A 72,089-nucleotide genomic window follows, 5' to 3' on the forward strand; every position below is an offset into this window, starting at 1 on the left:
TTATCTGGGCTATATCATGCAATCAAAGTGAAACTTAAGCTCGCTCCATTGCAGGGATATTCCCGTGAGAGTTCGGAAAACTTAAATTTATTTATTTATTTCAAATGTGAAATTTTACCAATGTACTCACATACCACTAGGGGGCGCTCACGGGCCACCAGTAGTCCGCGGACCACACTTTGAGAAGCACTGCTTTAGAAATCCCTCATACCCCTCTATTCCAGCTGTTAGAGAAACGCTGATTCTGGATCCTTAGCTTGAACAACAAAAAAGAGAAGGGGGAGCTTGTGCCTGCTCAGAATTCTACCGAGATACTCAGCTAAATGCCGCCGGGTTAAACGCCATATCATGTCTATGAGTTTTCTACATAGAAGAAAACATGTTTTTAAACTACACAGACTTTAAAATCACACGTATTGAGAGAAAGTGATATTTAACACGTTTTTATCAATCATCAGATTTCACAGTTAAATCTGCCGGAGTTACAGCAGAAAATCAGTCTAAGAACTAAAATATGTTTTTATAAGGAGGCTCCAGGTATAACATTTTGGAGCTTTATTTCACTATGAAAAAACAACATCAAACAGTATGAAACAGCCCAGATAGAAAGATCCAAGGCAAAAAGGCGATGCTAGTCCGTCTCCTAATAGCAGTGATACGCTGTGTTACAGGAAGAGACTGAACAGACTGGTTAGAAGGCCAGCCCTGCCGCCATTTATACTACCAACTTTTACCTACTTTCACCTGGCTGCTATATCACTATACTGTTACTGGTAGGCCTACTGGATGTGTATTTTCTAAATTGTGAAATGTCAAATCTTTTATCTGTAATATTGTTTTTATGCATACTTCTTGAGTGATATATAAAGATATCAAGCTGTCTTTGGCGCTTTGCTGTAACAATTGTAAATATCCCCATTTTGATTCTGATGTACATAACGTATTGTATTTGATAGCTATATATCTCTATATATGCAGCCTTTTTTTCTTTCAGTCATAATTATGAGATAAAAGTGAAAAACTTTATTTTCAAAATGTTGGCTTGAATCTCAGAACTCCGACATAAATCCTGCTTCCTGCTCTAAAGTGTTCTTACCTTTGTCGTTGTTCTCTGAAGATGAGGAAGTAGAGAGCAGGGAGCGTTTAGAAATACCAGAGGGAGGGGCAGGATGCTCTTTGGTCACATGACTTCACAGAAACAGTCTCACAGACAGATGGCTGAGTCACTCCATAAACTGTTTGTCTTAAAACCTATTTGTTTAACCCCTTGTGTTGTGTTTGAAAGCTGTTACCGTTCATGGTGTTTGCGCGTACATTTTGACCCGTGATTTATTTCAGTCCAAAACACTCAAAAATAATGACTATCATCCAATATTGCTTTAACTAAATCATAACTAACTTATTATGCATTCATAACCGTACAATCCTGTTGTAATTTTATTTGATGGCCCCAAAACACATTACACCACATATTTAAGTAAAATATGTGATTAAATTCACTCATTATATTCCCTAGAGTGAAGACAGTGGATCATTATGTTATCTGACTATAGCAGACTCATATTTGAAAGAGTACACGGAAAAGAGACTGCAATGCTAATTTCGTTTTTGCTTCTGTAGGTTACTAAATGTTGAAATGATCGTTGTGGCAACTATATGAAGCAATTTTAAAATTAAACCCCCCGCTCGGACTTGGTCAAGTCAGGCTTTTATGTCCAACCAGAGCCCATATTTATATGACTGTTTTCGAAGGGGATGAAACAATGCAATGAGAGAGGGAACGAGGGGGAGTCCTTCCTTTCCTATGTAGCGTCACCTGAAGCAACGTGTGTTTCTGAACAGCTCTCAGGCTAACAGCTGACAGACTTTTGACGGAGTTTGAGTATGTTTACACGTCCACTATGCTAATAGTCATACTAAGAAACTCAGACAGTTATCACTGCTAGAGCAGCAGCTCAAGTAACACCCTGCATCCTGTCTTTATACTGTATCTCAGAGGTCCGGGAAACATTTACTGACAATGCGTTAACATAAGTCTATTTTTCTTTTTTATATATTCAATATCATACATGAACATCATACATTATACATACAACAAAGTCCAGGGGCAGACATACAAAGCAACAAGACATTATTAAGTCATTATTACTTATTATTCATTATTTGCCTCTGAATTTCCTGATATTTGTCAAACCCCCTGGTTTTCTCCTCCCTGAAGTGTGTGTGTACCTTAAATTATCCTCACTTTTTGGCCTAAAAGGTAGCATTGATTGTGATCACCTGGTCGCTGTGCACCTGGAGTGGAGTGCACCAGCTGGGCGTAAAAAAGTAGGTCTTAACTCTAACGTCGGGCTTAGCTACGTCCAACTTAGTGATTCGAATTTAGACCGAGTGCACCAAGCCTGACTAGTGACGGTCGTAGCTGCGCCTCGTTAATACACGCAAAACAGTAATTGTTGCCAAGCAACACACGTCTACATAACTTAACACTCAAACTTCTCCATTCAAAGCAAGCTATACACTTTTAAGACTTGGAAAAATCTGAGCGCAATCAGCTCCTGCAAGGTTGGGGAGAGCGCAGCGTTTCGGTCTGATCCGTGCTGGAGTTGAGGGGAGATCTCCCGATGATTTCTGAAAGGGCTTGTCTGCTGGAACGAAACCTCTCTATCAGCTCACTGTCCGAAGAGATGTCCAGTGGTTTTGTTCGATCACGGAATCTTTCTCTTCTTAATGCCCTTTCGTTGTTAAACATGTAAATAAGACGCACTGCCATCGCTATTTTCCTTTCTGCCTGTTTTACGTTACTAAGGATACTATTCTGTCTTTCGGATTTACGCCTGCTCCATACTAGGCGTAAAAGTTACACCCAGGCGCGACGCATACAGGGCTTAAGTCTAAGTGGTGCACTAGTCATAACTTTAGTTTGGTCTTAACCTTCGGTTTTACGTTGGACGTAGAGTTAGGCCCAGTCTTACGCCCAGCTGGTGCACTCCACTCCTGGGGGATAAAGGTCAGATCCAGTGTCTCGCCCGGTCTCTCTTTGCTGGCCTCAACCTTCCTGAGAGCAGCTCCCTGTTTTCCCATTTGTTTGGCTCGTCTTTGGTTTTGGCATACAACACTTTGCGCTACATCACGCCCCCTACACAACACGCCCCCTACACGACACTACGGTGGCTGAGAGACGTTGATACATGGCAGATTAAAAACGAATTGCAAATGTTATTGTAGCATTTTAAGCAACTATTAGGCAAATTCATTAACCTAGTCTATTCGTTTGAGACACAACAGTATATGACTTTCAGCACAAATCATTTGATCTAATTAATACATTAAAACAAAAAGGGGGCTTAGTAAACTTATTTATTTTTTAGTACATATAAAATAGGTATTAATGAGATAATGTATTAATTATGTTTGTCTAACTGCTACACATGTATTTATACATAAATGTAAATATTTATGAACATCTAATTATAGTTGTTAAAGGTTTTAAGATATAAATAATCACATCATGGGGTCATTAAGGTTTCAAACAGGTTCATGTAAGGTAGGCCTACTATAACATTAAAACATGATTTTTAAAACTAATTTTTTATTTTTGTAATTTGGTATATTATTGATATGGGTTGGACACTCCTTCACAATGATCATCATTGACTTTTTAAACCAGTCAGGCCACTAATGAGCTCAATCATTCACATGTATTATTATTACTTTATAAGTTAAGAGTACTAGGGGTCTATTACAAAACCTTTGAAGGACTCGTCATGCATTCTGAATGTTTCTGTACTTTAAAAACAGGCATCATGGCTCAAGATCCTGTTCTTGCTTAAGATTATTCATACTAATTTGTGAATTTCACATCCATATTCACTCTTCAAACCTGAAACAATAAAAACATTTTTTTTTTCACAAATATTTTAATTTCTTCCATCAAACAAAAAATGTATAAATATATATATATATATACATACACATACCCATATACAAGCACATCAACATACTTTACATACATAAACAATACACAAATATATATATGTATATAATATATATATATATATATATATACACATACACAAACATGTACGTACACAGACATTCACACATATACACTTACCCCTATATATGCATACATATCAACACACATACTGTATATACATATATACATATATACATATATATATATATATATACATACACATATCCATATACAAGCACATCGACATACATACATACACAATACACAAATATATATATATACACATACACAAACATGTACGTACACAGACATTCACACATATACACTTACACCTATATATGCATACATATCAACACACATTCTGTATATATATATATATATATATATATATATATATATATATATACACATGTGCACATAAATACACACCTATACATATACATTCAATCGGTGTATAGAGAGTAAAACAAGAGATGGTCGTCTTTGGGATATGTAAATCCTCCACTTTTTCCATATTTCCTCAAATGTGTTTTCCTGAAGCCTCAAAGTGATTCTTTCCATAACATATATTTCATGGATTTTGTCGTACCATTTGTCAAGGGAAGGGATATCCGCTTTGAGCCATTTTCTAGTTATTGCTTTTTTTGCTGCAACAGTAAGAATTCCAAATAATTGTTTTGTTTTGAGGTTTGTGAGAATTGCATGTACGAGCCCAAATAGAAATTCGTCCCAGTTTAATGGGATTTTTTCCTTTAGTACTATTTCGATTTCTAAATGGATCTTTTGTCAAAAAGTTACTATTAAAGGGCAAGCCCAAAACAAATGGTAGTGATGTGTTAGCTGAGAACCACATTTCCTCCAGCAGCTGGGGGTTCTCAAATGGGGGTACGCGGAGCCCTAGGGGTACGTTGGAGTACTGCAGGGGGTACGTGAGATTTATTTTATGATAATGAAAAAAAATAAAAATAGATAAATATACCAATTTTTGGAAAAGTAACAAAGTTTGAGCAGGTTTTATATTAATAGACTAGAGTTACACATATTTCAAAACACGAAGTGTAGTAACGGCAGTAGCCTCCCTGTCAGAATGACAAAGGTCCTCAGTGAAGCTCAAGCCCGTGTTTCTCACTACATTTTAAGAACAACTTCTTAAAAAGATCAGTTCAATGCAACTAATGTCCTCTTAGTGTTATTGCATGATATTCAAATGGGTTGGCAATGAAATGTAGCATTTCAGTGTTTCTCAGTTACAATGCTGTTGTTTTAATAAATCAGACACTGATGGTGCAAGGCTGCTGTACCTCTTTATATAGGCTTTTTCCACTAACAAATCGTTTTTGCGCTGATCAGGGGGTACTTGGCTGAATTTTTTTTCAAAGGGGGAACATTATTGATAAAAGTTTGAGAATCACTGCCCTAGATGATGTGGTGACTGAGCACGGCTGAAAAGGTACCTGCTAAGCATCTTCCAACTAAACATTCTGTAGGTGCCTGAGCTAGAGATTCTTCAACCAGGGGAGCGATACTCGACCTCCCTTGTTTTTTGCTAGTTGAAGAGTACAGAATCTAATCCTTGGTTTCTTCCCTTGCCAAATGAACCTTGATAGGATTTTATCCCATTCATTAAAATCCTTGTCTATGATTTCAATTGCTAAATTCTGGAAAAGGTATAGGAGCATACACTGAAAAAAAGAACACATTGGATTTACTCAATTCAATTGTGGACATTTGTTGCACACAAATAATTTGCTTTGGCAGCAACCTATAGAATTGTTTTAAATCAACACAAACGATTTATGTCCAATCAACGCAATTACTTTGTGTTGATTCAAAGTTATTGAAATGTGTTTCAATAAAGTAAATTAAACACTTTCATCATTTTACTCCAACCCATTTTGATCACTTTATTCAAACAAAATTCAATCCCTTTTATTCCAACACTATTTGATCACATAACTCTAGCAATATTTGTTATTTTAATATTCCCATGTCTATTACATGTTTTCAGAATTGTAATCTTTTTTGTTATACATTATATTTATAAATATAATTTAATGTAAATATGAAACAGATTTTAAAAGTAAACATAACCCACTTTTTTTGCATTGAAAACGATTAGAAAGTTTTGTTTCAAGACCTTTATTCAAGAACCTGGAGATTAAATAATCACTCAAGTCTTTCCAAAACTAATCTCCAATTTGAGAAGTACAAATATTAAAAAGGACCTTACATATCGTTAAGCAATTTCATTACAACAACAACAACGTAAACAAAAAAACAATATATATATATATATAAATAAAGCATCCCCTGCTTTTTATAAGGCATCAATAACTGCGATGGTGGGAGAACCAGCCACACCACTCAGTCCAGGAATGTATACTCTGCATCTCAACTACAAGAACAGTGTAGGAACAGCGAGCCGTGAACATGGACAGTGAACATGGACAGTGAGCTCTCTTCACTCGTGCATTTTCCTCTTCAAGTTTTGGGCCTTTCTTGAAAGGTCAGATGCATCCACCTCCATTATAAGCTTCTGAATAACTTCTAAGGTGTTGCGGAGCTTCAACGGGTAATTCATGTTTAGGGCATAGATGAGTCCAAACAACATTACAGCTGCAAGAGCCACATTCTCCAGATCCTGAAGCACCACCACACCCTCGAGGATAACTCCGACATCAGAGTAGTCACTGCTGGGAGTCTCTCTGGCAACATAGATCCCCACTGTTGTTTTTTCTACCTCACGTAGTGTGTTGGCCTCAGTCATGTCCTGGTGGAAGACAAATGATTTCTTTAAGGATAAGATTTTTTTTACTCGGACCTCATTAAGACACAATTTGCTTATTTGACTCTACTGTGGCACTACACTAATTAGCACAATGCTTGCGAAGAAGAATACCTGGTTTGTTTTCACCTGTGGGTTTCACCAGCCTGGCTAACAGATTGTAGGTTGTACATTAAATTGAGTGAATGATAATTATTATTGGTAATATATATATCAGCGACTTTAAAAAGAGGAGAAGGTTGGAGAGAATAAACAGGTGAAATGAAATGACACCAAATTGCTGGAGACTAATGAGCAAAGCATTAGGTACTACTCCTGATTCATAATTCACCCTATGTAATGTAATATAAGCCCCACAGGTGGAAGATACTGCAGCCTGAGGAGGATAGAGCTGTCCTTAAGACTATTGCATTAATATTTGAATGTGTCTCTGGAATCAGAAGAACACAAATCATGATAGAGCATGTTAATTCTAACAAAACCTATTATAATATCAATTTCAGGAAGACAGCTAAGTAACATGTCTGGTAATATGGTCTGGTATATCTGGTCAAATGAGGTTCTTTTAACTGAGGCTATTTTTCTTCTTAAAAACATGTTCAAACTAACTTCTTTTTTGTATGTGGCCTACTACTTTAGCACACACTCACCATGTACTCCTTCACCAGATCCTCAGGATCCTCATTGAGGTAGATGCAGAGTCCTTTAATGAGGCACTCCCTGTCAACATCGATGTCTTCCTTAAGGATTAAAACAAAGAATATAGGGACATTTTAATCAAATTGAACCTATGGAGTGGTCACATTTTGGGATAATTTACCATTGTAATTGATTTTAGACTGACCTAATGCCAAAAAGGAAATATTATATATATACACACACACACACACACACACACACACACATATCTACACATATACACACAGTTAAAAAGTTCTTACCGTCATCATGGCAGCCATGTCTTTTAACTTCTTGCCCTGCTGCCCCGATTTTTTCGAGAACACCCTCAGCAGACTTGCGGATTGTAGGTCAAGCTGTGACAGGAACCTTGACTGTAGAGCCATAGTTGCAATCCGCTTGAACTCTGCGTTAACCTGAAAAAAAAATGAAACCATTTTTTAACAACACGGCCCACTCACATACACACATTTGTTTCATTAAACTTACAGCTGCCAATCACATAACTGTATGCACTATGCATGTTTGCTCAGCATTTGATTTCGGCTATGGAATATTGGGTGTGAATGCTGAAAGCATTTTGCTCTACCGAGATGTAATCCAGCTCGACGCGATCTGATATATTTTAGACAAACTTATTTTTTTAGGCGGCTTTGATGTAGTGCTAACTTATACAATCATATTCGCCACAGTAGATACGAGATTTGGACCTGAAAATCACCAATAATATGTTTGTGAATGTGTGACGAATCTGATGACAGAGGCAGACCACAACTGTTGTGTTCGGTAAACACAACATGTGGAAACCAGTTAGTCTGAAAACCAGTAGGGACATGACACCAGCAGTATGTGCTGTGTGTTTCTGTTCTCAAGGAGGTTTAATAAGAACTTGTGCTAAACAAAACTTGCAGTCATTTTAATTTATGACGTTATCACGGTATTTTTCCTTTTAACTCTAGGCCCAAATTCCTCGCTAAATAAATGTTCCTCCTCCTCAATCCTATTTTTTTCGGCCCTAGGGATGACGGACATCCTTAAACTCAAGCCCTACTCATCTGCTTCAATCATGTTCCCACTTTTTCAAATATTCCTACTACTTCACCTTCTTCTTACACATTTAAGCCAGCAATGCAGTGAAGCATCAGCTTTTCAACATCCAGCATTCATTTGCACCTACTTCTGAACAACATCGTAATGGGGCCAAGCTTTACTCTAACAGTTGCATATACCATCTACAGCACAAAAAGTTACACCATTATCTGTGTACTCACCTCCATTACACCAAAGAGAGCTGGCCATCTCTCTTGTACATCACTGGTCATGGGAACATCACTAATGACTTCTTGTCTTCTCAATGCAAATGTTTTCTCCATTTTAGCCTTAACTGTCTCTCTGTTATTACGCTTCTTGTAATCTGAAAGGAGTTCAACCCTCATCTTCTCTAAGGACTGGGCGCATTCTCCAAGTGGAAAGTCAGGGCAGTAGGCCACTTCACCCCTCTTTGGTTTCTTAACTTTAAAAGCAGGAGAACGTTTCCCTTCTGGTTTATGTTTCAAAGTATTTACACATACTTCAGGACATCCCACTTTCCGGAGATGTGTGCGGTAGTTGGACAACTTGTATTTGAGACTAGTCTTCCATCCCCCATAGCCAGAGGCTGAGCCTTTTTCTTGTAAACATGGATGCTTCATGACGAGCGCCTCTGCAACTTGGTCAAACTCCCTGTCCGTGGCGTAGACTTTGTGCTTAACTACCTCCTGAATCAACCCCTCTAGTATATCAGACTTGAGCTTTGAATCAGGGATAAACAGTGTCCCTTCTTCTCTGAGAACTCTGTGGGCCTTTTCAAGCTTAATCTCTGCATCATACGAAAAACGGGGAACATGGAACACACCTGGCCATGAAGACCGTGAAGAAGTGGACTCTGGAGATGTGAGAATCCCGGTGCTGTCGCCTAGAGAAGATGTGGTGTCATCAGGATGACTGGTTGGTGGAAAGGAGCAACTGTCCACACATTGATCTGCATCAGCATTGAGAGGTCTGCATGATGTGTATATGACCTTGACTGTAGCTTTGTCTTGTATTTCTCCCATGGAAGTTAAGTTCATAAATTCATCGCCAAAAAGCGTGTCCATGAACTGCAGCCGAAAGGGTTCCTTTACATTACACTGAGTCTTTATCTCATTCTCCAGTTCATTCACAGTTGAAGGCAGGCCAGCAGAAATCACCACCCTCTGACAGCTGTCAGCCCCTAGGATTACTCTGAGAACAGCTGATGTCATCATGGTCTTTCTTCACCGTCTGTTAGGAAAGAGAGTATATAAACAATAAAAGGTTTAGAATTAGTTTTATTTCAAGTACATGGGCCTTGGTAGAAGAGTGAATGCTTGTCATTTTTTAAAAGGGTTCATTGTGAAGAACAATAACAATGTTATTGGACCAATGTATAGGGTTGGGTACTGTTCACATTTGAACCCATAGATATAAACAATAGATGGCTCACCCATGCTGCTGGCCAATGGAGACCGACGTTGCAACATGGCCGCCATCTTGCTGCAGTCAGCTCGCTCATTCATAACATTATGGTTTACTATTTAAATAACCATAGTTTGCTCAATTTTCAAACGGGTTGGTTTGTTATAAACATCAAAGATGTAGTTATGATACTGCATACTTATAATTATGAATTTTTTTTCAACATGTCTTGTTGTCTCCTGTATCATAGCCATGCTAATAACGTTTATAATAAACCAAACCGTTTGTAAATCAGTCAAGATTTCAGCGAGTTAAGAGTATTTTTGTGCAGATCACTCACCTTACAACAGTAGCTGGTGACTGCAGCAAGATGGCGGCCGGTGAGCTACGCTGGAAAATCTCCCATGAGCCATCTAATGTTTATATATATATGTGTTTGAACCGATACCAGTACCCAACGGTACCTATTCTCTGTACTTTAGTCTGTACCTGCCCAAGCAGTGTTTAATTTGTTGCTTTACCTCAGACACAGATTGATCTCTTCAAGGTCACCATCCGCACACATCCAACCAGATAGGCGGCCAAGGGATACTCATCGACCAGTTCACAGACTTCCACAAGAGCAAGTTCTCGTGACGGAGATGGAGTCACCTCAAAGGCGCTGTAGTGCTCACTATAGCATCCACACAGCAGTTTCAAGACAAAAAACACTCTCTGATGCAAAATGCATATTTGATGGATTTCCCCAAATTCGGGCAAGCCAACTCCAGACCCATGGACAACTACCATACCTGTCCTGTAGTTTATTCCCTTGCTCCAAGCATTTTTTGCAAGGTGTATTTCAGATATGTCAGGATCTTTCTGTTTAAAAGCTTGAACTAGCTCCTCCTTCAAAACATCTAAGGGGACAGAAGATACATCTGAGACATCCAGCATTTGTTTATCAATACTTGGAGACGACAAGTGGTAGCCAATCATAAACTGATGTTTCACAGCCAGAGATAGGGGCACGTTTTTAAAGCAACTGGTGTGTTTGATTATGTTTTTAAAGAAACTGTGCTTTGCCTCAAACCTCATAGTCCAAAGTCCCACAAGAGGCCCAAAAAACCTTATTAGTTGTGGGTAATGTTCTATGTAGTGGTGTTTGGGACGCAGTCTATTGTTAGGAAAAACCTCTTGATACCTTTGTCTATGGTCTGAAATTTTGCTCTCAAGGTATGCAATAGACTCGTCGTTGTGAACTGGGGCAACCACAAGCTCAACAATCTGTTTTAGGTCCAACAAGACCTGCCATGCTGGATCATGCTCAGGAATCTTAGGCCCAATTATAAATGGGAGCAATCTTAACAAGCACCAGTTTTCATGGGCATTACCACCTATGGTTTTCCTGTGTGAGAGATTTTGTGGCAAAATATGAGGCTTATTTGTTTTGTCTGTCCACTTGTATGGGAAATGTAGAATGGAATTGTTAATATCTTCCAAGGTTATGTACTTCTTTGAGATTAGAAATGTTAGACAATGTGCTATTTCAACAGGCACAATGCCTTCAAAGAGATCGTGGGCAATGTCAGGAGGGTAGCCACTGATGACATTAAAATGAGAAAGCGCTTTAGTCAAAGGACAAGCTCTTTTAACTCCAAAACAGCTGCTGCCACTATCTAGGGCTGTTCTGACATGAGTGTCATGTATTTCTTTTGTTCTGAGGCTGAAAGTTCCTGCTCTAACCTCATTTGATGCAATGTCTGAAGCTGTTGCAGTACAAAAACGACAAAAATAGGTGCCTGAAAAATTCTCAACAAAACCCGCTAATCCATGAGCTCCTAAATTGTCTGCAGCAATAGTTTGAACTGTACCTTTGAGCGATGTTCCCAGTTGTGGGACAAAAATTCCATCAACTTCCAAAGACCTGAGATCACGTAGAAGTGGCTCTAAAACCTTGTCATAGCCATAGGTCTTAACATTGTCTGTTTTGCACAAAATAGCTAAGTAAATGGAGGACAAAGAGGAATGAGACCCTGGGGGTAGGTTACTCAGCACCCAGTACACAGCACAAAGTTTGTGGGTTTTACGGGAGGTGCCAAGAGGGTTACAGATCTCGAAGTCATCAACATACAAACCAATAGATACCCTTAACTCTTGACCTGACAATAAACTGTTTTGCTTACAATGCAGACCATCCCTGAAACACTTGAACACAATTTCTTTTGCTGTCTCTGTTTCCCTTTGCGTTTCGTGACTACAAACTAACTTGTCCACAATATCTTTCCTATTCAACAGCACCTGTAGAGATTCAAGAATGGGGACATACTGGAAGGTTTTCTTCTCTTTAGCATCCAAGATACATTCAACTGGTTCAACAATATTAAAGTTTGCCTTGTAATACTGCTTACGTTGATATGTAGAACTCAAAGGACCACCCTTCTCTATGGCTTTATTTATAGGATTCCCAGTGCACAGAGAAGTGGTTATTTCCTCTATGATAGCTCTGTCAACCTGGAGTTTGTGCTTCTGAAAAATATCAACTAGAACGCCATCAGTGTGGGAACTCGAGAGAGAGCTAGTTAAGTTGTGAAGCTCTAGCAAAAAATCATTGATTGCTGTGCTTGGTACATGCGTTAAATGTTCCAACTTTAACAAAGCTGCTGCAAAAGTTTGTTCAATTACATTTGGAAGGTCATTCGGGGCATAAACACTGCAATCTGGTTGTGCATCAGAGTATGCCTCACCTATTTCATCATCTGAAGTATTTTGCGCAGATTCCAGAGAAAAAAAGGTGGTTGATGTCACAATTTCTGGTTTAAAATCTGTAATTGAATAATAAGTATGTTTTCTGCTCCAGTGGGATTTAAATGTTCCGTAGATATTTGTTTGAAAGTTGCAATCTAAAAACATGCAAGTTACAACCTCATTTTTGTTAAGGTGTGCATTAATGTGAGCCCAGTAATACCTTTCCGAGACAAGATCCTTACAAGGACATAACTGGCACCTAAATATACAGCTCTTGGATTGATGACTGGTTTTAGTCACATGAAATCTATTCAAATGAATTAAAACAGCATTCCACGTTTTAAAAGTGCAGGGGCAGCTTACATATACACAAGGAAAACGATTATTATTCCCATAATATCTATGTTTCACTCGATAATGTTTTAATATTTGGGACCTACTTGGTAAAACTGAGGGGCAGGCCTTACAACGCCACATTCACAGCAACATTCTGGCAAACTTGCAGCACCATTCACTGCAAAAGACAAATGGAAACAAAGAAGGATTAATGTCGAATGAGAAAATTCTGACAAAAATGTAAGACAAGCTTTCAAAATGAAATAAAAAACATCAATCAATAATAAAATGGGGAAGGTCTAAGTAACAGTAGTGACACAACTGTTTATAAAAAGCATTTCAAAAAGTGTGACACATCACACAATGGCCAATCACACCGAGTGGGACAGGGTTAAACCAAAATACAATTGTATTCTCACCATATCAATTTGAGCCCACAGTAAAAGCGCCGACTCCAGACACGCACAGAGTTCGCGTTTCAATCTGCTGCAACAAAGAGCAACACAAAAAACACTTATACAATGCAAAACAGTATTTCTATAGACAAAAATTGTAAATACTCTACACATACGGGAAGTAGGGGTTCTGGAGGTGCTGCAGCACCCCCTGTTGGTGAATGGTGTACATTTTTTGCTGGTTACTATTATGTTCATGTTACTGTTGAAATCTCTCCCCACTTTTGGCCTCACCCCCTAAGTAAAATGACTTCCCGCGGCTATGACTCTACAGGTCAACAGATTATGTTATTTTGAGGGATGATGCCAATCTTTTTTAAAGCAGATCAACAAATAGCCAATATACATGTCTGCATCTGAAAATGTAAATGACACCATTGCTCCCTTCAATGTACATGTATATATACGGCTGGGTACCTACCGAAATAATCTGGTACCAAGTAGTATCGACTTCTCAAGTCAAAGGATACCTATCCTTATCATAATAATCACTGCTACATGGGGCACTGGGAAAGTCAGATGATGTCAGTCTGCATAATAATTAACCATGTGCTGCATAATAATTAGCCATGTGCTTCTGGTAACTAGAGCATATAGCCTGTCTGTATCCCCTAGAATGACGCACAAACATATATGCCCTAAAGCTGATGCACCGGACTGCTAACCATGCTAAGCCGTTAGCCCCTAAGTAGCCGTTAGCCCCGTTAGTACCTGTTAACTGTGTTCGTTATTCTCCCGACCAGGAGAGAAGCTTTAAAATAGGAGACTAAATGGAGTCTCTGTGAAAGTTCAATTGGGTACTTTAATTTAAAAAGGCGCGGGTTGGTCACAAGCATGATATTGTTCAGTCAGACAAACAGCTGTGATCTGGCTCTCCTCGATAGGGAAGAGAAGAGAATGGATCTCTCCTCCGGTGCTGTTATATATCCTCTGCTGGCTCCTCCCCGCCAGCCGGCTCACCTCGTCTCCAATGTCCGTTATTGCATTTAAACAGAGGATAGGTTCTTTTCACATTCAATATATGCTTAACACGCCGTTTCTCCTCATATTCTCTTTCATCACTTTTCATTTAACACATTCTAAACGCTGTAATCAATACTCTAAACAATACTTCTCGGCTCGTTTGGTTTCCGGATGTTGTCACATGCTACTCTCGTCTGTAAACAATAATGTATTCAAATAGTACCTTCATTTAATATTCAGCATGGTAGTATCTCGACATCTATAGTTGTAGTGTTAAATCAGTAGGCTTCGGTTTTCACCACTCCATATCATTTCGCTACTAAATTCACCTCTTTAGGAAATCGTATATTAGCCACATGCTAAATGCTAACCGGAGATGAAGGATTTTCAGAATAAAAGCTTAACTGCTTGTGCACAAGAATTTCTGGTTTTTCAGTATAAAAGAGCATTAAAACTGACGGCATGTTTAAACTACATTTCCCCATTAAAACATTGATTTTAATTTCTAACATACCCCAATCAGGTTTTAAGGGTAGCCTACTGGTATCATAATTCTGATAAACGATACCCACACTTCTAATCCTGTTATTTACAGATAAAATACATACTCACCACAGAACTTGAGCCACAGCAGAGGCACTACGGTCGTCTGACGGCAATCTACAGCAGCAATCTGCAGCAGCAACAACAGCATTGACATTAAAAAAGTATTGCCGTTTTTCCCTTGCTAAAATTTAGCATAACTTTGGAGCGTGGCTTGGTTAAAAAGTGAGCGCCCCAGCCTCTTAATTAAAAGACAGTAATGTAAACTCATACTGCTCGTTGACCAAAGCTTTCGTTTGAAAGCTAACGTTAATCCTAATGCGACGTTAGCTAACAATGGCTAAATTAACAGATAGCATTAAGTAACTACGAACCAACACCTTGCGGCGGGCCCCACCCGCCATTTTCACAGAGGAAACGTAGCACATGGTAATTCAACAGCACGAGAGCAAATAACTTCATGACAGTTCATTAACTTATGTTGGTGACTTTCAATGCATTATATTACATATAGTTACGCATTAACTAATATTCCAATGTATTCCAACCATCCATACTTACCGATCCAAGCTGGGTAATGGCGGGACAGAGCTGCCTTCCTTGCTGCTGTCTTCTTCCACAAAGAAATGCATTGCGCGATTTCGCGGGGTATATTGCGGTGGAATTGATACATTTATTTGATTGACTCATTTTATCCCAACATGACCTAAACAAGTTCATGTACTCTCTCCACATAAAATGTAGATTCTACTCAATACTATTACATTTTGCTTTGGAACATGAGGCAATTGTATAACATTCACACAATAGGCTTGGATAAATCCAACAGATGGCCAGTCCCCCTTTTTTCAGTGTAGGTAGGATGCTCATTTTCACTGATTATATTAGAGATTCAAAGCTCAGCACTGGGATTAAGTTCCATCTATTTATATCTTCTTTTATTTTCTGATTTAGAGGGTTGAAATGTAGTGTATAACATTCCTTTGAATCTTTAGAGATGCTTACTCCCAGATATTTCAAGTGGTTCGGATCCCAATTAAGTTCATTGGTTGAGTTTATATGTTGGCTTGGCTTGTAATTAAAGCTCAGTGTGCTGTAAACTCATGGTTTGTGCTGGGTGTATGAGGGTTGAATTAATGGGGTTCAGTTTATGTGAGTGTGACTTTAAATCTGGGTGGAGATTCGCAGGGTTTATTGATATGTTATAAAAAGAGGGGATAAATAAATGAACGTCATTGAGATTGAGGAATCAGGAGTGGCCACTAGTAAGTGTGATTATTATATTGAATGTGATTTAAGTTGTATGGGATATGCGTGATCCTAATTGTTGTTGTCCTTTTTCTTCTAAGGTTAACAACCTATTTGGATTTGATTAAATCATCAAAACTAAGAGTTGTTTCCGTCCATCTTGATTTCACCCATACTGTCGGGGGACAGACAACTAACTACCGCATCGGGAGGGATAAAGGTTTCAACCGATGGAAGGTAGACTACAGTGACGACCAGACGAGCAGGATAGCCCGCGGTCGAAACGATCGGCAGGAAGTGAAGGCCCGAGGCTAGCAAAGCTAGCAAGGACCGAGGAACGCCGGTCCGCGAGTCGAAGCTAGCGGAGCTCTCGAAGCACCGAGAAACACCGGTCCGCGAGTCGAGCTGACGACCGGACAAGGAAACCCTGGTCGCAACGGTCGGCGGAAAGTGAAGGCCCTGAGACTAGCTAACGTGGTCGGATCACGTGAGTAACAAGGCAATATTTCGGCGCTATCTAGCCAAATAAGCTAGCGTTAGCATAGCAAAGACGAAGCAGTAGCTAGCCAGCATTAGCCTCACATCAACAGGTGTAGACAGAACATCCAATTTTCCTGAGCTAATTTACTGAATAAACCAACTCACATCTCCTGTCTTTGTTTCACCCAACTCATTAGACTATTCTTCTGCTGGCATTTCATTGTTGTTTTCTGTCAAATTCAATACTGTAGTTCAAAACCGCGGGACCTGCTCACCATCTGTGAGCTATTTTTAGAATGCGCACGCTACGTTCGTTGTCGCGTTCGCGCGCGTCCACCTGGGCAGGCTGTGACGATAACGGCTTGAGGTTAAAAAATAATAATAAACTAATTTGAAACTGGGGGGGGGACACAAACAGGCAGACTGTAGAGCTGTTGTTCTCCTCCTTTCCTCCGCTTTTGTCTCTGATTGTGAGTGTGTATTCGCGTGTGTGTGTGGGGGGTGGGGGGGGGGGGGGAGCGGAGCGGAGCCCCACCCTTCAGAAACAGAGCGGAGGGAGAATGTGAATACGCAAGGCAGTGGACACTGAAACATGCACATACATTGGATAAATAACATGGGCGTTTGGTTTATTTAATAAAAGAGCACATGTTCAATGTGAAAAGTGACCGTAGATAGATTACTTCAGTTGCAATTTGGTGCTATATAAATATAGTTGTTTTTTTAAATAATAATTTAAAAAGAAAATAAAAAAAAACCACCTTGAATTTCAGGCAGGGCGCGGGGCTCCGTTGGCAGGGCGCAGCGCCCCGCCAAGACAATGGTAGGGGAAACACTGGGTTAATTAGTGTGGGTATTTAGGCTTTTTGTTTTGGTAGTGTGTGTGAGATCCTGGTGACTGTGCTCACGTGAACAGCGAGGTTGAGGCTGTGTCATGTGCCCGTGAGTAATAAATGCCCACACTGGGTTGTATTTTGGACGTTCTGCCTCTGCCTCCTTGCTTGGTTGGGCCGCTCAACGGTCAGCTTCACAGGCAGTATGAGGGAGTTTCACCGCTGGAAAAAGGACTGGGAGTCAACCATTTCAATGCACTTCTGAAGTTCCTGAAGGAGCAAGAAGAAATTCTAGAGAGCTTGGAACAACTGAAAATAACAGCGAAATCTGAGAAAATGGAAAAGCCGCCAAAAAGGTTTGAGAGAAAGTATGCCTACACAAAAGTCACCAGAAGGGACACTCCAGAAGGTGAGTGCATCGTGTGTGGAGAGGAGAAACACAATAACAAGTTATTCTTCTGCAAGAAGTTCAAGGGGTTTGGCTTGGCTGAGAGAAAGACTGCTGTGAAGAAGGTAGGAGCATGCCGCGTTTGTCTTGGATGTCACAACGTGGTAGAAGACAGGTTCCTCTGCAACAGGGAAGACTGTCAAGAGGGGACCTCCTCTGACCACCACTACCTCCTCTGTCCAAAATGGGAACAGCTGCCAAAGGGGAAACTTTGAAAAGGCAGCGAGAGGGTAAGGGAGCTAACAGAAGAACAAAAGCTAGCCTTGTCCAAATGTTCCCCAGAGGCGGCGGCGGAGATCAAGAAAGCTTTCAGTAACAGCAACAAGACTTCAGTGACAAGGAGCGCTAGGAAGGATGAAGGTGGACTTCTGGAGAAGAATAGACCGACCGAGCACCCTGTCATCATGATGCTGTTGGAGGTCACTGCCAACGCGGGGCAGGAGATCGGAGCTCTGATTGACCTCACATCAGACACCAACTACATCACTCATGTAGCGGCTGACAGTCTCGGTCTGAGCAGAGAAGAAGTCACTCTGGTCGTGCATGGAGTTGGAGGAATGACCGCGACAGTCAAGACGAAGAGGTACCTCCTGCGAGTAAGACTCAAGACCCCCAAAGGTATACTGTGAGGGCTCACAAGCTGGTTTGTTATGGCCTAGAGGAGATCGCTAAAGTGCATCGGAGCGTCAGACCTGAACAGCTAAAGAGGTTCTTTCCAGAGGTTGCAACGGACGAACTGAAGAGACCAGACCATGTTGAACTTCTCATCAGTCACAGAGACTGAGGATAGTTGGAGACCTCGTCTTCTGGGAGGGCCCACTGGGTAAAACTGTGGGCGGAGCACATCCCAGTCTGTTCGAGAATGTAAAAGTGACTATGCACCATTCCGAGAAGCACTTCGCTCGCTCGATGAGGACAGCTGCTGTGGAGTACAGAGAAGTAGTCGAGAGTGCTGAGATCCTGAGGGAAGAAGAGACCAATAGTCTGACTCAGGAAGTAAAAGCGGGGACCAGGGACACAACTGCAACAAGGAGAGAAGTTCTCGAGTGGTGGAAGTGGGACAGCATCGGTGCAGCCTGTGAACCCAGGTGTGGTGGGTGTCGCTGCGGGACATGCCAGCCAGGAGGAAAGGAAATGACCCTGGCAGAAGAAAGGGAGCTGGAAGTGATTAAAGAGGGGCTGTCCTACATGGCCAAAGATGAACACTGCCTGACTCCGCACTGGGACGCATCTTACCCATGGACCGAGGACCCAGCCTCACTTCCAAACAACAGAAGAGGAGTGGAGGCCACCTTCCTGAAAACAGAGAAGCAGCTCAGGAAGGAAACTGAGTGGCAGTCTGCCGACAAAGTCAGATTCACGAGATGGTGGAAAGAGGCGCGGCAGTAAAACTCACCATGGAGATGATAGGCGGCTGGAGAGGACCAGTGTGGTACGTGAGCCACATGGTCACGCCGAAGACCCACTCAGTGACGACACCAGTGAGACTGGTCTGGAACAGCAGTCAACAGTTCAGGAGGGTCAGCATGAACGACCTTCTGCTTAAGGGGACAGATGTGCTGAACCCTATCAGATCGGTCATACTCCGATTCAGGGCCGGAGAGCATGCAGTCCTAGGAGACATCCGAAAGATGTACAACTCAGTCTGGATAAAAGAGCGCAAAGTCCACCTGCACAGGTTCCTCTGGAGAGACACCCCAGAAGAAGACATCGGTGAGTCCTTTGTGAGCCAAAGTCACTCCTCACAATATCAGCGAAGTTCCGCGATGACTGTTTGCCTTGCTAACGTGCATGCTCCTCCAGCTGGTTACCAAAGAGATGAAGAAGAAGAAGAAGAAAAACAAAGTGAAGGATTGTTAGGAAGAGATGTTGGATGAGGAGACTCGTCGTTACCAGCAGGAATATCATTGAGAGAGTTTGTGGAGCTCCAGACGAACACAGACCCTCAATTGTTGCTCTGGTTTCAAATGGAGGAAAGAGCCCCCCCTGCTGTTCAATGTTAGCTACAGCAGCTCTCTCTCTCCTCTGTATACAAAGCATGGCAAATAAAGCAATGCATGATTTGATGACTTGTTCTTTTCATGTAAAGTCAATTGACTGATATACTTTTGGAATAAGAAAATGATGCCTTTGAATCTTGAGTTGACAGTTCTGCAGAAAGACTTTGCAGCTCTTGAGGCTTTTGACTGGTTTTTAAACTATGTTTGGTGTAAAAGACGATGTGTCATCATTTGTTCTGATGTTATTGTGTATTCTCCACATATGAGGATGTTCAACCTGCAGCTCAGTTTCTTCAAATCACACTCATCACATGTCCTGCATATAAAAGAGACGCAGCTTTCTGCTGGAAAGTAGAACAAAGAAAAAACTCCATTTCTAGTTTTTTATGAGTTGCATTTATAACTTTTTAGATGTTCATCTTTAGTTGCTTTATTTTGAGACTTGATTGTTGTCGGTTGAGTTCATCTTTTTTCTTCATCATTTGATCATTTGTGCATAAAAAGCTGATGTTTGTGGTGTTTCTTGAACCATGTATGATGATGCCAATGTGCCTGCTATGTATTATTATTTATTTCCTATTTATTGAGAATCTCTATGAATTATAGTCAAATGTATACCAGTCTGTGTTCTGTTGCCGCACCGGATCTCCGCCAAATCCAGGATCATCGTCCCCATTTTCGCTCCCGTCTGTATCTCTACCGCTACTTGAATACCGTGGCTCAAACTGGTATGGTTCCACCACGTTAGACTCACCCGCATGATTTGATTCCACCACACTGGCATCCTCTTCAATAAAATCCTCCTCTTCTTGAAAGTGCACCGAGTCTATTGACGACTCACTGTCACTCGATGCTGTCTCCAGAGTCCGACATCAGCCATATAGGTAGTGTATTATTCAAAAAGTGTTCTACTCGTGACGTGCGTGACGTCACTAACCGTCGAAAGCTGTTTGGTCCGGAGCGGTCGTGTAACATCGGAAGCGAGCATGGAAAGTTTTAATAATTCACGATTTATAAATACAGCGAGCATATTGTCATTAATGACAAATGATTTCCCATTAATAATAGTATATATTATCCTAATAAGAACAGTGTTGTCCTTCATTTCGTAAGCTCTTTAAGCAATAGCTCACGACAGGCCGTGGTATATGCTCATCATGTCACAGCTAAGGGGCGTGGTTCAGCCCGACGCGAAGCGGAAAAAGGAGGCTTTCTGCCCGTTACTTCTCCGCTGCTTTCTTGTTCCAGTTTGAACTGTATACTGTGTTTCTCATGCGCGGAGGGATACTGACTTGTTGTGAAAAGTAACTTACAATTCTACCCTTGGTATACGCTCAGTATATCACGGCTAAGAACCAATCAGATTGCTTGATTTGACTTGTCCGTTTTATAAATATATATATATAGTAGTAAGAATGATATCATCTACAGTATTTATAATTGTAAATGTATATTGTATGTAGACATACAAAATGTTAATTTAGTTTTTTGGAGAAGGGGTGGTAAACTTTTTCCCACGCCTTGGATGTGTAATTGGGTAGATCATGTGTTTATATATCATTTGTAAGTCAATAATATTTAGTTCATCAATTTGATACTGCTTATGTTTCTACAGTATCATAATTATCTTGTCGAATTTCATTTAAATGTATTCTTTTTTTCTTTTTTATTGTATTACAGGTTTGAAATAAATCAAATGAAATGTGTCTCTGAAGAGCTGCTTGATTACTCAAAAACAAGTGTGAGTGTGTTCATGCACCTGGCTGCCAAAGATAAACATGCAGTTTGACCAAGAGGCATTTCAGTGCAGAATCACATTTTATTCATTGGGCACAATGAGGATTCTTCACTGGGGTGAGGGTCTGCTGCTCCCTCAGCCACCAGACAACAGCTCCAGCTGCAGTACCCCGGGAACCCTCTTCGGAGTAAAAACCCTGCTAGATTCCTCTCCGTCCACTTCCCCGGTAGCCTGTGCCGACGGCCTTATAATGGTCGTCACAGTGAAAGCACCTGGACATCTGGTAGGCCTTCCTGAATTCCCTTTTGTGTCCCTCTGTTAAGAGATTCCAGTTGACGACACCTGAAGTAAAATGTCATAAGACAACTAGAGAATGCAATTCCTGAAGAAATTGCTAGTGGGAATGCTTTATGCTGAAATATAATGTGTAAGAAGAAAGTGAATAATCAGGACTATTTGGATGACTGAATGGTTTCCATATGAATGAATATTAAGTTAAAAAGTAGCATGAAACTCCAAATGTATAAATAATGTTAAAGATGTAAGGCTTTGAATGCAGAATGTTATTCGTAGGAAAAGTTGAAAATGCAAAAAGAACTGGTGAAATAGAAACATTTGGCAAATTTTATTTTCAAAGACAAGAACATGGGGGAAAAAAACTATAAAACGTTTCAAATCAATTCCTAACAAATTATATTCAGTAAAAACACAAAGTGAAAAGGTGAACAAAAATAAAGTAATTTGTGTGAAAGAACAAGTATGTATATTAAAATGCAATGTAAAAGTAAACAGAAACTATTGATACAAATGTTGTAATAAATATTAAAAACATTACTCAAGTGAATAATTTAAAAACAAACAACATATAGAAACATTTCACATCAATTACTAAAGAAAATAACAATCTGAAGAACAAAAAATCTAAAATACAGAAACTACTCATCTCTTTGTCTCCACTTCCAGAGATAGAATTACTAACAAAGCACTTATATACTAATAAAGGGCTGGCTTATCTAAAGCCTGTTGAGTAGCACTTGAAATGTTTGGCTCTATGAAACCTGATGTACTTATATGATTCTGTTTTCTTCAAGGTTGTATTTTGTTGGTCGAATGCACTTATTGTAAGTCTCTCTGGATAAAAGCCTCAGCTAAATGAAATGTAATCAATTAAATAAATCAAACAACACGTGAAGAGAAAAAAAACAGCAACTTTTCATCTTAATTAAATAATAGCAGTCAAACCAGAACAAGACAAAAGCAAACATAAAACAAACAGTTTTACTCTGCATTTCATGCACGGCACATATGTATATTTTAAATGAACAATTAAAATCTCACCCTAAATGTCATGAACCAATAGTATGCTGTCTCTGGTTTTTTATGAAATCATTAATACCTTGGTTTTTATGTTGTAGTGTTTTTTTCTGAATGTCTGTCACAAACTTTTGGAACGGCCACTAAACCTTAGAAAGGCTCCACCAATCAAGGTGAAGGTTCTGAAAGTGTGCCAGGCCATTTAGAGGATGAGGGCCTTGCCTTCCTGACACCTCCCTCCACCCTGGTGCCAATTCTTGATCCGACCACAGTAGAGATGAAGTCTTCTGGGGGCTGAGGACTCTCTCCAATCAGAAGTTGCTGTAAACAAGATGATACATATCATAATAGAGCAACAAAATGTTAAAAAACAATATTGATATGTTTGCCTTAACACACACAGACATGAGCTTATGAGAGAAGTGGAAACTATGCTACAAGGTATAACAAACCATGAACGCAGTTTCCAGGTTATAAAACAACATTAAATCTACTCATAGTGTCACGGTGTCTGATGCAAATTGGTTGCTTACATTTAATTAGATGAAGCATTGAAGGCTCCTTAAAGAATCCTGAGCTGCACTGCCTCTGATGACTCTGGTCTTGGGTCCATGTGGTTCTGGTTCTGTGGTGCATGGAGAGAACACTGTAACACCAATGGGCAATACATACAATCCACAATGGCTTGTTGTCTGAAAATGCTGTAGCACTAAAGTGGAATGATCTTATAATGTGGGATAAAAAGGCTTTGTTTAATTGGGTATTTAGGCAAAATCAGTCACTTGTTGATAGGAATATTTATTATTATTATTATTTATTATGATGGCTTTAAATGTGAATAGATCATATTTGAAATATTTAGAAAAACACAAGGATAAAATGAAATGCTGAATTGTGAAGTTCAACAGCAGCCATGATGTATAAAGTATGTAAGAAAAATCCTAATTGCACATTCTGAAATAGGAACCAGTATGAGTATGAACCAGTGGAACAAAGTTTCAAATGAAAGAAGAAGCAGCATATTGTAGCTGTATCCATATGAACTAATAACACATCATACCATCAATGGATGAAACATGTGGAAGAAAGTCTGAATTACATTTTACACGTGTGTTTTTGTCCAAGTGTGTTTGAAGCAAAGCTAATTCTGATATACTTCTTTAGGTCAGATGTTTATAGTGATTTGTTTTAATACAATGAATATTTGTTTTATATTCTAAACTGCTGAAGGTGTTCCCAAATCCAAAAGAAGGTGTAGAATAACATGTATTTTGATATGAAAACTTGTCGAAGGCCAAAACATTTGCTGTGGTTTCAGACCTTGAATAAAGAAATGAAGAACATGAGCTAATGATAATGTTTTAACCCCGATTGTAAACCCAACGAGAACTGAGTGAAATGAGTCTGGAAACTGAGCAGCACATTTTCTTCATCTTTTAAAACAGTTAACCACAGTCTAGTGATGTGCTCTTGTATATTTTCAGATTGTCTTTACTCACCCATCAAGCGCAGAGTCTTTGTGTTCTTCTTGTCTATAAGAGGAAGCAAGATGTTAGTCTTCCATCTTTTTATTTCTGTAAGATGTGTTGAACAGCAGATACAACTCCCTGTATTTAGCCTTAACTGTCAATAATGTGCACAAGCTATTTCATATGTAATACTGCACACTTGAGCCAAATGTGTTAATCAATAATGCAACTATTAATCAGGTTTAAGTAACAGTTTTACATTAAGCTTTTATCCGTCAAGAAAACCTAAATTAATTGCAAATCAAATCTAGTTTATTGCTGGCTAGCAGCTGCAACAGTACTTGTGCAGTACAATGAACCTGCAGAGACTGTAAGAGTTAAATAGGTGATGCAAGTTCACTATTAACCTTTGAATTGTAGTGGGGTAGAAAAACAAAGTAGCAAATTATTTAAATAGTTAAGTAAGGTAAAAGTCACTCAATGTTGTACTTAAGTACAGTGCATGATTACATATAGTGAATTACTTAACGTTACGTTACAAAATAGCCTACTACACAAACAGCGCTAGCTGGGAGATCGATCACTTTTATTTGCTAAACTATGCGGTACTATTAAATCCACGTAGATTACTCTCAGACATCACAGCAATGAGGCTGATAAATGAAACCATGTGGATCAAATACTGCATACTGTATAATGTATACAGAGGCAGGCAGATAACACATTTTGTTTTTGTTTTTAGGTCCAGGTTCATGTTGTTGGTAATTGTTGTCACGTCAGCAGCTGTTTTTACCGTTACGCTTCATTTGGTTGGAATGCAGAAACTGCGGGTAAACGCCTCTGACACGCAGACCAAACAAGTTCCTGTAAGGGTGTGGAACATCTCATCAAAGAAACATGTCGCTCATCCTGTAAAGCACAGATTAAATGTAATATCTTTATCTAGCTGTTTTTCTTTACCACGTCATACTTTTTGCATAAAATGCGGATGCTTGTGTTTTTTTTTTAACCATGTATGATGATAAGCGCCTGAAGCTTAGCTCTTTTTAGAGTCACTGTACACATTGTAGATAAGAAAGGTGTCAGTCATAGATTTAAAAGACAAACCTGCTGTTTTTATTCATTATTATTGGATTTGAACGACAAATAGTCGATGTTTTACAGCTATAAAAGTACTAATACCTCACTGGGAAAAGACAACATGCAGGTACAAGTCCTGCATTTAAAACTTTCATGCAAAAGTATTAATTGAGCAGTAAATAGTTGAAGTAAAAGTTACCAACACATCTGGAAATACATGGTTTGAACTGGACAGAAAATATAAATATTACTGGAACTAAATATAAAGTATCAGAAAACATAAATACTGAAGTAAATCACTAATACCTTGAATGTGTAGTTCAGTATTTGAGTGAAAGGTAACAACAGAGGAGGGAAAAGTCCTGCATTGAAACCTTAAAGTATCAGAAACATATAGTTAAAGTAAAAGTATTGATTATGCAGTAAAATCTAGTTAGAGTAATCCACACATCTGGAGAAACATGGCTGCTCCATTTGAAGTCTCCTCCAAACGCGTTCAACCAAAGCGACCTTCATCTCCCGGAGTCAGACGACACAGCTGATGGATCCTTCAGCGTATCCCAGAATTCATTGCGCCGGTGTCCAGTGAGTTTTCACTGATACACTTTACTAAAGCAAGGTTTTGATTGCAGGACTTTTACCTGTAGTATGTTCATAGTAAAGTTTTAGTAATTGTACATGTGTTTATAGTTATTTGAAATCAAAATAATATATAGTTTATAACGGGTGACATCCTGTTTAAATCCAGGAGAGGGCAGTAGTGCTGCATTGAGGATGTAACCTGCAGTATCAACCCTCATTAGAAAAAGAGTCAAATATAAAACTTGTGTTTAATCTCCAGGAACCGATCAGCTGGAGGAAATACTTTAAATGTAAGTATTCTTTTTAATTTACTCAAATATTTTACAACACCTATGCCAAACTCAAGAGGCCTTAAAGCGTACATCTTCAATACATATAACAAATTTAATAAATAAATAAACGTTTTAATATAAATTCTTTACATTTACATAACTATCTTTTTTATCAACAGATCATCATCGCCTCCATCATGTTTACCTTTACAATAAAAGTGTGAGATACATACACCTGTTCACCGCTTCTCTCTCAGAGCAACTCCAAAAAACAGTAGTATAGTTTATGGATTATCAGAACATTTCAAAGGGGACACAGACACATTGGATTAACTACAGCATCATTGTTATCGTTTTAATGCCATTGAAGACCAGTTTAGACCAGACAAAGACGAAGGTAAGCCATGTTAGCGTTGTGGGCTACCTAGCGCCACTTGTTTTGATAATGTCGCAAGTTTGTATCTTTCAGTGTTGAGGTGGGCACCGTTAGATTCTGTGTCTCCTTGCGATCATAAACGATGTGCAGCTAGGATAAGTAATAAGGGAGCTAGGAGTGATTATCGGTGCAGTAATAGGTTAGCATTTTTCGCTCAGGGGTCATTTAGATGTTTCTTATGAGACTTGTGTTTTGTTTTGGTAAAAATGGTTTGTATCGTCAGTTAGCTGAGATTATTCCCGTTAATCTGGTATAACACATTAATGGGTTCTTAAATATTAAGATCCCCTGAGACACAGTGTCAAAAAAAGTACCCGCCGGGGGGGGACCTTGGGGTTTTACAGGTTAAGGGGATTATTTGAATTCACTAATGTTAGGGTGCGCACAACCAAGCAGGGTTTAGTATTTCTGTTTGTGGGGTGAAGTTCTGGAACAGTTTGAATGAGGAGCTCAGGGGATGTCCTAACGTACGACTGGTTAAAAAAAGGAAGGACATGATTTTTGGAGGATACAGGGATGAAATTGTTTAATCATTAACTGGGTGTTTACGTTTTATTGATTTATTTGGTTTGTTATTTTATCTTTTCTTGATTACCATTTACCTCTTGTATGTATTTGTTTATTTAGTTATTTGTCGTTATTATGTATTTGTTTTTTTAATAACAAATGTATTTTGGATGTTAGCAAAAGAACTTCACATTACTCACACTCTGATTGTCAAGGGGTAAACAGTATTTCTGGGCCGGGTGACGTCACGGACTGATATGGAAATTGTAGTACCGCCTTTTGGCCACTAGGAATATTTTCCTCAGAGTCCGGAGCACAACCTGGGGTCTTGGTTTGGACACACGGGGGATGTTTACTTCGATTTGCAACTTTGTCATGTACTTTTTTTTTTTTTTTGGTGGTGGTTTCCATGTGTTTTTCTGATTTAACAACCGTTTTTAGACATTTTAAAACCGTGATGTTACATCTCATAGCTATAAAGCACATGTAATGTGAGCATTGAGAGGCTGCAGCAATGGGTTTGGACACATGGGGGCAGTGCAGCTGCAGAAAACAGACAGACAGACAGACAGACAGACAGACAGACAGACACACACACACACACAGATTGGAACCAAGCAATAGCATTAATTGTATGTTCTACAAATACAATTTTTACAACAAATAATGTATTCTGATGTAACCCTTTTGTACCTGTCTATAACAGATGTACACACACACACACACACACACACACACACACTGGGAACCAAGCAATAGCATTATTCGTATGTTCTACGAATACAAGTTTTGCACTAAAAATACTATATTCTGATGTAACCCTTTTGTACCCCTCTATAACAGATTTAATAACTTTTATTTAGTTATTTAATTACAGCACTACATGGAGCTAGTTACTCTACATGTTTCATATTGATTCAAATAAAGAACCAAACTTGTGCTCTTATATTAAATATTCATAAACATGTCTAATCTAATCTAGAATGAAACTTCAGGAGACGTAATGAAATGTCTACTTTAGCAGATTTTAAAAACACTTATTTACATGTTTTTGAAACATATCTTCAGGAGAAACAAAATCACCTGCTTTGCATATTTATTACTTTTGACCAAAAACTTCCCCATAATCAGAGAACCATGACTGTTTGTGTTTTTAAGAAAACTAAATATCTGTGGAGAGGATTTGTAATTAGGGTCAACTCCTGATTTCCATCTTTCTGATAACTTTGAAAGATTTGAGTGATTCAACATCAAATGTATTTCTAATGTAATTATACATTCATCAAAACCCCAAGAGGCCGCATCGAGCTTTGCTCAGAAGTCACACGATCACAGAAGAAGCTGCTGTCTTTCAGTAGACCACAACAGTCTACTTGTTTTTATTGATTCACTTGATATATGCTTACAAATGATTACACATGATAACAATGATGACATGATGAAGAAAAATAATCTGAACTAAACTGCTGAAACTCAAGTCTCAAAATAAAACCATAAATGCTTCATATCTAAAAAGGTCAAATGCAAAGTAACTGAATGCAAATCTTAAAAACAGGAGACGTTTCTTTCAGCTCTGTCGTCACTGACACCTGTTTCCTAAACAACACATTCAAGGTGATCATCATCATACATGGTTCAAGAAACACCACAAACATCAGCTTTTTATGCACAAATGATCAAATGATGAAGAAAAAAGATGAACTCAACCGACAATAATCAAGTCTCCAAATAAAGCAACTAAAGATGAACATCTAAAAAGTTATAAATGCAACTCATAAAAAACTAGAAATGGAGTTTTTTCTTTGTTCTACTTTCCAGCAGAAAGCTGCGTCTCTTTTATATGCAGGACATGTGATGAGTGTGATTTGAAGAAACTGAGCTGCAGGTTGAACATCCTCATATGTGGAGAATACACAATAACATCAGAACAAATGATGACACATCGTCTTTTACACCAAACATAGTTTAAAAACCAGTCAAAAGCCTCAAGAGCTGCAAAGTCTTTCTGCAGAACTGTCAACTAAAGATTCAAAGGCATCATTTTCTTATTCCAAAAGTATATCAGTCAATTGACTTTACATGAAAAGAACAAGTCATCAAATCATGCATTGCTTTATTTGCCATGCTTTGTATACAGAGGAGAGAGAGAGCTGCTGTAGCTAACATTGAACAGCAGGGGGGGCTCTTTCCTCCATTTGAAACCAGAGCAACAATTGAGGGTCTGTGTTCGTCTGGAGCTCCACAAACTCTCTCAATGATATTCATGCTGGTAACGACGAGTCTCCTCATCCAACATCTCTTCCTAACAATCCTTCACTTTGTGTTCTTCTTCTTCTGCTCGGTAACCAGCTGGAGGAGCATGCACAGTTAGCTACATGTTGGGCTGCATGCGGAACTTCACGGACATTGTGAGGAGGGACTTTGGGTCACAAAGGACAAAGTGAACCAGAGATGTGGAAAATATGAATTAACGTGTTCAGTGAAGCAAGGATTGGTTATTGAACGGTAAACCACAAACGGCTGTTTCCAGGAATTACAAAGATAAAAAGGTCAATCACATTATCAACATCACACTTTAATGAAATACCTTTCATCAAAGTGTAGCTTGTTTTCTACTCAGCTGTGTTTCCTCTGAGGAGATTCATAGCTGCTTTACCGATAGCAAAAGCTGCTGTTTCACCAATCACTGTAGACATGTATCTCAGAGCTGATTTGAATCTTGGATTTTCCTCCATTTTACTTTTCATCTCCTCCAGTTTCTTGACCTTCTCTGTGTCTCCCTTCTCCTTCATCTTCTCGATCAGGAAGTCCAGCTGGACATGAGTGGAGAGGGAAACAACCTTCATGGCGATCTCCTCCAGTTTGACAACATGTTGGAAAGACTCTTCCAGAATCTGATCTTTGTCTTTCTGGAGCTCTTTCATTTTCTTCTGGAGAGTTTCCAAGAGACTTCCTGACTTCTCACTGCCTTCTCTACCCTTCTCATACATCTCTTTCATCTGCTGTATGGTCCTAGTAACTTTCCTGGTCTTGCTCACATATTTCCAGGGTGTTTTCACATGTTTGGATACAGGACACTGACCAGTACATGCTGTGCAGTGGAGCTCATTCTTATGGCCTGATATTTCACACTTTGTCTTGCATATTGTGCATTTGTTTTGCATGACCTCACACTGAAGTGGACTCGGGGCCACTTCGCATTGTTCGTGACAAGTCTCCTTACAGACTTCACAGCAGGTAGCTCCTGCATTGTTTAACCCAAACAAGTACCATATCTTCCTACCTTCTACAGGTACTTTATATTTATAGACTTCATCAACTTCTACTGTGAAGTCCTCGTTATTCTTCATGTCTTGTTCGTGTTTCTTCAGACCTTCCTGAGTCTGTTTGATCTCTCTCTGTTTCAGTTCAATGAACTGAACTCTCTCCTGCAGGTTTTCGATGCAGGCTTTCACTCTGATGCGTCTGTTCAACACTTCAACAGTTCCTGTCAGGTTCTGTGGTTTGGTATTTTTCAGGAAATCTGCGAATCGACCAATTTCTTCGTCTGTTGATTCCCATGCATACTTTAGAGTACGCTCATTTTTCTTATTTCTCTCTGTTTTCTGGATGTTACTAAACATGAAATGAACAGGCTGACCCTCCTCGTCTTTTGCAAGGCAAATGCTCTCATCTTTCAGAGCTTGTAGAACATTTTTAGGCGTCACAAAATCTGAATATGTGATGAGGGCAACGATGTTCTCCTCTACGTCTTTTCCAAACAGAGACACCACTGAATCAAAGACGTAAGTCAGTCGGTCACTCAGTCGATTGTCACTCGCTTTCAGCACCAGACACACTGCATCGATCTCATGAACTCCTTCTGTTGAGCGGAACAAGTCCAACAATCTTTCACTGACGAGGACATCTCTCTCAATCCCTCTGGTGTCTCCATACCCAGGAGTATCGATGATGGTCAGAGAGAAGGGCAGAGTTCTGTCTTCAAGACCAAAGACCTCGTACACGATCACGTCTGACGTCTGACTTTCTGTTTGTCTTCTCTTCTCTTCCTCTGCCATCTGATACCAGTCATTGTCCTCATACTTCGCCCCCATGGCGTAGTTAACCAGAGCGTTGATCAGAGTGGATTTTCCTGCGCCTGTTTCACCAACAAGCAAGATGGTTTTGTTTTTCTTTGTTGGATCTTTTTCACCGAGAGTCAGTCTTCTTATAGATCCTATGTTCTCTTGTTTTGGTTTCAGCCGGTAGACAGAGGGAGATCCTGGAATGATCTTAACTCTGTAGTTGGTGTTATCATGTTTGTGTGAGATGTTCCTGTAGAAAAAAAAAAATTATCTCCAAACTACTGAACATAGAAATACAAAAATACCACCTCACAAAAAGCGGTTACGTGTCTGTATACCTTAATCCTCCAAGAACTCTCAAATATGATTATTATATATGTTTATATATGAATTATATATTTGAATATTAATTACTCAAAGGCCACAAACTAGTTTACCTGGAACATGTATTAATGTAATAATGTTGTGATGTTATAGGTTAAAGTATTTATGTCATAATGTATTAATGTAATGATGTGAAAAAGTAGTTAGGGTAATAATGTGATTATGTAGTAATGTTATACAATGTAGAGATTTGCATTTCAGAGTGAAATCTGCAGTAAATATAATCAAATATAGTATTTTAGAGTCCACAATGTAAAATGCATTGTATTTCACATAGCTCTATACTTTGCAAATGCAAACGGTCTGATCGGCTGGAATTGAAAAGGTTAAGGGTTGTTATGTCTTATCACTATTTGAGTCACTATTTAGCAAGAAAGACAGTTTCACTCTCACAGCAGGCTGAAAGCAGGAGGCCTCTACGTTCATGGACAATTACTGTATGCGTTCACTTTCATAAAAGTGTACTTGTACAGCGTGAGGCTAGTCCAGACATGTCCACTCTTTGACTCCCGATTATGTTCACCTGGTGCCCTGTGTTGTCTCCTCCCCCCCCCCCCCCCCTCACACCTGTGTCTAATTGCTCCCCCCTCACCTGTGTCATGTTGTGCTGATTAGTGTAGGTATTTAGGCTCTGTTTCCCTATGTGTGGTGAGGCTGGTAGTGTGGTGCAACATAAAAAAATGAAAATGGTGGCGGTGTGCACATGTTCAGCAGGATTGAGGCTGTGTGTCATGTGTTCATGATGTAATAAATGCCCACACCGGGTTGTATTTTGGACGTTCTGCCTCTGCCTCCTTGCTTGGTCGGGCCACTCAATTGTCAGCGTCACAATGGTGTCAGAAGTGGGATTCGACCAAGTGAGGAGGTGACGACGACGAGAGGAAAGAAGAGGGACCAGAGAGAGGAACCGCGGCTGGGGGTGGCTAGGCCTGGAACTGACCAGGGGGCCACGGCTGCTGAGGCAGCAGGAGACGTGAGACAAAGAGGACTAGCTAACGGACGAGCTAACGGACGGGATAACGGACAAGCTAACGGACGAGCTAACATACTAGCTAACGGACCCACGAGGAGGCGACGGAGCCTGGGTTGGAGTAGGGGCCGACCAACGCCTTACAACAGGACAAAAAGGCTTCACTGGCTTCAGCGGCCCCGCTGGAGGTGGCGGAGGAGGCGGCGTTGAAACCGGGTGGCTGACTGGTTGTCCCGTAACTGAGACTGTAAAGACACTGTGTTTCCTGGGGAGAGGGGGAAGGAAATGTGACGAAGGTCACTTCGCCACTATGGACTGACGGCTTTGGCCGGGTAATATGGCACTTTATTAGCGTGAAAAATCTAAAATAAGATGAGCAATGAGAAAACAAAAACATGGCCGAACTTCATTTTATTCTCGGTGGAAAATGCCTATCGATATTATTTCTGTTATGTTGTGTAACTGTTTAATGGTGTTATCTTTATTGCTACCCCGTCAATGTATAGTTTTGGTCAGCGCAAAACCTTAAAATAGGCAATTTCCACCGAGAATAAAACGAAGTTTGGCCATGTTTTTATTTTCTGCAGGGAGAAATGTGAAGATCACGTGACATAGAGGCCAGTTATTGGAATGAATGGTGAAAAAAAACGTAGGGATCTTACAACTTCAGATGCGTTTTTGTAGAAATACTACGTCCTACGTTTTGGACCAACGTAGTTATTACACGTTTTTTTATGAGACTGAGTTGGTCTCTCTGTGTGCTGGGGGCGGGGCCTAATAGACATGCTGCAGCGGACACAGAGATCTGCCGGGGACGGAGCGTTCAAAGAGTATAGAGACACAAGTTGACTAAAATGTAATTTTTCGTTGACTAAAACTAGACTAACACGTTTTGAGTTTTTGTCAAAAATAATGTGAAAAAGTAGTTAGGGTAATAATGTGATTATGTAGTAATGTTATACAATGTAGAGATTTGCATTTCAGAGTGAAATCTGCAGTAAATATAATCAAATATAGTATTTTAGAGTCCACAATGTAAAATGCATTGTATTTCACATAGCTCTATACTTTGCAAATGCAAACGGTCTGATCGGCTGGAATTGAAAAGGTTAAGGGTTGTTATGTCTTATCACTATCTGAGTCACTATTTAGCAAGAAAGACAGCTTCACTCTCACAGCAGGCTGAAAGCAGGAGGCCTCTACATTCATGGGAAATTACTGTCTGCGTTCACTTTCACTTTCATTTCATCTTTATTTCGAACAGATTTAAAAAAACAAATACAAAATAATAAATGCGAAAAACAGAATACCGTATTTACAACAGTATTTATCAATATTCATAATAATATTTATATATTCAACAAAAAATATTCATAATAATAATATTAATAATAATAAGTGTCCGAAAGGGAGCAGGAGGAAGCAAATGCTTATTAATTCCCACCCCTTACTTACTGCTAATCAATGATTATCCTTTAAATCATTTCTGTAAGTTATTCCTACTCACATCTTTACATTTATACAATTACAATAATTTCTTATCTTCAATCGCCTCTCTTCATTCTCATAGTTTTTCAAAAAAGTGTTTCTGTCCATCCTTTAAACTGAATGATGCTTGTGCTTTGTTTGAACTCCTGCTCCAAACCATTCCATAAAATCACCCCGCAGATTGTTCTACTCATACTTCTCAGAGTTGTTCTGACCTTGAGTTGTTTATTATGTAGATTTCCTCTCAAATGATACACACACACCCCCCCCCCCCCCCCCCCTCTCTGTCTACGAACAATGTTTTTAATTTCCTAGGAAGTAGATTATGTCTTGCTCTGTACATGATTTGTGCCGTTTTAAATTTAACCAGATCAGTGAACTTCAATATGTGTGACTTCAAAAATAATACATTAGTGTGTTCAAGATATCCAACATTACTGATAACTCTTATAGCCCTTTTTTGTAATGTGCGTAACGGCTGTAGGTTGGTTTTATACGTGTTTCCCCAAATCTCCACACAGTAGATCAGATATATATCAGTGTGTTATAAAGAGTATTCAATGAGTTATAGTCCAGAATGCATCTGGCTTTTCCCAATATTGCGATAGTTTTAGCCAGTTTTGCTTTTACATGAGTGATATGAGGTTTCCAGCTGATTTTGTGTTCTCAAACCAAGGAACTTAATTTCATATACTCTTTCTATGTTTATGTTATCTAGTATTAATTGCACCTGTGGATTTGTTTTATGATTTCCAAATAACATAATCTTTGTTTTGCTTTTATTTAATGATAATTGGTTTGTGTCAAACCAATGTTTTACTTTAATCATTTCTGCTGTTATCACTTCCATTAACTCTTTCAAATTGTCACCGGAACAAAAAATATTAGTGTCATCTGCAAATAAAATAAATTTCAAGATATTTGATACTCTGCAAATGTCGTTGATGTATATTATGAACAGCTTTGGACCCAACACGGACCCCTGAGGTACTCCACAAGTTATGTTCATGTATTCTGATTTATGTTCACCAATTTCAACAAGTTGTTGTCTGTTGCTTAAATAATCTCTCACCCAGTTTAATCCCACCCTCTGATGCCATACCATTCCAGTTTTATCAGTAAAATATTGTGATCTATGTGTCAAATGCTTTTTGTGAGTCTATAAATATTCCCACTGCTTGTTTTTTATTGTCCATGCAGTTTGCTATTTCCTCACTTAATTCCATTAGTGCCATAGATGTTGATCTCTCTTTCCTGAATCCATATTGACAGTCGTCCAAAAGCTGATGTGTTTCCATGAACCTGTCAAGTGTTTTTGTAAAAAGCTTTTCAAGGATCTTGGAAAACTGAGAGAGCAATGAAACAGGCCTGTCATTTGTGTAATGGTGTTTATCCCCAGTTTGATATAATGGTATAACTTTTGCTATTTTCATTTTATTTGGGAATTTACCAGATTGAAAAGACAAGTTAAAGAGATGAGTCAATGGTTCTGCAATTTCTTCAATAATGTTTTTTACTATAATCATATCAATATTATTCCAATCGGTCAAAGATTTGCTTTTACATTTTCGCACAGTATCTATAATTTCTTTTTCTTCGACTGGTGTGAGGAAGAAAGAGGTATTGTTTTCATTCCAGAGGTTCGTATCTTCCCCTTTAGTTGTTTCTATGGTTTTAATTTTGTCTGCCTGATCTGGCCCCGCATTTACAAAGAATTCATTAAAACCATTAACCACATCTTCTGTATTATTAATAACATTATTTTTGTCCACAAAAAACTAACCAGAGCTTTTTGCTCCGTTTCTAATGACACTATTTAATACTTTTCATAAAAGTGTACTTGTACAACGTGAGGCTACTCCAGACATGTCCAGTCTTTGACTACAAAGGAATACAATGACTTATACACATATATGGGTATGGACATGTATTTGCTTCTAATGGAAAATATAAAGTCAGCCTTTAGTGAGACACAGGAGTAGAAATGTACCGGTGGCCTGAGGAATTTACCTCAAAAGAATGATCGGAGGGAAAATGTAATTAACAGCTGGAACTCATTTTAAACTGGTGAATTAATAATATACTTTAAAGTTCATACCAGAGAGCATTTTTTAACCTGTGACGTAATGACTATACCTTTACAGTTTAACTGGTGGGTCAAAATTAAATAACATGTTAAAGCTTTTTACTTTTTAACCAGTGAATTAACGGTGGGTTAGGTACATTTTAGAAACCTGCTCGAGATACACTTTGTGTCTCTTAACATCTCGATAGCAATGAATATCTTAAGAGCTTTGACAACAAATCCATAAAAAAATGTCGTCTGTGGAAGCCGTAGTACTGTAAGAAGCACGACCAATCATCTGAGCCGGCCCGGCTAAAATAACTGGATGGCCTACCTGCCTGTCAAACAAATGTCAAACATGAAATCATTCTTGTGTGGACCAAAATATGATATTATACGAGTAACTATTCTTCACCAAAGTGACACAAATGGCATAAAAACATGTGCTTCTTATATGGGTTATTTTTGACCCACCTATGTGAGAGTGTAGAGTCCAATCACTCGTGCATCTAAGGATTAAACTGATTCATTATGTTGTCTGCTTTAAAACAGCAGTTCATTGAACCTGGTTCTCCAGAAGTTAGTCGAGGTAAGACCTTTCAGAGGTGGATCTGAGCCTGGTGGTAAACTGGCAGAGACTCAATAGCTTCTGATAGGTCAATCAGTAGGTCTGATTAATAGTCAGAGATTAATACCGGTCCCCGACGCAACAACAGGCTGTGTATTACAGGTCTCATGCTATTTTTAGGCATATATTATGGGTCTCAGATATATACAAATATATAAAAAGTGTTTTGCTCAAAATACCAAACAGACCATGCATTTTAGAAATCCCTCATACCCCTCTATTCCAGCTGTTAGAGAAACGCTGATTCTGGATCCTTAGCTTGAACTGAAAAAAAGAGGAGGGGGAGCTTGTGCCTGCTCAGAATTCTACCGAGATACTCAGCTAAATGCTGCCGGGTTAAACGCCATATCATGTTCCAAACCACATTGTGACGGAGCGGATCACAGAGTGACTGACTCACACACCAAAACATTTCCTGCTCTCTTCCGTTCGTCAATAAATAAATTATCACTAAAACGTCCCTTTTCCCCCTCCCTTTCTGTAGCGCGACCAGGGATTTGCACAGACATTTGGAGGGGCTATTGCTCTAAACTAGAAAAATCTGGATCAGCTCCGTTGTTCCCCCGTTTTTAGAGATGTGGGTACGGAGGAAGAGAGAGAGGGTTTTGTTTTCTGACACTTAGTGAGTCTCCTGACGCACCGGGGACACACCGGGGACACACCGGGGACACACCGGGGACACATCTTTATGTATAAAAGACATCTAAAAGTGCATTTTGCATGATAGGTCCCTTTAAGGCATTTCTTTTAAGGCAAGTTGTCAATTGAATCAACATGTCAAAGAACATTTTATAAAGGAGCATTTTATAGTTTCTTCAGAATACAATTTTAAACATTTTAGTATTACTCACGTTGCCATGGTGACTGGTTACAGGAGCATGAGGATGGATCACCTGATGAGTTTTCTGCATAGAAGAAAACATGTTTTTAAATTACACAGACTTTAAAATCACACGTATTGAGAGAAAGTGATATTTAAAACGTTTTTATCAAAAACCATCAGATTTCACAGTTAAATCTGCCGGAGTTACAGCAGAAAATCAGTCTAAGAACTAAAAGATGTCTTATTAAAAATGATAAACTAAAACACACATATATAGTCATTTAAAGAAAGCAACATCAAACAGTATGAAACAGCCCAAATAGAAAGACCCAAGGCAAAAAGGTGATTCCGTCTCCTAATAGCAGTGATACGTTGTGTTACAGGAAGAGACTGAACAGACTGGTTAGAAGGCCAGCTCTGTCCTGGAGAGTCATCTGGACTAGAGGTGCAACAACTAATCGACTTGATCGATTCAAATCGATGACCAAATTAGTTGCCAACTAATTCAGTCGTCGATTCGTTGTTGACGTCATCACGTGTGTTTTACGCGCCGTTAAGCTCCAACGTTATCGGTCTTTTTATCGGTAGGCTACTGGAGACATTTAAAACATATATGTCATATGTATTATTGCTACATAAACATTATATCGCAGTTTTAGTGCCAACTCGTTTATAATATGCAAAAAGACAAAAAAGATCATCTATGATGTATTTTCGATCTTTCCAATCCAGACAAGAGATCTCTGTGTGCGATCTGTCTGTGTGCGAGGGGGCGGGGCAGTTTACACACACACACCCACACCCACACACACACACCCACACACACACACACGCACACACACACACGCCGTAAGGTTAGGACGATTCTAAGGGCCCGTGACTGACAGTTTTAGAACATTAAGAACAAAAATGTTAAATAACCAATGTGATATATTTTCATGGGGCCCAAAATCGCTGGCGGCCACACACACACATGCGCGCGGCTGCTACATGAATGCGACAAACACATGGTGGAGATGGCGAAGAGAACTAAGCCTCTGAGGTGTGGTTAAATGTCTCAATGCTCGTTACCAAAAGTGCAATAAGAGTTTATCATGTGAGGGCGGTAACACGAGCAATTTGTCTAAACATTTAGAAAAAGTGCTCCACATCCAGACGGAGGAATGCACCGGGTTCGACTGTCTTTCTAGTAGCTCTGTAGCCCCATCCACGAGTAACGTTTCCACGTCAGGTGTTATGTATGCTAGCAGCAACACACGGAGTTAACTACATTATACAAACATGGGTTAATGATTAGAGGAAACTGAGTTATTTAGTTTGTTAAAGTTTCAGCTATTCTGTTTACAGTTCTGTCATCAGATTATTTAATACCATTTGATAAAACATTGTTGTTTCTTCTGATGTGAAATATTATTTATTTAATTTAAGTAAAAAGCAATGTTAGTTTTGTTCAAAATGTGTTCAGTTAATTTAATAAAATATGTATTTTTGAATCAAGTATTCATCTTTATTGTCTTCATTGTTAGTTTCCACATGCCTAAAACAACCTCAAGCTAAATCTAAAAGTTGATGGCTAAATCAGAGCGTTTGAGAAATTGTGCAAGGCATAATAGTCCGAATAGTCGATTCATCGTTTCATTAATTGATAGATTCATCGATTATCAAATTAGTCGTTTGTTGCAGCCTTAATCTGGACACTGGTTAGGTGTTGGGAAAGTGCTGCACCCTCAGTGTCTCACGGAGAGATACTGCAGGTCCTTCTGTCCTGCAGCGGGCAGACTTTACAACCACCACGGCCCCTGGTAGACCCCCCCCCCCACACACACACACACATATAACAACAAAGACTATATCATTCCTGTTGTGCAATAATACTTTTGTACATATTTACCGTAAATAGCTGTGCAATTTATACTACCAACTTGTTTTACTTTCACCTGGCTGCTACATACTGGTACTGGATGTGTATTTTGTAAATTGTGAAATGTCTAGTTTTTTATCTGTAATATAGTTTTGATGCATACTTCTTGAGTGATATATAAAGACATTAAGCTGTCTTTGGCTCTTTGCTGTAACAATGGTAAATATCCCCTCTGTGGGACAAATAAAGGGATTTAGATTCTGATTTATATTGCGTTATAATTATGAGATAAAAGTGAAACACGTCATAAATCCTGCTTCCTGCTCTAAAGTGTTCTTACCTTTGTCGTTGTTCTCTGAAGATGAGGAAGCAGAGAGCAGGAAGCGTTTTTAAATACCAGTGAGGAGGGAGGGGCAGGATTCTCTTTGGTCACATGATTTCACAGAAACAAACTGTTTCTGTGAAATCTCTGTTTCTCTGAAATCATGAGACCAAAGAACATCCTGCCCCTCCCTCCATAAACTGTTTTGTCTTCAAACCTATTTGTTAAAGATGTGATTGTGTAGCAGGCTCAACAAGCTAGTGAGGAAAACACCCTTTGAGAACAATTCCCCACAACATGAACTGGAAAGCTGAATAAAAATATCTCCTAATTATTTAACACAATGTTTTTTCCGGTATTTAGCAGGTGCTGCTTTACCTGTGTCTGTTTATTCAATCAATCAAATGTTATTTATCAAGTCTATTTTCAGAAATGACACATAAGTCTCAGGGGCTTTACAGCACTATACCCTCTGACCTTAGACCATTACAGCAACAAGGAGAACCTCCCAAAGACACCCAGCAGTTAACGGGGAAATGGAAGAAACCTTGGGGAGAGCAACACGTATACATATCATTATAAATGATTATTATAAACTCACACAGTTATCACTGCTAGAGCAGCAGCTGTTACCTGTTTAACTAAAACAGCCTGGTTCAGACTGCTATGAAAATTATGGGGCTTAAAAAACACCTATCTCTCCAAAACATATACGAGCAGTCCGTTATCAGACAGGCAAACAAAATGGTGTCTGATCCCACCCACATACTCCACCCATAACTCCAGCTCCTACCTTCTGGTAGAAGATTCAGGGTTCCCAAGAGCAGGCTGAACCGCTATAAGCACTCATTCCTACCTATGTCCATTAAGCTTCTTAACATTCACATGAAATGAAATTTTCAGGGTTCGTACGGGTGCTTGAAATCCTTGAAAATGCTTGAATTTTTACGAGGTGTTTTCATGACTTGAAAAGTGCTTGAAATTGTAAATGCTTTACTTTTGCAATAAACTGCTGTCTGACTGAATAGTTCGCTTTTTAGATTAAAAGAAAATAACGAAGTCGGAGCGAGCTTAGTTGCTTCGCTTCTACATAAAACAGCTCCGCTCCGGCCTTCCCGCGCTATGCGCGCGACCTGCAAGTCTTTTATTTTGTGTGACCTGGGCATTCTAATGAGAGAATGACAGTATGCCAGGAGGTTGCTGTTTTAACGAGCGTTGGCTATCCGAAAAGAAATACAAGCTGTGGCTAAAACGAGGATCAACCCAACGATTCGCCTTCTGCACAGTTTGCCACAAATAATTTCAATTATTTGCGATGGGAGAGTCTGCGCTGACGAGCCATATGAAAGGTAAGCCGTAGTAGAGCATTTTGGATTAGGCTAACGTTGCATGTTACGTTTGTTTAAGCTAGTAACGTTAGCGAACTCGATGTGGGATAATTGCTTATGCAGGTGACAATAATAAAAAGGAGCGTACCTATGTCAGTATGTGCGACAGTCCCCATCCTGTGGTTTTCAGAGGATGAAGCACATAAAAGCAATGTATTTCTACTGGTAGTATTTTTCATGCCTAAACTTGCTCCACTTGAATTTGACTTTGGAAAAGGTGTAAGAACCCTGAATGTAGTCAAATGTACTTTTTAAATGTTGGCCATGAGAGGTAGTGCAACAGGTCGCCATTGCCAGTATGTGCGTCTGTGTACTGTGTTTGTTCAAACGGTGTATGACTGATGATATGTGTATGTCTCTTAATGTGCACTATGTTTGTATATGTAAATGTATGCGGAACTGCAGGACGGAGCGCAGAACACATTTCCTTACGGGGACAATAAAGTATATCGTATCGTATTAACACACATGATGAACACCCTGCTGCATCCTGTCTTCATGCTGGGCCTTAGAGGCCCGGGAAGCATTACTGACAATGTGTTGAGTATATAAGCCTTCATTATTTGCCTGTGTATTTCCTGATATCCGATATCACCTTTTATAAAACACAGACTTTGATTATGGTGCATTGAAACACTGAAATGTACTTACTAGTATTTTGTTTCAGGGAAAGTGGAAATAATACAATTACAACATATGTTTTAACTAGATTGTAAATCAGAAAGCAACTACAATACAACCCTTTAGAGGGCTGCACTTATTTGTTTATGTAATCGTTTATTTGGCAGAGACAATGCACATTCATGAACACTCAAAACTAAAAAATGCTTCAAGTGTAAATATGCCGGATTTTAGCTTGGAGCTAATTTCCCTCACATAAAACATTTAAGAACATGACAATCATACTTGGACATTTGTGGAACTCAGACAAACACAGACCCTGTTGCTGTAGTTTTAAAGTGAGTGAGGAACCCCCCCTGCTGTTGAAGGTCAGGTACTACAGCACCCTCCCTCCCTCCTCTACATACGGTACAAAGAATCGAAAGTCAATAAATGCACTATTTTATGATTTTTTTCTTTTGAAGTGAATTATATTGTGCTTCCTTTTTGGAGGTGCCTTAAGATTTACCAAAGCTAAGCTGTATGTGATGTACATGAGCCAACAAAGCCTTTCCATCTTTGAATTGACAGTCCTGCAGAAAGACTGAGCAGCTGCTGTCTCAGAGGCATGTTTCTGACGTGAAGAGGGAACTTTGAACTTTTGTGTTTGGTGTAAAAGATGACATGTGTATTCACCATCAGGATGTTACTGAGCTTAGTTTGTTCAAATCACACTCATCACATGTATATCAAAGAGAGGAGGCTTTCCTTGTTCTTTAAAACACAAATAACATCAATTATTTTACTGTAAGTTCTTTAACTGCATTTCACTGATACACTTTACTAAAGCAAGGTTTTGAATGCAGGACTTTTACCTGCAGTATTTTCATAGTAAAGTTTTAGTACTTTTCCAGCTGTAAATAATTATTTGAAATCAAAACGATATATTTAAAACAGGGTGAGCTTCATCGTGAGGAAGATCTGACATCCTGTTTGAATCCAGGAGAGGGCAGTAGTGCTACATTAAGGATGGAGGCTGCAGTAACAACCCACATTGGAAGAAGAGTAAAATATGAAACTGTATTTAACGTATGTTTTATCTCCAGGAATTTAGCGAGCAGCACATCATGTCATGGAGGAGAACCACAGCCAGGAAGCAGAAACCATCTGATCACCGACACACAGGTCAGTGCTCTTTCATTAATAAAGAACTGGATCTTCTTGACATCAGGAGAATACATATTATTGGTTTTTACGACAAATAGGCGATGTTTTTTATTAAAGTACTAACACCTCACTGTGAAAATACTATATGAAGGTTAACGTCCTTCATTGAAACTTTAATGTAAACATATTGATTGAGCAGCAATCTAATGAGGGTTGCTCAGCCCTCATTGGAAAAAGAGTCAAATATAAAACTTGTGTTTAATCTCCAGGAACCGATCAGCTGGAGGAAAATACTTGAAATGTAAGTATTGTTTTTAACTTACTCAAATATTTGACAACACCTACGCCAAACCCAAAAGGCCTTAAAGCGTACATCTTAAATAAATATATATAAAAAACTTTATAAACTTTCTAAACTATTTAATAAATAAATAAACATTTCAATATAAATGATTTACATTTCCATAAAAATCTTTTTTATCAGCGGATCATCATCGCCTCCATCATGTTTAGCTTTCCAATACCCGGCTTCTCTCTCAGAGCAACTCCACAAACTAGCTTACACACACACACACACACACACACACACACACACACACACACACACACACACACACACACACACACACACACACACACAGGGAACCAAGCAATAGCATTAATTGTATGTTCTACAAATACAAGTTTTACTAAAAATACTATATTCTGATCTAACCCTTTTGTAGCCCTCTATAACAGATTTAATAACTTTTATTTAGTTATTTAATGACAGCACTACATGGAGCTAGTTACTCTAAATGTTTCATTTTGATTCAAATAAAGAACCAAACTTGTGCTCTTATATTAAATATTCATAAACTTGCACATGTCTAATCTAGAATGAAACTTCAGGAGACGTAATGAAATGTCTACTTTAGCATATTTTAAAAACATTTCTTTACATGTTTTTGAAACATATCTTCAGGAGAAACAAAATCACCTACTTTGCATATTTATTACTTTTTGACCAAAAACTTTCCCAATAATCAGAGAACCATGACTGTTTGTGTTTTTAAGAAAACTAAATATCTGTGGAGAGGATTTGTAATGAGGGTCAACACCTGATTTCCATCTTTCTGATAACTTTGAAAGATTTGAGTGATTCAACATCAAATGTATTTCTAATGTAATTATACATTCATCAAAACCCCAAGAGGCCGCATCGAGCTTTGCTCAGAAGTCACACGATCACAGAAGAAGCTGCTGTCTTTCAGTAGACCACAACAGTCTACTTGTTTTTATTGATTCACTTGATATATGGTTACAAATGATTACACATGATTACAATGATTACATGATGAAGAAAAAGAATCTGAACTAAACTGCTGAAACTCAAGTCTCAAAATAAAACCATAAATGCTTCATATCTAAAAAGGTCAAATGCAAAGTAACTGAATGCAAATCTTAAAAACAGGAGACGTTTCTTTCAACTCTGTCGTCACTGACACCTGTTTCATAAACAACACATTCAAGGTGATCATCATCATACATGGTTCAAGAAACACCACAAACATCAGCTTTTTATGCACAAATGATCAAATGATGAAGAAAAAAGATGAACTCAACCGACAATAATCAAGTCTCAAAATAAAGCAACTAAAGATGAACATCTAAAAAGTTATAAATGCAACTCATAAAAAACTAGAAACTGAGTTTTTTCTTTGTTCTACTTTCCAGCAGAAAGCTGCGTCTCTTTTATATGCAGGACATGTGATGAGTGTGATTTGAAGAAACTGAGCTGCAGGTTGAACATCCTCATATGTGGAGAATACACAATAACATCAGAACAAATGATTACACATCGTCTTTTACACCAAACATAGTTTAAAAACCAGTCAAAAGCCTCAAGAGCTGCAAAGTCTTTCTGCAGAACTGTCAACTAAAGATTCAAAGGCATCATTTTCTTATTTCAAAAGTATATCAGTCAATTGACTTTACATGAAAAGAACAAGTCATCAAATCATGCATTGCTTTATTTGCCATGCTTTGTATACAGAGGAGAGAGAGAGCTGCTGTAGCTAACATTGAACAGCAGGGGGGGCTCTTTCCTCCATTTGAAACCAGAGCAACAATTGAGGGTCTGTGTTCGTCTGGAGCTCCACAAACTCTCTCAATGATATTCATGCTGGTAACGACGAGTCTCCTCATCCAACATCTCTTCCTAACCATCCTTCACTTTGTGTTCTTCTTCTTCTGCTCGGTAACCAGCTGGAGGAGCATGCACAGTTAGCTACATGTTGGGCTGCATGCCGAACTTCACGGACATTGTGAGGAGGGACTTTGGGTCACAAAGGACAAAGTGAACCAGAGATGTGGAAAATATGAATTGACGTGTTCAGTGAAGTAAGGTTTGGTTATTGAACGGTAAACCACAAAGGGCTGTTTCCAGGAATTACAAAGATAAAAAGGTCAATCACATTATCAACATCACACTTTAATGAAATACCTTTCATCAAACTGTAGAGCTTGTTTTCTGCTCAGCTGTGTTTCCTCTGAGGAGATCCCAAGTGGCTTTACCAAAAGCTGCTGTTTTACCATACATGTATCTCAGAGCTGATTTGATTCTTGGATTTTCATCCATTTTACTTTTCATCATTTCCAGTTTCTTGAACTTCTCTGTGTCTCCCTTCTCATTCATCTTCTCGATCAGGAAGTCCAGGTGGACCTGAGTGGAGAGGGAAACAACCTTCATGGCGATCTTCTCCAGTTCCACAACATGTTGGAAAGACTCTTCCAGAAACTGATCTTTTTCTTTCTGAAGGTCTTCTATGTTCTTCTGGAGAGTTTCCAAGAGACTTGCTGACTCCTCACTGCCTTCTTTACCCTTCTCATACATCTCTTTCATCTCTTCTTCTGTCTTCTTAACTCTCCTGGTCTTGCTCACATATCTCCAGGGTGTTTTCTGATGACTTGAATCACTGCACCCATCCTCACATTCAGTGCATCGTTCGTCTTTCACGTGTTTGGATACATGACACTTCCCAGTACACACGATGCAGTAATGCTCATACTTATGGCCTGATACTTTACACTCTTTGTTGCATATTGTGCATTTATTTTGCAGGACCTTACACTTACTTGGATACCAGGCCACTTCGCATGGATAGTGACAGTTCTCCTTACAGACTTCACAGCAGGTAGCTCCTGGATTGTTTAACCACAACCAAAACCATCTCCTCTCACCTTCTACAGGTTCTTTACCTTTATAGACTTCATCCACTTCTATTTCAAAGTCCTTGTTATTCTTCATGTCTTGTTCGTGTTTCTTCAGAGCGTCCTGAGTCTGTCTGATCTCTCTCTGTTTCAGTTCAATGAACTGAACTCTCTCCTGCAGGTTTTCGATGCAGGCTTTCAGTCGCATGCGTCTATTCAACACTTCAACAGTTTCTGTCAGGTTCTGTGGTTTGGTATTTTTCAGGAAATCTGCGAATCGACCAATTTCTTCGTCTGTTGATTCCCATGCATACTTTAGAGCACGCTCTTTTCTCTCATTTCTCTCTGTTTTCTGGATGTTATTAAACATGAAATTAACAGACTTACCCTGCTCATCTTTTGCAAGGCAAATGTTCTCACCTGTCAGAGCTTGTAGAACATTTTCAGGTGTCACAAAATCTGAATATGTGAGGAGGGCAACGATGTTCTCCTCTACGTCTTTTCCAAACAGAGACACCACTGAATCAAAGACGTACATCAGTCGGTCAGTCAGTCGACAGTCACTCGCTTTCAGCACCAGACACACTGCATCGATTTCACGAACTCCGTCTGTTGAGCTGAACAAGTTCAACAATCTTTCGCTGACAAGGACATCTCTCTCTTTCCCTCTGGTATCTCCAAACCCGGGGGTATCGATGATGGTCAGAGAGAAGGGCAGAGTTCTGTCTTCAAGACCAAAGACCTCGTACACGATCACGTCTGGTGTCTGACTTTCTGTTTGACTTCTCTCCTCTTCCTTTATAATCTGATACCAGTCATTGTCCTCAAACTCCACCCCCAGTGCGAAGTTAACCAGAGCGTTGATCAGAGTGGATTTTCCTGATCCTGTTTCACCAACAAGCAAGATGGTTTTGTTTATCTTTGTTGGATCTCTTTCACCGAGAGTCAGTCTTCTTATAGATCCAATGTTCTCTTGTTCTGGTATCAGCCGGTGGACAGAAGGAGATCCTGGAGTGGTCTCAACTCTGTAGTTGGTGTTATCATGTTTGTATGAGATGTTCCTGTAGAAAAGCACAAATATTATCTCCAAACTACTGAACATAGAATTACAAAATATCACCTCACAAAAAAGCGGTTACGTGTCTGTATACCTTAATCCTCCAAGAACTTTCAAATATGATTATTATATATGTTTATATATGAATTATATATTTGAATATTAATTACTCAAAGGCCACAAACTATTTTACCTGGAACATGTATTAATGTAATAATGTTGTGATGTTATAGGTTAAAGTATTTATGTCATAATGTATTAATGTAATGATGTGAAAAAGTAGTTAGGGTAATAATGTGATTATGTAGTAATGTTATACAATGTAGAGATTTGCATTTCAGAGTGAAATCTGCAGTAAATATAATCAAATATAGTATTTTAGAGTCCACAATGTAAAATGCATTGTATTTCACATAGCTCTATACTTTGCAAATGCAAACGGTCTGATCGGCTGGAATTGAAAAGGTTAAGGGTTGTTATGTCTTATCACTATTTGAGTCACTATTTAGCAAGAAAGACAGTTTCACTCTCACAGCAGGCTGAAAGCAGGAGGCCTCTACGTTCATGGAAAATTACTGTCTGCGTTCACTTTCACTTTCATAAAAGTGTCCTTGTACAACGTGAGGCTAGTCCAGACATGTCCAGTCTTTGACTACAAAGGAATAAAATGAGTTAAACACATGTATGGGTATAAATGGACATGTATTTGCTTCTGCTTCAAATGGAAAATATAAAGTCAGCCTTTAGTGAGACACAGGAGTAGAAATGTACCGGTGGCCTGAGGAATTTACCTCAAAAGAATGATCGGAGGGAAAATGTAATTAACAGCTGGAACTAATTTTAAACTGGTGACTTAATAATATACATTGAAGCAGTGGTTCTCAATGGTGGGTCTTGACCCAAAAGTGTGTCGCAAACCCGTTTCAAGTGAGTCGCAGATGTGTGAGAGAAGAAAAAAAATAGGAAAAAAAAAAAACATGGGTTTTCAGCATGTGTGCCTTTTTATATAGTTCAGCTTTGATTCCATCATCTCATTAAACCTTTTAAAAGCATACTTTAGTTCTGTGAAGGGATATAAGGGATATATGCACTGTGCATCACTTTAATTCATATTGTATGCTGGAAAGCGTATATATATTACAGCACGATTTTTTGTTGAATATTTGAGTTGTTCAAAATGTTGGGTCTCGATTTATTGACAAAGGAAAAAGTGGGTCCCGAGGCCTGACCAGTTGAGAACCACTGCTTTAAAGTTCATACCAGAGAGCATTTTTTAACCGGTGACGTAATGACTATACCTTTACAGTTTTAATGGCGGGTCAAAATGAAATAACATGCTAAAGCTTTTTACTTTTTAACCTGTGAATTAAAGGTGGGGTAGGTAAGTTTGAGAAGCCGGCTCGAGATGCACTTGTTGTTATATTCCATGGAATGCTCTTAACATCCAGATAGCAATGAATATCTGAAGTGCTTTGACAACAAATACATTAAAACATATCATCTGTGGAAGCCGTACTGTAAAAAGCATGACCAATCATCTGAGCCGGCCGGCTAAAGTAACTGGATGGCCTACCTGCCTGTCAGCCTTCCATCTGTGCACTAACTGATCTCGTGCCCTCATTGGTCATGTGCGCGTTTGTGTGTGTTGGAGGAGGGGCTCTGGAAGGAAGTGGCAGATTCGTCCGGCTGTGTATTTTTAAATTCTAGCGCACTCGAGCTGGTTTCTCTAAAATTCTATCCCACCTTTAAGAAATACACCTTAAAAGTTTATACCGGAGGGAAATAATTGTCACATTGTTATGAGAAAGGTAAAAAGCTTTTTCATAACACATTATGTCAAACATGAAATCATTCTTGTGTGGACCAAAATATGATATTATACGAGTAACTATTCTTAACCAAAGTGACACAAATGGCATAAAAACACACGTGCTTCTTATATGGGTCATTTTTGACCCACCTATGTGAGAGTGTAGGGTCCAATCACTCACGCATCTAAGGGTTAAACTGATATATTATGTTGTCTGCTTTAAAACAGCAGTTCATTGAACCTGGTTCTCCAGAAGTTAGTCGAGGTAAGACCTTTCAGAGGTGGATCTGAGCCTGGTGGTAAACTGGCAGAGACTCAATAGCTTCTGATAGGTCAATCAGTCGGTCTGATTAATAGTCAGAGATTAATACCGGTCCCCGACGCAACAACAGGCTGTGTATTAAAGGTCTCCTATTATGCTATTTTTAGGCATATATTACGGGTCTCAGATATATACAAATATATAAAAAGTGTTTTGCTCAAAATACCAAACAGACCATGCATTTTAGAAATCCCTCATACCCCTCTATTCCAGCTGTTAGAGAAACGCTGATTCTGGGTCCTTAGCTTGAACTGAAAAAAAGAGGAGGAGGAGCTTGTGCCTGCTCAGAATTCTACTGAGATACTCAGCTAAATGCTGCCGGGTTAAACGCCATATCATGTTCCAAACCACATTGAGACGGAGCGGATCACAGAGTGACTGACACACACACCAAAATATTTCCTGCTCTCTTCCGTTCGTCAATAAATAAATCATCACTAAAACGTCCCTTTTCCCCCTCCCTTTCTGTAGCGCGACCAGGGACTTGCACAGACATTTGGAGGTGCTATTGCTCTAAACTAGAAAAATCTGGATCAGCTCCGTCGTTCCCCCGTTTTTAGAGATTTGGGTACACACTTTGTGAGTCTCCTGACACACCGGGGACACACCGGGGACACATCGGGGACACATGGTGATGTATAAAAGACATCTAAAAGTGCATTTTGCATGATAGGTCCCCTTTAAGGCATTTCTTTTAAGGCAAGTTGTCAATTGAATCAACATGTCAAAGAACATTTTATAAAGGAGCATTTTATTGTTTTTTCAGAATACAATTTTAAACATTTTAGTATTACTCACGTTGCCATGGTGACTGGTTTACAGGAGCATGAGGATGGATCACCTGATGAGTTTTCTGCATAGAAGAAAATATGTTTTTAAATTACACAGACTTTAAAATCACACGTATTGAGAGAAAGTGATATTTAAAACGTTTTTATCAAAAACCATCAGATTTCACAGTTAAATCTGCCGGAGTTACAGCAGAAAATCAGTCTAAGAACTAAAAGATGTTTTATTAAAAATGATAAAGTAAAACACACATATATAGTCATTTAAAGAAAACAACATCAAACAGTATGAAACAGCCCAAATAGAAAGACCCAAGGCAAAAAGGTGATTCCGTCTCCTAATAGCAGTGATACGTTGTGTTACAGGAAGAGACTGAACAGACTGGTTAGAAGGCCAGCCCTGTCCTGGAGAGTCATCTGGACTAGGGGTGCAACAACTAATCGACTTGATCGATTCAAATTGATGACCAAATTAGTTGCCAACTAATTCAGTCGTTGATTCGTTGGTGACATCATCACGTGTGTTTTACGCGCCGTTAAGCTCCAACGTTATCGGTCTTTTTATCGGTAGGCTACTGTAGACATTTAAAACATATATGTCATGTATTATTGCTACATAAACATTATTTCGCAGTTTAGTGTCGCCAACTCGTTTATAATATGCAAAAAGACAAAAAAGATCATCTATGATGTATTTTCGATCTTTCCAATCCAGACGAGAGATCTCTGTGTGCGATCTGTCTGTGTGCGAGGGGGAGGGGCAGTTTACACACACGCAGCTGCTACATGCATAACACACACACACACACACACACACACACACACACACACACACACGCACACGCACGCGCACGCACGTGCACACACACGCCGTAAGGTTAGGACGATTCTAAGGGCCCGTGACAGTCAAACCATTTTAGAACATTAAGAAAAAAAATGTTAAGTAACCAATTTGATATCTTTTCATTGGGCCCAAAATCCCTAGCGGCCACACACACACACACACACACACACGAATACACACACACACACACACACACACACACACACACACACACACACACACACACACACACACACACACACACACACACACACACACACACACACACACACACACACACACATGCGGCTGCTACATGAATGCGACACACACACGGTGGAGATGGCAGAGAGAACTAAGCCTCTGAGGTGTGGTTAAATGTCTCGATGTGGAAAATGCTCGTTACCAAAAGTGCAATAACAGTTTATCATGTAAGGGCGGTAACACGAGCAATTTGTCTAAACATTTATCAAAAGTGCTCCACATCCAGACGGAGGAATGCACCGGGTTCCACTGTCTTTCTGGTAGCTCTGTAGCCCCATCCACGAGTAACGTTTCCACGTCAGGTGTTCTGTATGCTAGCAGCAACACACAGAGTTAACTCAATTATACAAACATGGGTTAATGATTAGAGGTTACTGAGTTATTTAGTTTGTTAAAGTTTCAGCTATTCTGTTTACAGTTCTGTCATCAGATTATTTAATACGATTTGATAAAACAGTGTTGTTTCTTTTGACGTGAAATATTATTTATTTAATTTAAATAAAAAGCAATGTTAATTTTGTTCACAATGTGTTAATTTAATAATATATGTATTTTTGAATCAAGTATTCATCTTTATTGTTTTCATTGTTAGTTTCCACATGCCTAAAACAACCTCAAGCTAAATCTAAAAGTTGATGGCTAAATCAGAGCGTTTGAGAAATTGTGCAAGGCATAATAGTCCGAATAGTCGATTAATCGTTTCATTAATTGATAGATTCATCGATTATCAAAGTAGTCGTTTGTTGCAGCCTTAATCTGGACACTGGTTAGGTGTTGGGAAAGTGCTGCACCCTCAGTGTCTCACGGAGAGATACTGCAGGTCCTTCTGTCCTGCAGCGGGCAGACTTTACAACCACCACGGCCCCTCGTAGACCCCCCCCCCCCCAACACACACACACACATATAACAACAAAGACTATAACATTCCTATTGTGCAATAATACTTTTGTACAACATATATTTACCGTAAATAGCTGTGCAATTTATACTACCAACTTGTTTTACTTTCACCTGGCTGCTACATACTGGTACTGGATGTGTATTTTGTAAATTGTGAAATGTCTAGTTTTTTATCTGTAATATAGTTTTGATGCATACTTCTTGAGTGATATATAAAGACATTAAGCTGTCTTTGGCTCTTTGCTGTAACAATGGTAAATATCCCCTCTGTGGGACAAATAAAGGGATTTAGATTCTGATTTATATTGCGTTATAATTAAGAGATAAAAGTGAAAAACGTCATAAATCCTGCTTCCTGCTCTAAAGTGTTCTTACCTTTGTCGTTGTTCTCTGAAGATGAGGAAGCAGAGAGCAGGGAGCGTTTAGAAATACCAGTGGGAGGGGCAGGATGCTCTTTGGTCACATGATTTCACAGAAACAAACTGTTTCTGTGAAATCTCTGTTTCTGTGAAATCATGTGACCAAAGAGAATCCTGCCCCTCCCTCCATAAACTGTTTTGTCTTCAAACCTATTTGTTAAAGATGTGATTGTGTAACAGGCTCAACAAGCTAGTGAGGAAAACACCCTTTGAGAACATTTCCCCACAACATGAACTGGAAAGCTGAATAAAAATATCTCCTAATTATTTAACACAATGTTTTTTCCGGTATTTAGCAGGTGCTGCTTTACCTGTGTCTGTTTATTCAATCAATCAAATGTTATTTATCAAGTCTATTATCAGAAATGACACATAAGTCTCAGGGGCTTTACAGCACTATACCCTCTGACCTTAGACCATTACAGCAACAAGGAGAACCTCCCAAAGACACCCAGCAGTTAACGGGGAAATGGAAGAAACCTTGGGGAGAGCAACACGTATACATATCATTATAAATGATTATTATAAACTCACACAGTTATCACTGCTAGAGCAGCAGCTGTTACCTGTTTAACACACGTGATGAACACCCTGCTGCATCCTGTCTTCATGCTGGGCCTTAGAGGCCCGGGAAGCATTACTGACAATGTGTTGAGTATATAAGCCTTCAATCAATCAATCAATGTTTATTTATATAGCCCAATATCACAAATGTTACATTTGTCTCAGTGGACTTCACAGTTTGTTCAGAATATCAGTATGACAATACGACACCCTCTGTCCTTAGACCCTCTGACCTTAGACCCTCTGTCCTTAGACCCTCTGTCCTCAGACGCCCTGTGCTTAGGCCCTCTGTCCTTAGACCCTCTGTCCTTAGACCCTCTGTCCTTAGACCCTCACATCGTACAAGGAAAAACTTCCAGAGAAACCCCACAGTTTAAAGGGGAACATGGGAGAAACCTCAGGGAGAGCAACAGAGGAGGGATCCCTCTCCCAGGACGGACAGACGTGCAATAGATGCCGTGTGTAAATCGAAGAGATAATACATTTGCAACATAGGTAGACCAAATGTTTGGAAATGCATGTGTGTATAATAGGAAGATGAATCCACGAGGATATCCATCCAGGACTTATGATCCAGGACCACAGCCACGACTCAAGATCCAGGACTCGCGATCCATGACACAGGACCGCAGGATCATCCATGACTCCGGATCCCGGCGTATATAGACACCAAAAAGAAAGACATTTGGGGAAGCTGGGTTAATCGGAACATGAGAGTACACAGGTATAGACAGAGAGAAGGAAGAAGTAAGATGTCCCCCGACAAACTAAGCCTATATCAGCAAAACTAGGGGCTGAATCTAATCAGCCCTAACTATAAGCTTTATCAAAAAGGAAGGTCTTAAGCGCACTCTTAAAAACGGATAGGGTGTCTGCCGCCCGAACACAACCTGGAAGCTGATTCCACAAAAGTGGAGCTTGATAAGAAAAGGCTCTGGCTCCCATTGTACCTTTAGAGACTCTAGGAACAACCAACAACCCTATTTAGGGGCAATGGATGTCCACTTGCGGGAGACGACAGACAGTGGTGCGGTTAGCCAAAGTGACAATGGATGTCCACTTGCGGGAGACGACAGACAGTGGTGCGGTTAGCCAAAGTGACAGACCTAATGTTATACCAATTTACAGGCAATGGACGTCCACTCTCGGGAGAGAGACCTCCAGCATGTGTCCCTGACATGGAGACTCTGTTTATTTCACTCATCCAGGACAGAGACCGGGGAAATCTCCTCTCTGTGGCCCCTCCAAGACCCCCAAAGGACGGACCACAGACCTCCAGCATGTGTCCCTGACATGGGCACCTCCATAACCTTGCACACCGTGAGTCCCCGGACTCCCGGACTTAAGCACTCCCCCACGGACTAAACCCAGATGTTCACACCCTACAGAACTCCATGCCCCTGGTTAACCTAAAGGGGGTGGATTTTGCGGTGCTTTACCGTCGGCACATCGGTATCCATATTCGGCCTTATTCACGGCACCACCACCCCTTCTGTGGAGGATATTCTCATGCTCCTGGTAACCCTTTAAATAGTCTGATACTGTCAGGGCTCATCACCGCACTTTACAAGCCATAAATAATGTTTAAATGGTCGGGGAAAGTGTTTTTAAACGTCTGGAAGAGAGTTGTAGCCTGTCATTTTGCAGGATATCATTTAACATGTAACCTCTCCTGGAAATGCACAGAATATGTCCATTTCCAGGAGAGGTTCCATGTTAAATTATATCCTGCAAAATGACAGGCTATAAGCCAGGAAAAAGTGTTTGAAAGGCGGGGAAAAGTTGTTTAAAATAGTCTGATACCTCCAGGGCGCATCACCGCATTTTACAAGCCAGGGAAGGTGTCGGAATCCTGGGTAAACATTGTTTAAATAGTCTGACACCTGGCACTGTATTTGCCCCTGGGAGAGGTTCCATGTTAAATTATATCCTGCAAAATGACAGGCTATAAACCAGGAACAAGTGTTTGAAAGGCGGGGAAAAGTTGTTTAAAATAGTCTGATACCTCCAGGGCGCATCACCGCATTTTACAAGCCAGGGAAGGTGTCTGAATCCTGGGTAAACATTGTTTAAATAGTCTGACACCTGGCACTGTATTTGCCCCTGGGAAACTTCAAGGTTATATTCATGTTTTATTATTTATTTAATAATCACATGATTTTTACAAAAACAGTATACACAGTATACATATATACATTAATAATAATAATAATAATAATATAACAATATACATAATAAAAACATGAAAAGTGGTGAAAATGAGAAAATGTATCCGAAAATAGTGCCTCCTAATGCGGGCATGTGGACAGTAGCCACAGACTCACAGGCACACACACACATGCAGAGATCCAGGGGGCGGAGCACATGGCTTTTTTTACCCAGAAATAAGTCTATGAGAGGCGGGGAGACTCAGAGGACAGGCTGCGTCACCTCACTTTGTAACCCAGGAAAAGAGCAGGAATTCTGGCTGCGTGAGTGTTAAAAGTGCATTCATCTGTGTTAATCCGACAGCCGCAGAGGTGCTGACGCAAAGCAGGCGGAACAAATTGATTATTTGAACCAGGAATAAATGTTTGCAAGGCGGGGAAAGTGTTCCTGCAGCCCCTCCATAACGGTAATAATGATTAGAAATGATTTCCAGGGCAGAAAGCGTTTTTTAAATGTGGAAAAAAATATGTTAAACTGTTTAAAAAGCACAAAGTGATTTGAGTGCAGTTCTCATGTGTCCCCACAGGAGGGCGCGTCGTCCCAGGGAGCACAGTGCATGGTGACAAGGTACGATTTATACCCTAAAATAGCATGCTAAGTGTGGGTGGATTAGTTTCAAAGCATGCACACTCTGCTCGTGTCAGACTTCCATCAAATAGACCGGGGAAAACACCTCTCATTAGCCCCTCACAGACCACCAAAGGACGGACTAAGCAGCTCCAGCACGGCTCCCTCACATGGAGCTCAGGTTATTTCATACCTCCAGGAGAGGGACCGGGAAAACCACCTCTCTGTAGCCCCTGACAGAGCCCCAAAGGACGGACTAAGGACCTCCGGCAACAGTGGCACTTCCATAACCTCGTGCACCGTGAGACCCCGGGCCCCCGGACTTAAGCACTCCCCCACGGACTAAACCCAGATGTTCACACCCTGCAGAATCTCATGCCCCTGGTCACCTTTAAGGGGGGGTGGATTTTGCGGTGCTTTACCGTCCGAACACAAGCATCAATATTCGTCCTCCTTCACAGCAGCAGCAGCAGCAGCAGCAGCAGCAGCAGCAGCAGCAGCACCTGCCCTGCTGCACTTCCATAACCTCGTGCACCGTGAGACCCCGGGCCCCCGGACTTAAGCACTCCCCCACGGACTAAACCCAGATGTTCACACCCTGCAGAATCTCATGCCCCTGGTCACCTTTAAGGGGGGGTGGATTTTGCGGTGCTTTACCGTCCGAACACAAGCATCAATATTCGTCCTCCTTCACAGCAGCAGCAGCAGCAGCAGCAGCAGCACCTGCCCTGCTGGAGGTTCACACTTTAACTTATTTGTATTCGTTTTTTTTTGTTCCCCTCCTCTGCCTTACACATCCTCCCACGCTCGAGCACTCCTCACTCGGACTAAACCCCTCCATGCACACCGCCAGAACCAGAACCTCACGCCCCTGGTGACCTTAAAGGTGTTTGTCTTTGTTTGTTTTTGTATTCCACATAGACAGGCAGGTGTTCAGCACCACGGACAGAGCGGGCCCGCTGCTGCTGCTGCTGGAAGATGGAACACTTTGAGTCTTTTTATTTTCTCTTTTCTCCCTGCTCCTGCACACACCTTTTGTTACCCTCCTCTGCCTTACACATCCTCCCACGCTCGAGCACTCCTCACTCGGACTAAACCCCTCCATGCACACCGCCAGAACCAGAAGCTCACGCCCCTGGTGACCTTAAAGGTGTTTGTCTTTGTTTGTTTTTGTACTCCACATAGACAGGCAGGTGTTCAGCACCACGGACAGAGCGGGCCCGCTGCTGCTGCTGCTGGAAGGTGGAACACTTTGAGTCTTTTTATTTTCTCTTTTCTCCCTGCTCCTGCACACACCTTTTGTTCCCCTCCTCTGCATTACACATCCTCCCACGCTCGAGCACTCCTCACTCGGACTAAACCCAGATGTTCACACCCTACAGAACTTCATGCCCCTGGTTACCCTAAAGGGGTGGATTTTGCGGTGCTTTACCGTCCGCACATCGGCATACATATTCGGCCTTATTCATGACACTACCACCCCTTCTTTGGAGGATATTGCAGGATATAATTTAACATGGAACCTCTCCTGGAAATGCACAGAGTATGTCCATTTCCAGGAGAGGTTACATGTTAAATTATATCCTGCAAAATGACAGGCACTGTATTTGCCCCTGGGAACCTTCAAGGTTATACTAATGTTTTTTTTTTATTTTTTATTTAATTATCACACCATTTTTACAAAAACAGTATACAAAATAAACATAATAACAACATGATTAACAGGGGCCTGGGGGCCATATTAGCCGTCTAACTTGTACAGTGCACCGGGGAAAAAAGGTTGAGTCCACGGCCCCTTTCCCCTCATCAGGAGTATCAATCGGTCCTGAAGAAGAGGTATCGCTGCTCTCCGCCCCTGAATCCTCTTCGGAGGTAGCTGACGGTGGTAGACCTCCTTCTGATGATGATGCTGCTGCAGCTGCTGCCGCCGCCCTGAACATGGAGCGGATCTTCAATGCCTCCTTTATTCCAGGCGTATTCGCGTAGAACCGGTCTGCAGTGCTTACGTCGTGGCACATAAACCTAGCCAGAATCGACCTGCTTTCTGGATCTTGGTGATGCTTGATATTGTCAGCCAGGGCAGTGCGCAAGATGGTGAAGGTGACGGCTGTTTCTAGCCCAGCATCAGCCCAAGCCCTCTTCAAGTGAGCGTTCAGGTTCTTGGAAGCCTGCTTCCCCGATGTGAAAAGGAAGAATTCATTCTGAGGACCCGACAAGCCCTCTTTTATCCCCATCCACAGCATGACCCAGCTAAACTCCTTTATTGTAAGCACCAGCTGTGCTTCACCAAATGTCTTGGCAGTCTTGTGATCCTGCACGTGGATGATGTAGCCCTCAGCAGTGCCCCTTCTGTCCGCCTCAAAGACCTCCGTGTTGGTCATGTTTGCATACACACCCGGACGGTGGCCATACAGGAGGCTCCAATGGAGGGTTAGATAGCCATATAGCAGGTACTGGGTGATTGAGGTCGGATTGCTAGCCATCAGGTCAAGGAGATCAGGGATGCGCTTCTCAGCGGCCGCCATGGCGGCGAGAAGCTCCGCCTGGCTCGGCAGGCGATCCAGCTTGTCCCTCTTCACCTTAAACTGGTGGAGAGTGACAGACTTTTTCAAATCGTTAATGTTGGCTTTCACCTCTCTGATGATGTTGGTCATATCAGACTGGGTGAGCCTGCACCCCCGGAGCTTTGATGCAGACAAGTACCTCAGGAAATGGTTCACAGTCTTCAGGAACAACAGCGATGTTGTGACTGTCCGGCCCGACTCTGAAATATACTTGCTCCAGCCACGGACCCTCTTTGTGTCTTTTAGAAACAGCCAGTCTGACAGCCGGTCAAAACCATGGGCCATGAATACTATGAAGTTCTTTATCCGGCTGACATTGGACATACAATTCTCTTTCCGTTTTACTGTCGGTGCAAGACCCTCACAATGACCTCTGTATGTCTGAATGTACGTCTCCATGCTTTTAGGCAACGTGATTTCACGCATGGTATTCCGCAGTCCCTTCCCAGTGCACCATTGATTTTGGGAAGAGGGCCAGTCCTTAGCCAGATTAGCTTTCAGCTTATTGGAGACAGACGCACGGGTCTTCTGGCATACAGGGGTCTCAATACAGGAGGCTTCTGGGGACCACATGACAGTCTTCACTGGGGTCTTGCTTCCGGAGGCTTCTGGGGAACGCATCACAGACTTGAGAGGGATCTCACTCGCAGAGGCTTCTATGGACCGCATGACAGTCTTCACTGGGGTCTCACTACCGGAGGCTTCTGGGGACCACATGACAGTCTTCACTGGGGTCTTGCTTCCGGAGGCTTCTGGGGACCGCATCACAGACTTGAGAGGGGTCTCACTACCGGAGGCTTTGTCGGACCGCATGACAGTCTTCACCGGGGTCTTGCTTCCGGAGGCTTTGTCGGACCGCATGACAGTCTTCACCGGGGTCTTGCTTCCGGAGGCTTCTGGGGACCGCATCACAGACTTGAGGGGGGTCTCACTCGCAGAGGCTTCTATGGACCGCATGACAGTCTTCACCGGGGTCTTGAGAGGGGTATTGCTGCCGGAGGCTACTGAGTTCATGTCGGGGGTACTTGGGATTGCTACGCCCTTAAATCGTATACATTCTTCGTCTTCCTCAAGCAGAGCAGCAGTGGCATTCTGCTTCCTGGGTTTTAGACCCTGTTTTAGCCTGGAGCGCAGGGTCTTCACCTCATCAATGAGGGCATCCTTCTGAGCCCTCAATGCCACATTGTCCAGCCTCACCTGCATGCAGTCCTCTTCGTCACACTCGGTATGTGGGGAGAAGGGTTGGAGGGTGCACCGGGTATTCCTCCTCATTGTCTATATCCAATGATGTAGCCATTCCGATGATGGGATTAGTCTCTCGGAGGTCATGGAGCAACTGCAGGGCCACACTATGCTTCAGCCTTGCCATGACCTGATGTGCCTCATCTCGGGAGAACTCAGGGTGGTCACGAGTTACATGACGGTGTAGTTTCCTCCCAGCATACGAACACCCTGTGATGGGACAGGGTTTGGTCCGAACATTTATTCTACCACTGGCCATTTTAAGAATGATGCCTCTTTCATCCAGGTTCCGCACTGCATGTTTGTGCTTAAGGTGCTTATTCAAAGCCAGATAGCGGAGGCTGCACACCGGGCATTCGGTCAACATCCTTCCAAAAACACACACAATGAATTCTATTTAAATGGTTTTCTGTTTCTCCGTTTATATGCGTTAGCCAACTGCTTATTGCAACCATGGGTCCGATGCTTCAATGCAGGGAACACGGACCAAGGGGAGGACTTGGGTTACCACCTGGTTAAAATGGTCCCACCTCCGCACCAACGCGACTGGCGATGGGTCCGATACATTGATTGTTTTTTGTTTCATGGTTCTGCCACGAACTCACAAGACAGTTTTGGGTACAAAACGTGGGGGTAACAGTACCTCCGGGCGCTCCGTCCCGCTCCGGCTTTCGCCGCAGCGGGGGGAGGAGGCATTGAACCCCTCGCACCTGCCCCCGGAGGAGGCAGGGGAGTCAGGTACCCGGAGGCGCACGGTGGACGGCCAGGGCGAGACCGCCACACCGCACTGGAGTCAGAGTTCCGAGTTTTTCGAGCCAGGTCCCGGTGAAACGCAGTACGGAGCACCCGGCAGGAACCTCCAGCAGACCCCCCCGCGCGGTTCCCTCGTCCCTCGGAAGAGGCGGAGAGGTGGGTGTTTTTCATCTGCTGGCGGACTGCCGGGGAGAACGTGCTGCTCGGGAGCCAGGCTCAGAGTTAGTGGAAGTGAGAGCCCGTGCACCTGCCTTTTACAGTAGGCACGCGCTGGTATCGGGGTGGGGAGAGAAGGTAGATGCAGAGGCTGCAGAAACAGCCAGAGCCTTTCCCCTCTAACACACCCCTCATTTGGTTCATGAGCACTGGGCAGAGTCCCCTGTCAACTCTCCTTATATTCCTCCGGAGACCAGTTGGGAAATGGCAGCATCCCACTTCACCTGGTAGACCAATATCGTTAAATGAGCTCAGTAATGTACTGCACAACATCACATGGGTAAAATGAGCTATATCATGCACTGCAAAATCACATTTGGTTTATTTCCAAAAAGCCTGGAAAAAACACATATCCATCATGTCCTGTAAAATATCATTCTTTGTTTATGTCCGCTCCAGGATTACCCGTAGTTTGGATGAACCGACCGCCAAGCACCGGAAGCTGGACCCGGGGAGGAGGCCCTCCGATGGCGGGTCAAATTTGATGATACCGCAGCTGGCTGGACACTAGCCGTAGAAGAACACCTGGGCGGGACCAGGCATGTCCCTCTTTGCAGACAAGCATATGTGCTCCCAGGAGCAGAGTCAATCCCACAGTTTGGAGGAACCGACCGCCAAGCACCGGAAGCTGGACCCGGGGAGGAGGCCCTCCGATGGCGGGTCAAAGTTGATGATACCGCAGCTGGCTGGACACTAGCCGTAGAAGAACACCTGGGCGGGACCAGGCATGTCCCTCTTTGCAGACAAGCATATGTGCTCCCAGGAGCAGAGTCAATCCCACAGTTTGGAGGAACCGACCGCCAAGCACCGGAAGCTAGACCCGGGGAGGAGGCCCTCCGATGGCGGGTCAAAGTTGATGATACCGCAGCTGGCTGGACACTAGCCGTAGAAGAACACCTGGGCGGGACCAGGCATGTCCCTCTTTGCAGACAAGCATATGTGCTCCCAGGAGCAGAGTCAATCCCACAGTTTGGAGGAACCGACCGCCAAGCACCGGAAGCTGGACCCGGGGGAGGAGGCCCTCCGATGGCGGGTCAAATTTGATGATACCGCAGCTGGCTGGACACTAGCTGTAGAAGAACACCTGGGCGGGACCAGGCATGTCCCTCTTTGCAGACAAGCATATGTGCTCCCAGGAGCAGAGTCAAACCCGCAGTTTGGAAGAACCGACCGCCAGAGCACCGGCACGAAGCCGGGCCGGCGGAGGCCTTCCGATGGCGGGTCACGTTTGCCATTCGATCAATGTCTTTGCAGACAAGCATATATGTGGTTGTTACGCAGGATCAAATAGGTAGTTTGATGAAGTAGGGTCCTGTGCCCGGAGCAAGGCCAATTGCTGAATGCCGCAGCCGACTAAGGCCGCTATGCCACAGTGGAGGATGAGAGAAACAGGTGTTTGTTTTGCATTCCGCGGCAAAGAGGGGAGGTGGAACTTCCACCCCGCTACGGAACCTGTGGTGGGACCCCTGAGTCAGACGGTTCGTCTTGGAAACGCTTCATATCGGTCGGCCTGGGAGGTAAGAGACACGCAGGGTAACGGACACGCAGGGTTACCCCCACGCAGCCCACGCAACACGGAGGAGGCAGGGGAGTCTGGTACCCGGAGGCGCATGGCCGCAACACCGCACTGGAGTCAGGGTTTCGAGTTTTTCGAGCCAGGTCCCAGTGAACGCAAGACTCCAGCAGGAGCCTCCAGCAGACCCCCCCGACGTTTCCCTCGTCCCTCCCGGCCATCAGAGTCGAACCCGCAGTTCGGAGGAACCGACCGCCAGAGCACCGGCACGAGGCCGGGCCGGCGGAGGCCCTCCGATGGCGGGTCGCGTTTGCCATTCGATCAGTGAGAAATCAGAAGAGGAAGGGGGAAGAAAAAAGACTAACTTGTCTTTTTGGAGAACCATCAAAAATGGGTGAAAATGAAAAAATGTATCCGAGAATAGTGCCCCATAAGGCGGGTAAAGTCCCCTGTCAACTCCCCTCACCTTCCTCCACACTCTGAAAAAGTCAGAGTTATTTTTTGGAGAACCATCAAAAGTGGGTGAAAATGAAAAAATGTATCCGAGAATAGTGCCCCATAAGGCGGGTAAAGTCCCCTGTCAACTCCCCTCACCTTCCTCCACACTCTGAAAAAGTCAGAGTTATTTTTTGGAGAACCATCAAAAATGGGTGAAAATGAAAAAATGTATCCGAGAATAGTGCCCCATAAGGCGGGTAAAGTCCCCTGTCAACTCCCCTCACCTTCCTCCACACTCTGAAAAAGTCAGAGTTATTTTTTGGAGAACCATCAAAAATGGGTGAAAATGAAAAAATGTATCCGAGAATAGTGCCCCATAAGGCGGGTAAAGTCCCCTGTCAACTCCCCTCACCTTCCTCCACACTCTGAAAAAGTCAGAGTTATTTTTTGGAGAACCATCAAAAAGGGCTAAAAGTGTTGAAATGTATCCGAGAATAGTGCCCCATAAGGCGGATAAAGTCCCCTGTCAACTCCCCTCACCTTCCTCCAGAGCCCAGTTCAAAAACTTTAAGTTTGGTAAGAACCATGCTGGGGGGTCTCCAGGCAACAAAATGTATCCGAGCCAAAGTGCACATACAGCGGATGAATTCCTCCATGAAGTTACACAGCCGTTTTTTTTCTGAGTCCTCTCAAAAACCGGGTTTCCGATTTCGTGCAGAAGGTAGCTTGTAAAACATGAACGGTTTTTTACAACGGAGGAGGGGAAGTCTGGATTCCCCTCTCCGTTGTACCTTGCAACGGGGGAGGGGAAAAGTGTTCGGGGCTTCGTCCCGAAGCCCCGAACACTTTTCCCCTTCTCCAATTTTTCAGATCCCCTCTCCCATGTAATTTTAAAAGTTCATTTTTTGATTATTTTAACATATAATTGACCGTTCTCTTTCATTTTTTTTTCATTCCACGGGTGGGGGCCTATGGCAGGCTGCCTATGAGCTCCCAAATTTGGCCCGGATCATCCGGGATTTGTGGGATAAGCTCCATAAACTGACAAAGTCATCCAAACATGTCGCTTTTATAGCCCAAAGATATATCATGCAAATACATTAAAATAGTAAAAGGTACGATTGTGCTCGGCATTAACCGGAATTTGATTTATATAGCCCCCAAAAAATGATTAAAAATCGTTTTCGTGGGGAAAAGTGTTAAAACGCCTGATTAAAGCATTTGCGGGACCCCAGCGAGCTCCAGACTAGTTTCATTGTGTCGGGGACCCTGGAGAACGATAAGACCCATCATTTAAATACAAAAAACACCATTAAAAGTCACTTTTAGGGGCAAAAAACAGCCTCTGTCCACTTCGTTAACAAACTGATGGGCAAATGGACAAAAGTGTGATTAAAGCATTTGCGGGACCCCAGCGAGCTCCAGACTAGTTGCATTGTCTTGGGGACCCTCCACAAGGATAAGACCCATCATTTAAATACAAAAAACACCATTAAAAGTCACTTTTAGGGGCAAAAAACAGCCTCTGTCCACTTCGTTAACAAACTGATGGGGAAATGGACCAAATCGTGATTAAAGCATTTCCGGGACCCCAGCGAGCTCCAGACTATGTGCATTGTGTCGGGGACCCTGGATAATGATAAAACACATCATTTAAATGCCAAAAACACCATTAAAAGTCACTTTTAGGGGCAAAAAACAGCCTCTGTCCACTTCGTTAACAAACTGATGGGGAAATGGACAAAATCGTGATTAAAGCATTTTGCGGGACCCCAGCGAGCTCCAGACTAGTTGCATTGTGTCGGGGACCCTGGATAATGATAAGACCAATCATTTAAATACAAAAAACACCATTAAAAGTCACTTTTAGGGGCAAAAAACAGCCTCTGTCCACTTCGTTAACAAACTGATGGGGAAATGGACCAAATCGTGATTAAAGCATTTTGCGGGACCCCAGCGAGCTCCAGACTAGTTTCATTGTGTCGGGGACCCTGGAGAATGATAAAACCCATCATTTAAATGCCAAAAACACCATTAAAAGTCACTTTTAGGGGCAAAAAACAGCCTCTGTCCACTTCGTTAACAAACTGATGGGGAAATGGACAAAATCGTGATTAAAGCATTTTGCGGGACCCCAGCGAGCTCCAGACTAGTTTCATTGTCTTGGGGACCCTGGAGAACGATAAGACCCATCATTTAAATACAAAAAACACCATTAAAAGTCACTTTTAGGGGCAAAAAACAGCCTCTGTCCACTTCGTTAACAAACTGATAGGCAAATGGACAGAAGGGGGAACACGGCCCAGCCGCTGCTCCGCTGCTCCAGACTATGTGCATTGTGTCGGGGAGCCAGGTCAAACCCCTCCATGCACACCGCCAGAACCAGAACCTCACGACCCTGGTGACCTTAAAGGTGTTTGTCTTTGTTTGTTTTTGTACTCCACATAGACAGGCAGGTGTTCAGCACCGCGGGCCCGCTGCTGCTGCTGCTGGAAGGTGGAACACTTTGAGTCTTTTTATTTTCTCTTTTCTCCCTGCTCCTGCACACACCTTTTGTTCCCCTCCTCTGCCTTACACATCCTCCCACGCTCGAGCACTCCTCACTCGGACTAAACCCCTCCATGCACACCGCCAGAACCAGAACCTCACGACCCTGGTGACCTTAAAGGTGTTGTCTTTGTTTGTTTTTGTATTCCACATAGACAGGCTGGGGTTCAGCACCACGCACAGAGCCTACCCGCTACCTCCAGGGCGCATCACCACATTTTACAAGCCAGGAAAGGTGCATGGATCCTGGGTAAACATTGATTAAGTGTTTTTAAATGTGTGGAACAGTGTTTTGTCACTTTCAAAACTCTCCTGTCATTGACCGGAGAATTTGGGTCGATGTTGTATTCAATCTGGCCATTAATATTCCAGTGAGACGAAGTACGTACATTGACCGGAGTGATCCCATGTTAATGTTGTCCAAATACCGGAACATTCCCTAACCCTGCATTCTTGGAACGCAATGCCCTAGTAGGACAGTAGGGTATAATGAGTTCTTTAAGGTAAGATGGCGCTTGCCCATTAAGGGCTTTGTAGGCGAGAAGAAGAATTTTAAATTCTATCCTGTGTTCTATAGGGAGCCAGTGTAAGGCAGCCAGAACAGGAGTAATGTGGTCCCTTTTCCTAACTCTGGTTAGTACACAAGCTGCAGCATTTTGAATCAGCTGAAGCGACTTGACTGACTTCTTGGTACATCCTGATAATAACGAGTTACCATAATCCAGCCTTGAAGTAACAAATGCATGGACTAGTTTCTCTGCATCGTTTTGAGGCAAGATATGCCTGATTTTTGCAATGTTACGTAGATGGAATTAGGCGGTCCTTGAAATTGATTTTATGTGGGTGTTAAAGGATAAATCCTGATCAAATATAACACCAAGATTCCTTACAGTCTCACTGGAGGCCAAATTAATGCCATCCATAGTTAGTATATCTTTAGATCATTTGTTTCGTAGATTCTTCGGGCCAAGTACAATAACTTCAGTTTTGGTCGTGTTTAACATCAAAAGATTTAAGGTCATCCACGTTTTTAAGTCCTTGAGGCAGTCTTGAATTTTATTTAGATGATTAATTTCATCAGGCTTGATTGATAAATATAGTTGAGTATCATCCGCATAACAATGAAAATGTACAGAATGATTCCTTATAATATTGCCTAACGGAAGCATATATAGTGTGAACAAAATAGGTCCGAGCACTGAGCCCTGTGGCACTCCATGGCTAACTTTGGTTTGCATGGAAGATTCATTGTTGACACGTACAAACTGAGAGCGTTCAGATAGATAGGACCTAAACCAGCCTAAAGCAGTTCCCTGTATGCCAACTAAGTGCTCTAGTCTTTGCAATAGGATATCATGGTCGATAGTATCAAATGCAGCACTAAGATCGAGCAAGACAAGAATAGAGACAAGTCCCTTGTCTGAGGCTATTAGAATGTCATTTGTGACTTTAACCAGAGCTGTCTCTGTGCTATGTTGTGTTCTAAAGCCAGACTGAAAATCTTCAAATAAATCATAGTTTTTTAAGTAATCACACAGCTGTTTTGCGACTGCTTTCTCAAGAATCTTTGAAAGGAACGGAAGATTAGAAATAGGTCTATAGTTGGCTAAAACCTCTGGATCGAGGTTGTGCTTTTTAAGAAGCGGTTTTATCACTGCTACTTTGAATGATTGTGGAACATAGCCTGATAATAAAGACATATTCATAATATTTAATAAACAAGTGCTAATTAATGGAAAAACTTATTTTAACAGCTTAGTTGGAATCGGGTCTAAGATACACGTTGATGGTTTAGAAGAGAGAATCATTGAATTTAATTGTTCAAGGTTTATGGCTGAAAAGCATTCTAGTTTACTATCTAGTGTAATATTAGAACTTCATTATGTTCATATTCATTATTATTCAATGTGTTGAGTATATAAGCCTTCATTATTTGCCTGTGTATTTCCTGATATCCGATATCACCTTTTATAAAACACAGACTTTGATTGTGGTGCATTGAAACACTGAAATGTACTTACTAGTATTTTGTTTCAGGGAAAGTGGAAATAATACAATACAACATATTTGTTGATTGTAAATTAAAAAATAACTACAATACAACCCTTTAGAGGGCTGCACTTATTTATTTATGTAATTGTTTATTTGGCAGAGACAATGCACATTCATGAACACTCAAAACTAAAAAATGCTTCAAGTGTAAATGTGCCGGATTTTAGCTTGGAGCTAATTTCCCTGACATAAAACATTTAAGAACATGACAATCATACTTGGACATTTGTGGAACTCAGACAAACACAGACCCTGTTGCTGTAGTTTTAAAGTGAGTGAGGAACCCCCCCTGCTGTTGAATGGCAGGTACTACATTACCCTCCCTCCCTCCTCTATATACAGTACAAAGAATCGAAAGTCAATAAATGCACTATTTTATGACTTTTTTCTTTTTAAGTGAATTATATTGTGCTTCCTTTTTGGAGGTGCCTTAAGATTTACCAAAGCTAAGCTGTATGTGATGTACATAAGCCAACAAAGCCTTTCCATCTTTGAATTGACAGTCCTGCAGAAAGACTGAGCAGCTGCTGTCTCAGAGGCATGTTTCTGACGTGAAGAGGGAACTTTGAACTTTTGTGTTTGGTGTAAAAGATGACATGTGTATTCACCATCAGGATGTTACTGAGCTTAGTTTGTTCAAATCACACTCATCACATGTATATCAAAGAGAGGAGGCTTTCCTTGTTCTTTAAAACACAAATAACATCTATTATTTTACTGTAAGTTCTTTAACTGCATTTCACTGATACACTTTACTAAAGTAAGGTTTTGAATGCAGGACTTTTACCTGCAGTATTTTCATAGTAAAGTTTTAGTAATTTTCCAGCTGTAAATAATTATTTGAAATCAAAACGATATATTTAAAACAGAGTGAGCTTCATCGTGAGGAAGATCTGACATCCTGTTTGAATCCAGGAGAGGGCAGTAGTGCTGCATTAAGGATGGAGGCTGCAGTAACAACCCACATTGGAAGAAGAGTAAAATATGAAACTGTATTTAACGTATGTTTTATCTCCAGGAATTTAGCGAGCAGCACATCATGTCATGGAGGAGAACCACAGCCAGGAAGCAGGTAGAAACCATCTGATCACCGACACACAGGTGTTACAGGCTTGGCCTGTCACTTTAAGAGTAGTAGCCGCAAGGGGTTGTGGGTTTTGGAGTCTGTGTGTGTGAGAAATGTGATGGCCAAGGCGAAGTGCGGAGTTATGAAGAGAGAGACGAAAGTATAGAGAAAGTGGTCAGAAAAGGAAAAGTATCTAGCCTGTATGTATGGAATACAGTGTTTATGTAACTGATTAGTCTGAAGAACGTGAATAAACGGAGGTTCTTCCCACGGCACCCGAACGCACCGTTTTCATCCTTTTTCCCCTCGAAATGTCTGGGCAGCTGGTTACCGGCTGACAACGAGCCAAGTCAGAAACCACCGGTGTGTATTTGAAACTACGGTTTCGGTGCCGAGATACCGTTAGTAAAAAGGTAACATTGGGGTCTCGTCCAGGATTTATTTTTTTCTACGTGGGAGAAGAGTGGAATGGATTTAATGGCAGCGTTCGGAGCTAATGCTAATGCTAATCACGGACTGAGACAAGCTGATGCAGCTAACGGAAAAAGCCCACGGAAAAGCTCTAATCCATTCTGTGTGAATATTGATGAGGCTGGTCAAAGTAAGGTGGACATGTTTGACCAGACAATAATGGATTATACTGGATATGGGGACTGCACCAACCCCTTTCTTACTAGCGTGGAGCTAACGCTAGCCGAAGCCGCAAGCTACGCCACGCCGCCCGAACCATCACTGGCGCCAACTAACCCTTTCATCATGCCGACAAAGGAGCAAGTACAGCCAAACAGTGAGTTTCTAACCCCTTTCCACCAAAATGTGACCGTTTAATGAGCATGGCATCAACTTCAGCTAAACCAGCTCATCCTTTCACCTCCATGGGCTATAGCCACTCGATGCCAACCATCCCAAGTTACTCAGCTCATTCACAGTGCCTTCAGCCGCCAGTGTCACCATTAACACCCTGTGAGCAGCAGCCTGCCACACTGCCTTGTAAAGTACAAGCTCACACAGCTGTGCACTGTGGGACCGCACCTGGCCAGTGGGATCGGCCCAGTGGTGTAGTCTACGTGATACGCTGGTATACGCCGTATACCCACTAGAAAATGCCAGTGATTTCCGTATGCCCTCTTAAAAATGAGCGATGATACGTAACAACATCATTTTGTGACTTCGCTTTCACGCTTTCGCCCCCTTCTGTGTTAATACTTTTGGACGTCTGGGGCTTCCGTCGCCTTTGGCCTGTTGCTAAGCAACAGCAACACACTTTGTTCGGCTCTGACAAACCCCACGTTTCTCTAACGTTAACAGAATTTGATCCTTCCATCATTCAAGTTCGCGGAGCGCTAAACAGGAAGCAAACATGAAACGAAAACAGACGACAATATTTTAATGTTTTCCGAAGTTTTCCCCTATTACCACTACAGAAGAAGAGCCAGGTCAGGCGGCTGTCCTAAAGGTGACAGAGAACGAGTCCGGCGCTACCGCAAATTTAACCAGTAAGTGAAATTAGCATGGTTATGATTAACGTAACAGTAGCTAACTAGTTAACTTGCTAGCTAATTTGATCAACGTTAGTGTGGTGGATCAATGGAAGAGAAAGGGAGCGAGATAGTGTGTGTGTGTGTGTGTGTGTGTGTGTGTGTGTGTGTGTGTGTGTGTGTGTGTGTGTGTGTGTGTGTGTGTGTGTGTGTGTGTGTGTGTGTGTGTGTGTGTGTGTGTGTGTGTGTGTGTGTGTGTGTGTGTGTGTGTGTGTGTGTGTGTGTGTGTGCAGTCATAAACAGAACACAATGTTTATATTATCTCCTTGTTTCGGACACAGATGAGAGCTCCTGGCCAGCCTTGTGGACTGAAAGTTAGGCTATGGAATTTAAGAATAGGCATCCTTGGTTAGAGTGGAGGGACATAAAGTTAGGTAAATGTCAGCACACATGCAAAGGAAAGCTGATCTAAACAACAGAAATTCAAAAAGTCAATGACTATGCAAATGAGAGTTAATTCATGGTCATGTTAAAAGTGCATTTAAAACATTTGCACCATTACATTACTATATGTTAGTTATCAGTAGTTGTCAAATAATTAGCTATTGAAAAAGTGGAACATTTTTCTCCTTTTATCTGCTTTTCATGCATTTGTTAGCCATGATGTAAATATTGTAAGCAGTTTATTAAATACTTTTGAGTAAATCTTGGCTCTTTTCTGCAGTTGTTATTGGTAAAAACTTGTATTATGCTAATTAGTCATGGTTTTGTTTATTTCCAGGTTGTGCTCTTTGCAGCGCTACAAAATCACTAGGTGTCCTCACAGAACAACGAGTGTCTATGTCTGAGGAGTGGGTGCACTTTAAGATCCAGTCCTCAGATTCAAGCAGATCAACATCTTTGGCCTCTTTGAGAAACAAGATTAGACGACATGAGACGTCCAGAGCACACAAAATAGCCCAGGAGCTCACGGAGAAGGGTGGACAGGATTTAGTTGGAAATTTGGTGAGAGCTGTGTCAGAGACTGTGTTTGCAGTAGGCCATTTTGAGATTTTGATAAAAATGTCGATTAATTGTTCAACCCTAGAAGATAAGTGGGCTTTTTCCATCATTGTTCATTCTTTTATTTTTTTATTGTTAATTTCACTGGCAGTTAAAAGTCACATAAAAATGCTTATAATACATTGACATGTTGATAACACATAGCCAGTCTCAAGACTAGTGTATGCATTAGTAAGTGTGATGGTGTTCATGAGGTGTTGCTTCGAGACAGATGTCGCTCCGCGATGCGTCGCTCTAGGATGGATGAATACAATTATTACAGTATACCCACTACAAAAAAGTAGACTACACCACTGGATCGGCCTAACGTGAGGAGAGCTTGGTCTGAACCACGCAGCTCTGCAGCTTGTGCAGCACACAGAGAGGACTATGGACACAAGTGATGAAGATGAACACCGTGGACACAGAGAGAGAATACCAACATTACGCTCAAGCCAGTTTGATGGGGCTGGCTCATGGAGAGACTTCCTCTTCCATTTTGAAGGATGTGCTGAGGCTAACCTCTGGTCAGAGAGGACTATGGCTGTGCATCTCAGATTCAGCTTGACTGGACCTGCGGCTGCCATCATCCACAAGAACCCCAGATCTGCTCGCTGGAGTTATCAGCGGATGGTGAGTGAGATTGAGGCGGCCTACGGACCGTGTTCAGAGCATGCTGCTGCCATAGGCATTGAACTGAGACAGAGAGTCAGAGGAGCGGGGGAGGCCCTGCACCTGTTAAGAGAAGACATCTATGAAAAAGTTTCAATGGTGTATGCTGACCGTATTGAGTCGGAGCAGGACGTCATCAGTGTGGAGATTTTCACCAACGCCCTTGCCGATGCAGAAGTGATCCAAAGACTACGGGAGGATAAGCCGCGCACCTTGGCTAGAGCCTACGAGATAGCCCAGAGGTATGAAGCTACCAGACGAGCTGCCAGAGCCGTCACACAGCTAATGCAGTCTGGTTATCGCAATGCTGCAGAGCGGAGACCCAGGGCAGCTATGGTGCATGAAATGCTAATGTTTCCGCCTGTATGGAGGCTTTCGGGGTGTCTGAAGAGTGGGCTGCGGAGCCCGTTAGCACACAGAGTAAAGCACCGAGGTTTAACCAGCAGTGGTCGCCTAACAGAGCTAAACCTGTACAAATGAACTCT

At 41.2% G+C, this 72,089-nt stretch overlaps 4 protein-coding genes across 10 annotated transcripts in view; 1 reads left to right on the forward strand and 3 right to left on the reverse strand.

Moving 5' to 3' along the window:
* Positions 1–6,102: 6,102 nt before the first annotated feature.
* Positions 6,103–15,698, reverse strand: LOC307026945 (uncharacterized protein). 7 transcript variants are annotated; one of them, XM_079695109.1, is made up of 8 exons: positions 15,503–15,698; positions 15,011–15,071; positions 13,400–13,463; positions 13,085–13,158; positions 8,714–9,743; positions 7,706–7,858; positions 7,415–7,504; positions 6,103–6,749 (listed from the first exon to the last, which is right to left on the reverse strand). In XM_079695109.1, the coding sequence occupies exons 5-8, from the start codon at positions 9,725–9,727 to the stop codon at positions 6,441–6,443; spliced, it is 1,566 nt and encodes a 521-aa protein (XP_079551235.1). In that variant the 5' UTR covers positions 9,728–9,743; positions 13,085–13,158; positions 13,400–13,463; positions 15,011–15,071; positions 15,503–15,698; the 3' UTR covers positions 6,103–6,440. The 7 variants fall into 7 exon arrangements, with proteins under 7 accessions (XP_079551235.1, XP_079551230.1, XP_079551236.1 ...); XM_079695104.1 differs by having other exon boundaries at positions 13,400–13,466; XM_079695110.1 differs by having other exon boundaries at positions 15,011–15,698.
* Positions 15,699–29,960: 14,262 nt separating this feature from the next.
* On the reverse strand, positions 29,961–39,984 carry LOC307026944 (uncharacterized protein; the record flags this gene model as incomplete). Its single annotated transcript, XM_079695103.1, has 3 exons — positions 39,972–39,984; positions 37,799–37,852; positions 29,961–31,662 (listed from the first exon to the last, which is right to left on the reverse strand). The coding sequence occupies exons 2-3, from the start codon at positions 37,804–37,806 to the stop codon at positions 29,961–29,963; spliced, it is 1,710 nt and encodes a 569-aa protein (XP_079551229.1). The 5' UTR covers positions 37,807–37,852; positions 39,972–39,984.
* A 4,367-nt stretch (positions 39,985–44,351) lies between these two features.
* On the reverse strand, positions 44,352–52,691 carry LOC307026941 (uncharacterized protein). Its single transcript, XM_079695101.1, has 3 exons — positions 52,640–52,691; positions 50,288–50,342; positions 44,352–47,361 (listed from the first exon to the last, which is right to left on the reverse strand). Exons 2-3 carry the CDS (start codon positions 50,293–50,295, stop codon positions 45,600–45,602), a joined length of 1,770 nt encoding a protein of 589 aa, XP_079551227.1. The 5' UTR covers positions 50,296–50,342; positions 52,640–52,691; the 3' UTR covers positions 44,352–45,599.
* An 18,664-nt stretch (positions 52,692–71,355) lies between these two features.
* Positions 71,356–72,089, forward strand: part of LOC307026942 (uncharacterized protein) — a 32,006-nt gene continuing 31,272 nt past the window's right edge. Inside the window, exon 1 of the mRNA XM_079695102.1 lies at positions 71,356–72,089. This exon is cut by the window's right edge and continues 366 nt beyond it. Coding sequence (XP_079551228.1) covers positions 71,970–72,089 — 120 coding nt within the window. The 5' untranslated portion in view covers positions 71,356–71,969.

This window comes from Notothenia rossii (assembly GCF_949606895.1).
Source record: "Notothenia rossii genome assembly, contig: scaffold_158, whole genome shotgun sequence".
Classification (NCBI taxonomy): domain Eukaryota; kingdom Metazoa; phylum Chordata; class Actinopteri; order Perciformes; family Nototheniidae; genus Notothenia; species Notothenia rossii.

Excerpts from the sequence above, each read along its gene's own strand:
- LOC307026945 (XM_079695109.1), bottom strand. The coding sequence starts at position 9,727 with ATGATGACATCAGCTGTTCTCAGAGTAATCCTAGGGGCTGACAGCTGT. Across the intron at positions 7,859-8,713 it reads CTCTCTTTGGTGTAATGGAG|GTTAACGCAGAGTTCAAGCG; the intron begins GTGAGTACACAG and ends TTTTTTTTTCAG. Across the intron at positions 7,505-7,705 it reads ACATGGCTGCCATGATGACG|GAAGACATCGATGTTGACAG; the intron begins GTAAGAACTTTT and ends TTAATCCTTAAG.